Raw genomic sequence first — 70,036 nt, 5'->3', positions numbered from 1 at the left:
CGTCCGGCCGAGCCTTACACATGAGCTCCGGCCAAGTTCTTTTGCCTGATACTCCTACTAGGCTTAGGAAGCTTGGTCTCCCTGCTGAGGTAAGGTCGAACAGTCTGCTGAGCCTTTCACTCGAACTCTGGCGAAGTCCCTTGGTCTGACTCTCCTACTAGGCTTAGGAAGCTTGGTCTCTCTGCCGAGGTAAGGTCGAAAGTCCTGCCGAACCTTACACTCGAATTCCGGCCAGGTCCCTTCGTCTGACTCTCCTACTAGGCTTAGGAAGCTCGGTCTCCCTGCCGAGGTGAGGTAGAACGTCCTGCCGAGCCTTACATTCGAATTCCGGCCAAATCCCCTCGCCTGACTCTCCTACTAGGCTTAGGAAGCTCAGTCTCCCTGCCGAGGTAAGTTTGTATGTCCTGCCGAGCCATACACTCGGACCCTGGACAAGTCCCCTCGCCTGACTCTCCTACTAGGCTTAGGAAACTCAGTCTCCCTGCCGAGGTAAGGTCGAACGTTCTGCCGAGCCTTACACTCGAACTCGGGCCAAGTCCCTTCGCGTGACTCCTACTCGGCTAAGGAAGCTTGGTCTCCCTGCCGAGGTAAGGTCGAACATCCGGCCGAGCCTTACACTTGAGCTCCGGCCAAGTTCTTTTGCCTGATACTCCTACTAGGCTTAGGAAGCTTGGTCTCCCTGCCGAGGTAAGGCCGAACGTCCTGCCGAGCCTTAGACTTGAACTCCGGCCAAGACCCCTCGCCTGACTTTCCTACTAGGCTTAGGAAGCTTGGTCTCTCCTTCGCGGTAAGGTCGAATGTTATGCCGAGCCTTACACAAGAACTCCGGCCAATTCCCTACGCCTGACTCCCACTAGGCTTAGGAAGCTTGGTCTCCCTGCCGAGGTAAGGTCAAACGTCTTGCCAAGACTTACACTCGAACTCCGGCCAAGTCCTCTCGCCTGACACTACTACTAGGCTTATGAAGCTTGGTCTCCCTGCTGAGGTAAGGTCGAACGTTCTGCCGAGCCTTACACTCGAACTCGGGCCAAGTCCCTTCGCGTGACTCCTACTCGGCTTAGGAAACTTGGTCTCCCTGCCGAGGTAAGGTCGAACAGTCTGCTGAGCCTTACACTCGAACTCTGGCGAAGTCCCTTCGTCTGACTCTCCTACTAGGCTTAGGAAGCTTGGTCTCCCTGCCAAGGTAAGGTCGAACGTCCTGCCGAGCCTTACACTCGAACCCCATCCAAGTCCTTTCGTCTGACTCCTACTCGTCTTAGGAAGCTTGGTCTCCCTGCTGAGGTAAGGTCGAACAGTCTGCTGAGCCTTACACTCGAACTCGGGCCAAGTCCCTTCGCGTGACTCCTACTAGGCTTGGGAAGCTTGGTCTCCCTGCCGAGGTAAGGTCAAACGTCCTGCCGAGGCTTACACTCGAACTCCGGCCAGGTCCCTTTGCCTGCCTCTCCGACTAGGCTTAGGAAGCTTGTTCTCCCTGTCGAGGTAAGGTGGAACGTCCTGCCGAGTCTTACACTCGAGCTCTGGCCAAGTCCCTTTGCCATACTCTCCTACTAGGCTTAGGAAGCTTGTTCTCCCTGCCGAGGTTAGGTCAAACATCCTGCCGAGCCTTACACTCGAACTCCGGCCAAGTTCCTTCGCCTGACTCTCCTGCTAGGTTTAGGAAGCTTGGTCTCCCTTCAGAGATAAGGCCGAAAGTCCTGCCGAGCCTTACACTTGAATTCCGGCCAAGTCCCCTCGCCTGACTCTCCTACTAGGCTTAGGAAGCTCGGTCTCCCTGCCGAGGTAAGGTAGAACGTCCTGCCGAGCCTTTCATTCGAACTCCGACCAAGTCCCCTCGCCTGACTCTCCTACTAGGGTTAGGAAGCTTGGTCTCCCTGCCGAGGTAAGGTCGAACGTCCTGCTGAGTCTTACACTCGAGCTCTGCCCGAGTCCCTTTGCCATACTCTCCTACTAGGCTTAGGAAGCTTGGTCTCCCTGCCGAGGTAAGGTCGACCGTTCTGCCGAGCCTTACACTCGGACCCTGGACAAGTCCCCTCGCCTGACTCTCTTGCTAGGCTTAGGAAGCTCAGTCTCCCTGCCGAGGTAAGGTCGAACGTTCTGCCGAGCCCTACACTCGAACTCGGGCCAAGTCCCTTCGCGTGACTTCTACTCGGCTTAGGAAGCTTGGTCTCTTTGCCGAGGTAAGGTCGAACGTCCGGCCGAGCTTTACACATGAGGTCCGGCCAAGTTCTTTTGCCTGATACTCCTACTAGGCTTAGGAAGCTTGGTCACCCTGCTGAGGTAAGGTCGAACAGTCTGCTGAGCCTTACACTCGAACTCTGGCGAAGTCCCTTGGTCTGACTCTCCTACTAGGCTTAGGAAGCTTGGTCTCTCTGCCGAGGTAAGGTCGAAAGTCCTGCCGAACCTTACACTCGAACGCCGGCCAGGTCCCTTCGTCTGACTCTCCTACTAGGCTTAGGAAGCTCGGTCTCCCTGCCGAGGTGAGGTAGAACGTCCTGCCGAGCCTTACATCCGAATTCCGGCCAAATCCCCTCGCCTGACTCTCCTACTAGGCTTAGGAAGCTCAGTCTCCCTGCCGAGGTAAGTTTGTATGTCCTGCCGAGCCATACACTCGGACCCTGGACAAGTCCCCTCGCCTGACTCTCCTACTAGGCTTAGGAAACTCAGTCTCCCTGCCGAGGTAAGGTCGAACATCCTGCCGAGCCTTAAACTCGAACTCGGGCCAAGTCCCTTCGCGTGACTACTACTAGGCTTAGGAAGCTTGGTCTCCCTGCCGAGGTAAGGTCGAACAGTCTGCCGAGCCTTACACTCGAACTCTGGCCAAGTCCATTCGCGTGACTCCTACTAGGCTTAAGAAGCTTGGTCTCCCTGCCGAGGTAAGGTCGAACGTCCTGCCGAGCCTTACACTCGAGCTCCAGCCAAGTCCCTTTGCCTGACTCTCCTGCTAGGTTTAGGAAGCTTGGTCTCCCTGCCGAGGTAAGGCCGAACGTCCTGCCGAGCCTTACACTTGAACTCCGGCCAAGTCCCCTCGCCTGACTCTCCTGCTAGGCTTAGGGAGCATGGTCTCTCCTTCGCGGTAAGGTCGAACGTTATGCCGAGCCTTACACAAGAACTCCGGCCAATTCGCTACGCCTGACTCCCACTAGGCTTAGGAAACTTGGTCTCCCTGCCGAGGTAAGGTCGAACGTCTTGCCAAGACTTACACTCGAACTCCGGCCAAGTCCCCTCGCCTGACACTACTACTAGGCTTAGGAAGCTCAGTCTCCCTGCCGAGGTAAGGTCGAACGTTCTGCCGAGCCTTACACTCGAACTCGGGCCAAGTCCCTTCGCGTGACTCCTACTCGGCTGAGGAAGCTTGGTCTCCCTGCCGAGATAAGGTCGAACGTCCGGCCGAGCCTTACACATGAGCTCCGGCCAAGTTCTTTTGCCTGATACTCCTACTAGGCTTAGGAAGCTTGGTCTCCCTGCCGAGGTAAGGTCGAACATCCTGCCGAGCCTTACACTCGAACTCTGGCCAAGTCCCTTCGCCTGACTCTCCTACTAGGCTTAGGAAGCTTGGTCTCCCTGCCGAGGTAATGCCGAACGTCCTGCCGAGCCTTACACTCGAACCCCGGCCAAGTCCTTTCGTCTGACTCCTACTCGGATTAGGAAGCTTGGTCTCCCTGCTGAGGTAAGGTGGAACGTCCTGGCATTATTTACACTAAAACTGCAGCCAAGTCCCCTCGCCTGACTCCCCTACTAGGGTTAGGAAGCTTGGTCTCCCTGCCGAGGTAAGGTCGAACAGTCTGCCGAGCCTTACACTCGAACTCGGGCCAAGTCCCTTCCCGTGACTCCTACTAGGCTTAGGAAGCTTGGTCTCCCTGCCGAGGTAAGGTCGCACATCCTGCCGAGCCTTACACTCGAACTCCGGGCAAGTTCCTTCGCCTGACTCTCCTGCTAGGTTTAGGAAGCTTGGTCTCCCTGCCGAGGTAAGGCCGAAAGTCCTGCCGAGCCTTACACTCGGACCCTGGACAAGTCCCCTCGCCTGACACTCCTGCTAGGCTTAGGAAGCTCAGTCTCCCTGCCGAGGTAAGGTCGAACGTTCTGCCGAGCCTTACACTCGAACTCGGGCCAAGTCCCTTCGCGTGACTCCTACGCGGCTTAGGAAGCTTGGTCTCCCTGCCGAGGTAAGGTCGAACGTCCGGCCGAGCCTTACACATGAGCTCCGGCCAAGTTCTTTTGCCTGATACTCCTACTAGGCTTAGGAAGCTTGGTCTCCCTGCTGAGGTAAGGTCGAACAGTCTGCTGAGCCTTACACTCGAACTCTGGTGAAGTCCCTTCGTCTGACTCTCCTACTAGGCTTAGGAAGCTTGGTCTCCCTGCCGAGGTAAGGCCGAAAGTCCTGCCGAACCTTACACTCGAACTCCGGCCAGGTCCCTTTGCCTGACTCTCCTACTAGGCTTAGGAAGCTTGGTCTCCCTGCCGAGGCAAGGTCGAACAGTCTGCCAAGCCTTACACTCGAACTCGGGCCAAGTCCCTTCGCGTGACTCCTACTCGGCTTAGGAAGCTTGGTCTCCCTGCCGAGGTAAGGTCGAACATCCGGCCGAGCCTTACACATGAGCTCCGGCCAAGTTCTTTTGCCTGATACTCCTACTAGGCTTAGGAAGCTTGGTCTCCCTGCCGAGGTAAGGCCGAACGTCCTGCCGAGCCTTAGACTTGAACTCCGGCCAAGACCCCTCGCCTGACTTTCCTACTAGGCTTAGGAAGCTTGGTCTCTCCTTCGCGGTAAGGTCGAACGTTATGCCGAGCCTTACACAAGAACTCCGGCCAATTCCCTACGCCTGACTCCCACTAGGCTTAGGAAACTTGGTCTCCCTGCCGAGGTAAGGTCGAACGTCTTGCCAAGACTTACACTCGAACTCCGGCCAAGTCCTCTCGCCTGACACTCGTACTAGGCTTACGAAGCTTGGTCTCCCTGCCTGAGGTAAGGTCGAACGTTCTGCCGAGCCTTACACTCGAACTCGGGCCAAGTCCCTTCGCGTGACTCCTACTCGGCTTAGGAAACTTGGTCTCCCTGCCGAGGTAAGGTCGAACAGTCTGCTGAGCCTTACACTCGAACTCTGGCGAAGTCCCTTCGTCTGACTCTCCTACTAGGCTTAGGAAGCTTGGTCTCCCTGCCGAGGTAAGGTCGAATGTCCTGCCGAGCCTTACACTCGCACTCTGGCCAAGTCCCTTCGCCTGACTCTCCTACTAGGCTTAGGAAGCTTGGTCTCCCTGCCGAGGCAAGGCCGAACGTCCTGCCGAGCCTTACACTCGAACCCCATCCAAGTCCTTTCGTCTGACTCCTACTCGTCTTAGGAAGCTTGGTCTCCCTGCTGAGGTAAGGTCGAACAGTCTGCTGAGCCTTACACTCGAACTCGGGCCAAGTCCCTTCGCGTGACTCCTACTAGGCTTAGGAAGCTCGGTCTCCCTGCCGAGGTAAGGTAGAACGTCCTGCCGAGCCTTTCATTCGAACTCCGACCAAGTCCCCTCGCCTGACTCTCCTACTAGGGTTAGGAAGCTTGGTCTCCCTGCCGAGGTAAGGTCGAACGTCCTGCTGAGTCTTACACTCGAGCTCTGCCCGAGTCCCTTTGCCATACTCTCCTACTAGGCTTAGGAAGCTTGGTCTCCCTGCCGAGGTAAGGTCGAACGTCCTGCCGAGTCTTACACTCGAACTCGGGCCAAGTCCCTTCGCGTGACTCCTACTCGGCTGAGGAAGCTTGGTCTCCCTGCCGAGATAAGGTCGAACGTCCGGCCGAGCCTTACACATGAGCTCCGGCCAAGTCCTTTCGTCTGACTCCGACTCGGCTTAGGAAGCTTGGTCTCCCTGCCGAGGTAAGGTCGAACATTCTGCTGAGCCTTACACTCGAACTCGGGCCAAGTCCCTTCGCGTGACTCCTACTAGGCTTAGGAAGCTTGGTCTCCCTGCCGAGGTAAGGCCGAACGTCCTGCCGAGCCTTACACTTGAACTCCGGCCAAGTCCCCTCGCCTGACTCTCCTGCTAGGCTTAGGGAGCATGGTCTCTCCTTCGCGGTAAGGTCGAACGTTATGCCGAGCCTTACACAAGAACTCCGGCCAATTCGCTACGCCTGACTCCCACTAGGCTTAGGAAACTTGGTCTCCCTGCCGAGGTAAGGTCGAACGTCTTGCCAAGACTTACACTCGAACTCCGGCCAAGTCCCCTCGCCTGACACTACTACTAGGCTTAGGAAGCTCAGTCTCCCTGCCGAGGTAAGGTCGAACGTTCTGCCGAGCCTTACACTCGAACTCGGGCCAAGTCCCTTCGCGTGACTCCTACTCGGCTGAGGAAGCTTGGTCTCCCTGCCGATATAAGGTCGAACGTCCGGCCGAGCCTTACACATGAGCTCCGGCCAAGTTCTTTTGCCTGATACTCCTACTAGGCTTAGGAAGCTTGGTCTCCCTGCCGAGGTAAGGTCGAACATCCTGCCGAGCCTTACACTCGAACTCTGGCCAAGTCCCTTCGCCTGACTCTCCTACTAGGCTTAGGAAGCTTGGTCTCCCTGCCGAGGTAAGGTCGAATGTCCTGCCGAGCCTTACACTCGCACTCTGGCCAAGTCCCTTCGCCTGACTCTCCTACTAGGCTTAGGAAGCTTGGTCTCCCTGCCGAGGCAAGGCCGAACGTCCTGCCGAGCCTTACACTCGAACCCCATCCAAGTCCTTTCGTCTGACTCCTACTCGTCTTAGGAAGCTTGGTCTCCCTGCTGAGGTAAGGTCGAACAGTCTGCTGAGCCTTACACTCGAACTCGGGCCAAGTCCCTTCGCGTGACTCCTACTAGGCTTAGGAAGCTTGTTCTCCCTGCCGAGGTAAGGTCAAACATCCTGCCGAGCCTTACACTCGAACTCCGGCCAAGTTCCTTCGCCTGACTCTCCTGCTAGGTTTAGGAAGCTTGGTCTCCCTTCAGAGATAAGGTCGAAAGTCCTGCCGAGCCTTACACTTGAATTCCGGCCAAGTCCCCTCGCCTGACTCTCCTACTAGGCTTAGGAAGCTCGGTCTCCCTGCCGAGGTAAGGTAGAACGTCCTGCCGAGCCTTTCATTCGAACTCCGACCAAGTCCCCTCGCCTGACTCTCCTACTAGGGTTAGGAAGCTTGGTCTCCCTGCCGAGGTAAGGTCGAACGTCCTGCTGAGTCTTACACTCGAGCTCTGCCCGAGTCCCTTTGCCATACTCTCCTACTAGGCTTAGGAAGCTTGGTCTCCCTGCCGAGGTAAGGTCGAACGTCCTGCCGAGCCTTACACTCGAACTCGGGCCAAGTCCCTTCGCGTGACTCCTACTCGGCTGAGGAAGCTTGGTCTCCCTGCCGAGATAAGGTCGAACGTCCGGCCGAGCCTTACACATGAGCTCCGGCCAAGTCCTTTCGTCTTACTCCGACTCGGCTTAGGAAGCTTGGTCTCCCTGCTGAGGTAAGGTCGAACATTCTGCTGAGCCTTACACTCGAACTCGGGCCAAGTCCCTTCGCGTGACTCCTACTAGGCTTAGGAAGCTTGGTCTCCCTGCCGAGGTAAGGTCAAACGTCCTGCCGAGCCTTACACTCGAACCCCGGCCAGGTCCCTTTGCCTGCCTCTCCTACTAGGCTTAGGAAGCTTGTTCTCCCTGTAGAAGTAAGGTGGTACGTCCTGCCATTATTTGCACTAAAACTGCGGCCAAGTCCCCTCGCCTGACTGTCCTACTAGACTTAGGAAGCTTGGTCTCCCTGCCGAGGTAAGGTCGAACGTCCTGCCGAGCTTTACACTCGAACTCCGACCAAGTCCCCTCGCCTGACTCTCCTACTAGGGTTAGGAAGCTTGGTCTCCCTGCCGAGGTAAGGTCGAACAGTCTGCCGAGCCTTACACTCGAACTCGGGCCAAGTCCCTTCGCGTGACTCCTACTAGGCTTAAGAAGCTTGGTCTCCCTGCCGAGGTAAGGTCACACATCCTGCCGAGCCTTACACTCGAACTCCGGCCAAGTTCCTTCGCCTGACTCTCCTGCTAGGTTTAGGAAGCTTGGACTCCCTGCCGAGGTAAGGTCGAACGTTCTGCCGAGCCTTACACTCGGACCCTGGACAAGTCCCCTCGCCTGACTCTCTTGCTAGGCTTAGGAAGCTCAGTCTCCCTGCCGAGGTAAGGTCGAACGTTCTGCCGAGCCTTACACTCGAACTCGGGCCAAGTCCCTTCGCGTGACTTCTACTCGGCTTAGGAAGCTTGGTCTCTTTGCCGAGGTAAGGTCGAACGTCCGGCCGAGCCTTACACATGAGCTCCGGCCAAGTTCTTTTGCCTGATACTCCTACTAGGCTTAGGAAGCTTGGTCTCCCTGCTGAGGTAAGGTCGAACAGTCTGCTGAGCCTTACACTCGAACTCTGGCGAAGTCCCTTGGTCTGACTCTCCTACTAGGCTTAGGAAGCTTGGTCTCCCTGCCGAGGTAAGGTCGAAAGTCCTGCCGAACCTTACACTCGAACTCCGGCCAGGTCCCTTCGTCTGACTCTCCTACTAGGCTTAGGAAGCTCGGTCTCCCTGCCGAGGTGAGGTAGAACGTCCTGCCGAGCCTTACATTCGAATTCCGGCCAAATCCCCTCGCCTGACTCTCCTACTAGGCTTAGGAAGCTCAGTCTCCCTGCCGAGGTAAGTTTGTATGTCCTGCCGAGCCATACACTCGGACCCTGGACAAGTCCCCTCGCCTGACTCTCCTACTAGGCTTAGGAAACTCAGTCTCCCTGCCGAGGTAAGGTTGAACGTTCTGCCGAGCCTTACACTCGAACTCGGGCCAAGTCCCTTCGCGTGACTCCTACTCGGCTTAGGAAGCTTGGTCTCCCTGCCGAGGTAAGGTCGAACATCCGGCCGAGCCTTACACTTGAGCTCCGGCCAAGTTCTTTTGCCTGATACTCCTACTAGGCTTAGGAAGCTTGGTCTCCCTGCCGAGGTAAGGCCGAACGTCCTGCCGAGCCTTAGACTTGAACTCCGGCCAAGACCCCTCGCCTGACTTTCCTACTAGGCTTAGGAAGCTTGGTCTCTCCTTCGCGCTAAGGTCGAATGTTATGCCGAGCCTTACACAAGAACTCCGGCCAATTCCCTACGCCTGACTCCCACTAGGCTTAGGAAACTTGGTTTCCCTGCCGAGGTAAGGTCGAACGTCTTGCCAAGACTTACACTCGAACTCCGGCCAAGTCCTCTCACCTGACACTACTACTAGGCTTATGAAGCTTGGTCTCCCTGCTGAGGTAAGGTCGAACGTTCTGCCGAGCCTTACACTCGAACTCGGGCCAAGTCCCTTCGCGTGACTCCTACTCGGCTTAGGAAACTTGGTCTCCCTGCCGAGGTAAGGTCGAACAGTCTGCTGAGCCTTACACTCGAACTCTGGCGAAGTCCCTTCGTCTGACTCTCCTACTAGGCTTAGGAAGCTTGGTCTCCCTGCCGAGGTAAGGTCGAACGTCCTGCCGAGCCTTACACTCGAACCCCATCCAAGTCCTTTCGTCTGACTCCTACTCGTCTTAGGAAGCTTGGTCTCCCTGCTGAGGTAAGGTCGAACAGTCTGCTGAGCCTTACACTCGAACTCGGGCCAAGTCCCTTCGCGTGACTCCTACTAGGCTTGGGAAGCTTGGTCTCCCTGCCGAGGTAAGGTCAAACGTCCTGCCGAGGCTTACACTCGAACTCCGGCCAGGTCCCTTTGCCTGCCTCTCCGACTAGGCTTAGGAAGCTTGTTCTCCCTGTCGAGGTAAGGTGGAACGTCCTGCCGAGTCTTACACTCGAGCTCTGGCCAAGTCCCTTTGCCATACTCTCCTACTAGGCTTAGGAAGCTTGTTCTCCCTGCCGAGGTTAGGTCAAACATCCTGCCGAGCCTTACACTCGAACTCCGGCCAAGTTCCTTCGCCTGACTCTCCTGCTAGGTTTAGGAAGCTTGGTCTCCCTTCAGAGATAAGGCCGAAAGTCCTGCCGAGCCTTACACTTGAATTCCGGCCAAGTCCCCTCGCCTGACTCTCCTACTAGGCTTAGGAAGCTCGGTCTCCCTGCCGAGGTAAGGTAGAACGTCCTGCCGAGCCTTTCATTCGAACTCCGACCAAGTCCCCTCGCCTGACTCTCCTACTAGGGTTAGGAAGCTTGGTCTCCCTGCCGAGGTAAGGTCGAACGTCCTGCTGAGTCTTACACTCGAGCTCTGCCCGAGTCCCTTTGCCATACTCTCCTACTAGGCTTAGGAAGCTTGGTCTCCCTGCCGAGGTAAGGTCGACCGTTCTGCCGAGCCTTACACTCGGACCCTGGACAAGTCCCCTCGCCTGACTCTCTTGCTAGGCTTAGGAAGCTCAGTCTCCCTGCCGAGGTAAGGTCGAACGTTCTGCCGAGCCCTACACTCGAACTCGGGCCAAGTCCCTTCGCGTGACTTCTACTCGGCTTAGGAAGCTTGGTCTCTTTGCCGAGGTAAGGTCGAACGTCCGGCCGAGCCTTACACATGAGCTCCGGCCAAGTTCTTTTGCCTGATACTCCTACTAGGCTTAGGAAGCTTGGTCTCCCTGCTGAGGTAAGGTCGAACAGTCTGCTGAGCCTTACACTCGAACTCTGGCGAAGTCCCTTGGTCTGACTCTCCTACTAGGCTTAGGAAGCTTGGTCTCTCTGCCGAGGTAAGGTCGAAAGTCCTGCCGAACCTTACACTCGAACGCCGGCCAGGTCCCTTCGTCTGACTCTCCTACTAGGCTTAGGAAGCTCGGTCTCCCTGCCGAGGTGAGGTAGAACGTCCTGCCGAGCCTTACATCCGAATTCCGGCCAAATCCCCTCGCCTGACTCTCCTACTAGGCTTAGGAAGCTCAGTCTCCCTGCCGAGGTAAGTTTGTATGTCCTGCCGAGCCATACACTCGGACCCTGGACAAGTCCCCTCGCCTGACTCTCCTACTAGGCTTAGGAAACTCAGTCTCCCTGCCGAGGTAAGGTCGAACGTTCTGCCGAGCCTTACACTCGAACTCGGGCCAAGTCCCTTCGCGTGACTCCTACTCGGCTTAGGAAGCTTGGTCTCCCTGCCGAGGTAAGGTCGAACATCCGGCCGAGCCTTACACTTGAGCTCCGGCCAAGTTCTTTTGCCTGATACTCCTACTAGGCTTAGGAAGCTTGGTCTCCCTGCCGAGGTAAGGCCGAACGTCCTGCCGAGCCTTAGACTTGAACTCCGGCCAAGACCCCTCGCCTGACTTTCCTACTAGGCTTAGGAAGCTTGGTCTCTCCTTCGCGGTAAGGTCGAACGTTATGCCGAGCCTTACACAAGAACTCCGGCCAATTCCCTACGCCTGACTCCCACTAGGCTTAGGAAACTTGGTCTCCCTGCCGAGGTAAGGTCGAACAGTCTGCTGAGCCTTACACTCGAACTCTGGCGAAGTCCCTTCGTCTGACTCTCCTACTAGGCTTAGGAAGCTTGGTCTCCCTGCCGAGGTAAGGTCGAACGTCCTGCCGACCCTTACACTCGCACTCTGGCCAAGTCCCTTCGCCTAACTCTCCTACTAGGCTTAGGAAGCTTGGTCTCCCTGCCGAGGCAAGGCCGAACGTCCTGCCGAGCCTTACACTCGAACCCCATCCAAGTCCTTTCGTCTGACTCCTACTCGTCTTAGGAAGCTTGGTCTCCCTGCTGAGGTAAGGTCGAACAGTCTGCTGAGCCTTACACTCGAACTCGGGCCAAGTCCCTTCGCGTGACTCCTACTAGGCTTGGGAAGCTTGGTCTCCCTGCCGAGGTAAGGTCAAACGTCCTGCCGAGGCTTACACTCGAACTCCGGCCAGGTCCCTTTGCCTGCCTCTCCGACTAGGCTTAGGAAGCTTGTTCTCCCTGTCGAGGTAAGGTGGTATGTCCTGCCGAGCCTTACACTCGAACTCCGGCCAAGTTCCTTCGCCTGACTCTCCTGCTAGGTTTAGGAAGCTTGGTCTCCCTTCAGAGATAAGGCCGAAAGTCCTGCCGAGCCTTACACTTGAATTCCGGCCAAGTCCCCTCGCCTGACTCTCCTACTAGGCTTAGGAAGCTCGGTCTCCCTGCCGAGGTAAGGTCAAACGTCCTGCCGAGCCTTACACTCGAACCCCGGCCAGGTCCCTTTGCCTGCCTCTCCTACTAGGCTTAGGAAGCTTGTTCTCCCTGTAGAAGTAAGGTGGTACGTCCTGCCATTATTTGCACTAAAACGGCGGCCAAGTCCCCTCGCCTGACTGTCCTACTAGACTTAGGAAGCTTGGTCTCCCTGCCGAGGTAAGGTCGAACGTTCTGCCGAGCCTTACACTCGAACTCGGGCCAAGTCCCTTCGCGTGACTCCTACTCGGCTTAGGAAGCTTGGTCTCCCTGCCGAGGTAAGGTCGAACATCCGGCCGAGCCTTACACTTGAGCTCCGGCCAAGTTCTTTTGCCTGATACTCCTACTAGGCTTAGGAAGCTTGGTCTCCCTGCCGAGGTAAGGCCGAACGTCCTGCCGAGCCTTAGACTTGAACTCCGGCCAAGACCCCTCGCCTGACTTTCCTACTAGGCATAGGAAGCTTGGTCTCTCCTTCGCGGTAAGGTCGAACGTTATGCCGAGCCTTACACAAGAACTCCGGCCAATTCCCTACGCCTGACTCCCACTAGGCTTAGGAAACTTGGTCTCCCTGCCGAGGTAAGGTCGAACAGTCTGCTGAGCCTTACACTCGAACTCTGGCGAAGTCCCTTCGTCTGACTCTCCTACTAGGCTTAGGAAGCTTGGTCTCCCTGCCGAGGTAAGGTCGAACGTCCTGCCGACCCTTACACTCGCACTCTGGCCAAGTCCCTTCGCCTAACTCTCCTACTAGGCTTAGGAAGCTTGGTCTCCCTGCCGAGGCAAGGCCGAACGTCCTGCCGAGCCTTACACTCGAACCCCATCCAAGTCCTTTCGTCTGACTCCTACTCGTCTTAGGAAGCTTGGTCTCCCTGCTGAGGTAAGGTCGAACAGTCTGCTGAGCCTTACACTCGAACTCGGGCCAAGTCCCTTCGCGTGACTCCTACTAGGCTTGGGAAGCTTGGTCTCCCTGCCGAGGTAAGGTCAAACGTCCTGCCGAGGCTTACACTCGAACTCCGGCCAGGTCCCTTTGCCTGCCTCTCCGACTAGGCTTAGGAAGCTTGTTCTCCCTGTCGAGGTAAGGTGGTATGTCCTGCCGAGCCTTACACTCGAACTCCGGCCAAGTTCCTTCGCCTGACTCTCCTGCTAGGTTTAGGAAGCTTGGTCTCCCTTCAGAGATAAGGCCGAAAGTCCTGCCGAGCCTTACACTTGAATTCCGGCCAAGTCCCCTCGCCTGACTCTCCTACTAGGCTTAGGAAGCTCGGTCTCCCTGCCGAGGTAAGGTCAAACGTCCTGCCGAGCCTTACACTCGAACCCCGGCCAGGTCCCTTTGCCTGCCTCTCCTACTAGGCTTAGGAAGCTTGTTCTCCCTGTAGAAGTAAGGTGGTACGTCCTGCCATTATTTGCACTAAAACTGCGGCCAAGTCCCCTCGCCTGACTGTCCTACTAGACTTATGAAGCTTGGTCTCCCTGCCGAGGTAAGGTCGAACGTCCTGCCGAGCTTTACACTCGAACTCCGACCAAGTCCCCTCGCCTGACTCTCCTACTTGGGTTAGGAAGCTTGGTCTCCCTGCCGAGGTAAGGTCGAACAGTCTGCCGAGCCTTACACTCGAACTCGGACCAAGTCCCTTCGCGTGACTCCTACTAGGCTTAAGAAGCTTGGTCTCCCTGCCGAAATAAGGTCACACATCCTGCCGAGCCTTACACTCGAACTCCGGCCAAGTTCCTTCGCCTGACTCTCCTGCTAGGTTTAGGAAGCTTGGACTCCCTGCCGAGGTAAGGTCGAACGTTCTGCCGAGCCTTACACTCGGACCCTGGACAAGTCCCCTCGCCTGACTCTCTTGCTAGGCTTAGGAAGCTCAGTCTCCCTGCCGAGGTAAGGTCGAACGTTCTGCCGAGCCTTACACTCGAACTCGGGCCAAGTCCCTTCGCGTGACTTCTACTCGGCTTAGGAAGCTTGGTCTCTTTGCCGAGGTAAGGTCGAACGTCCGGCCGAGCCTTACACATGAGCTCCGGCCAAGTTCTTTTGCCTGATACTCCTACTAGGCTTAGGAAGCTTGGTCTCCCTGCTGAGGTAAGGTCGAACAGTCTGCTGAGCCTTACACTCGAACTCTGGCGAAGTCCCTTGGTCTGACTCTCCTACTAGGCTTAGGAAGCTTGGTCTCTCTGCCGAGGTAAGGTCGAAAGTCCTGCCGAACCTTACACTCGAACTCCGGCCAGGTCCCTTCGTCTGACTCTCCTACTAGGCTTAGGAAGCTCGGTCTCCCTGCCGAGGTGAGGTAGAACGTCCTGCCGAGCCTTACATTCGAATTCCGGCCAAATCCCCTCGCCTGACTCTCCTACTAGGCTTAGGAAGCTCAGTCTCCCTGCCGAGGTAAGTTTGTATGTCCTGCCGAGCCATACACTCGGACCCTGGACAAGTCCCCTCGCCTGACTCTCCTACTAGGCTTAGGAAACTCAGTCTCCCTGCCGAGGTAAGGTCGAACGTCCTGCTGAGTCTTACACTCGAACTCGGGCCAAGTCCCTTCGCGTGACTCCTACTCGGCTTAGGAAGCTTGGTCTCCCTGCCGAGGTAAGGTCGAACATCCGGCCGAGCCTTACACTTGAGCTCCGGCCAAGTTCTTTTGCCTGATACTCCTACTAGGCTTAGGAAGCTTGGTCTCCCTGCTGAGGTAAGGTCGAACAGTCTGCTGAGCCTTACACTCGAACTCTGGCGAAGTCCCTTCGTCTGACTCTCCTACTAGGCTTAGGAAGCTTGGTCTCCCTGCTGAGGTAAGGTCGAACAGTCTGCTGAGCCTTACACTCGAACCCTGGACAAGTCCCCTCGCCTGACTCTCTTGCTAGGCTTAGGAAGCTCAGTCTCCCTGCCGAGGTAAGGTCGAACGTTCTGCCGAGCCTTACACTCGAACTCGGGCCAAGTCCCTTCGCGTGACTTCTACTCGGCTTAGGAAGCTTGGTCTCTTTGCCGAGGTAAGGTCGAACGTCCGGCCGAGCCTTACACATGAGCTCCGGCCAAGTTCTTTTGCCTGATACTCCTACTAGGCTTAGGAAGCTTGGTCTCCCTGCTGAGGTAAGGTCGAACAGTCTGCTGAGCCTTACACTCGAACTCTGGCGAAGTCCCTTGGTCTGACTCTCCTACTAGGCTTAGGAAGCTTGGTCTCTCTGCCGAGGTAAGGTCGAAAGTCCTGCCGAACCTTACACTCGAACTCCGGCCAGGTCCCTTCGTCTGACTCTCCTACTAGGCTTAGGAAGCTCGGTCTCCCTGCCGAGGTGAGGTAGAACGTCCTGCCGAGCCTTACATTCGAATTCCGGCCAAATCCCCTCGCCTGACTCTCCTACTAGGCTTAGGAAGCTCAGTCTCCCTGCCGAGGTAAGTTTGTATGTCCTGCCGAGCCATACACTCGGACCCTGGACAAGTCCCCTCGCCTGACTCTCCTACTAGGCTTAGGAAACTCAGTCTCCCTGCCGAGGTAAGGTCGAACGTTCTGCCGAGCCTTACACTCGAACTCGGGCCAAGTCCCTTCGCGTGACTCCTACTCGGCTTAGGAAGCTTGGTCTCCCTGCCGAGGTAAGGTCGAACAGTCTGCTGAGCCTTACACTCGAACTCTGGCGAAGTCCCTTCGTCTGACTCTCCTACTAGGCTTAGGAAGCTTGGTCTCCCTGCCGAGGTAAGGTCGAACGTCCTGCCGAGCCTTACACTCGCACTCTGGCCAAGTCCCTTCGCCTGACTCTCCTACTAGGCTTAGGAAGCTTGGTCTCCCTGCCGAGGCAAGGCCGAACGTCCTGCCGAGCCTTACACTCGAACCCCATCCAAGTCCTTTCGTCTGACTCCTACTCGTCTTAGGAAGCTTGGTCTCCCTGCTGAGGTAAGGTCGAACAGTCTGCTGAGCCTTACACTCGGACCCTGGACAAGTCCCCTCGCCTGACTCTCTTGCTAGGCTTAGGAAGCTCAGTCTCCCTGCCGAGGTAAGGTCGAACGTTCTGCCGAGCCTTACACTCGAACTCGGGCCAAGTCCCTTCGCGTGACTTCTACTCGGCTTAGGAAGCTTGGTCTCTTTGCCGAGGTAAGGCCGAACATCCGGCCGAGCCTTACACATGAGCTCCGGCCAAGTTCTTTTGCCTGATACTCCTACTAGGCTTAGGAATCTTGGTCTCCCTGCTGAGGTAAGGTCGAACAGTCTGCTGAGCCTTACACTCGAACTCTGGCGAAGTCCCTTGGTCTGACTCTCCGACTAGGCTTAGGAAGCTTGGTCTCTCTGCCGAGGTAAGGTCGAAAGTCCTGCCGAACCTTACACTCGAACTCCGGCCAGGTCCCTTCGTCTGACTCTCCTACTAGGCTTAGGAAGCTCGGTCTCCCTGCCGAGGTGAGGTAGAACGTCCTGCCGAGCCTTACATTCGAATTCCGGCCAAATCCCCTCGCCTGACTCTCCTACTAGGCTTAGGAAGCTCAGTCTCCCTGCCGAGGTAAGTTTGTATATCCTGCCGAGCCATACACTCGGACCCTGGACAAGTCCCCTCGCCTGACTCTCCTACTAGGCTTAGGAAACTCAGTCTCCCTGCCGAGGTAAGGTCGAACGTTCTGCCGAGCCTTACACTCGAACTCGGGCCAAGTCCCTTCGCGTGACTCCTACTCGGCTTAGGAAGCTTGGTCTCCCTGCCGAGGTAAGGTCGAACATCCGGCCGAGCCTTACACTTGAGCTCCGGCCAAGTCCTTTTGCCTGATACTCCTACTAGGCTTAGGAAGCTTGGTCTCCCTGCCGAGGTAAGGCCGAACGTCCTGCCGAGCCTTAGACTTGAACTCCGGCCAAGACCCCTCGCCTGGCTTTCCTACTAGGCTTAGGAAGCTTGGTCTCTCCTTCGCGGTAAGGTCGGACGTTATGCCGAGCCTTACACAAGAACTCCGGCCAATTCCCTACGCCTGACTCCCACTAGGCTTAGGAAACTTGGTCTCCCTGCCGAGGTAAGGTCGAACAGTCTGCTGAGCCTTACACTCGAACTCTGGCGAAGTCCCTTCGTCTGACTCTCCTACTAGGCTTAGGAAGCTTGGTCTCCCTGCCGAGGTAAGGTCGAACGTCCTGCCGACCCTTACACTCGCACTCTGGCCAAGTCCCTTCGCCTAACTCTCCTACTAGGCTTAGGAAGCTTGGTCTCCCTGCCGAGGCAAGGCCGAACGTCCTGCCGAGCCTTACACTCGAACCCCATCCAAGTCCTTTCGTCTGACTCCTACTCGTCTTAGGAAGCTTGGTCTCCCTGCTGAGGTAAGGTCGAACAGTCTGCTGAGCCTTACACTCGAACTCGGGCCAAGTCCCTTCGCGTGACTCCTACTAGGCTTGGGAAGCTTGGTCTCCCTGCCGAGGTAAGGTCAAACGTCCTGCCGAGGCTTACACTCGAACTCCGGCCAGGTCCCTTTGCCTGCCTCTCCGACTAGGCTTAGGAAGCTTGTTCTCCCTGTCGAGGTAAGGTGGAATGTCCTGCCGAGCCTTACACTCGAACTCCGGCCAAGTTCCTTCGCCTGACTCTCCTGCTAGGTTTAGGAATCTTGGTCTCCCTTCAGAGATAAGGCCGAAAGTCCTGCCGAGCCTTACACTTGAATTCCGGCCAAGTCCCCTCGCCTGACTCTCCTACTAGGCTTAGGAAGTTCGGTCTCCCTGCCGAGGTAAGGCCGAAAGTCCTGCCGAGCCTTACACTTGAATTCCGGCCAAGTCCCCTCGCCTGACTCTCCTACTAGGCTTAGGAAGTTCGGTCTCCCTGCCGAGGTAAGGTAGAACGTCCTGCCGAGCCTTTCATTCGAACTCCGACCAAGTCCCCTCGCCTGACTCTCCTACTAGGGTTAGGAAGCTTGGTCTCCCTGCCGAGGTAAGGTCGAACGTCCTGCTGAGTCTTACACTCGAGCTCTGCCCGAGTCCCTTTGCCATACTCTCCTACTAGGCTTAGGAAGCTTGGTCTCCCTGCTGAGGTAAGGTCGAACGTCCTGCCGAGCCTTACACTCGAACTCGGGCCAAGTCCCTTCGCGTGACTCCTACTAGGCTTAAGAAGCTTGGTCTCCCTGCCGAGGTAAGGTCGAACGTCCTGCCGAGTCTTACACTCGAGCTCTGGCCAAGTCCCTTTGCAATACTCTCCTACTAGGCTTAGGAAGCTTGTTCTCCCTGCCGAGGCAAGGTCAAACATCCTGCCGAGCCTTACACTCGAACTCCGGCCAAGTTCCTTCGCCTGACTCTCCTGCTAGGTTTAGGAAGCTTGGTCTCCCTGCCGAGGTAAGGCCGAAAGTCCTGCCGAGCCTTTCATTCGAACCCCGACCAAGTCCCCTCGCCTGACTCTCCGACTAGGCTTAGGAAGCTTGTTCTCCCTGCCGAGGTAAGGTCGAACGTCCGGCCGAGCCTTACACATGCGCTCCGGCCAAGTCCTTTTGCCTGATACTCCTACTAGGCTTAGGAAGCTCGGTCTCTCTGCCGAGGTGAGGTAGAACGTCCTGCCGAGCCTTACATTCGAATTCCGGCCAAATCCCCTCCCCTGACTCTCCTACTAGGCTTAGGAAGCTCAGTCTCCCTGCCGAGGTAAGTTTGTATGTCCTGCCGAGCCATACACTCGGACCCTGGACAAGTCCCCTCGCCTGACTCTCCTACTAGGCTTAGGAAACTCAGTCTCCCTGCCGAGGTAAGGTCGAACGTTCTGCCGAGCCTTACACTCGAACTCGGGCCAAGTCCCTTCGCGTGACTCCTACTCGGCTTAGGAAGCTTGGTCTCCCTGCCGAGGTAAGGTCGAACATCCGGCCGAGCCTTACACTTGAGCTCCGGCCAAGTCCTTTTGCCTGATACTCCTACTAGGCTTAGGAAGCTTGGTCTCCCTGCCGAGGTAAGGCCGAACGTCCTGCCGAGCCTTAGACTTGAACTCTGGCCAAGACCCCTCGCCTGACTTTCCTACTAGGCTTAGGAAGCTTGGTCTCTCCTTCGCGGTAAGGTCGAACGTTATGCCGAGCCTTACACAAGAACTCCGGCCAATTCCCTACGCCTGACTCCCACTAGGCTTAGGAAACTTGGTCTCCCTGCCGAGGTAAGGTCGAACGTCTTGCCAAGACTTACACTCGAACTCCGGCCAAGTCCTCTCGCCTGACACTACTACTAGGCTTATGAAGCTTGGTCTCCCTGCTGAGGTAAGGTCGAACGTTCTGCCGAGCCTTACACTCGAACTCGGGCCAAGTCCCTTCGCGTGACTCCTACTCGGCTTAGGAAACTTGGTCTCCCTGCCGAGGTAAGGTCGAACAGTCTGCTGAGCCTTACACTCGAACTCTGGCGAAGTCCCTTAGTCTGACTCTCCTACTAGGCTTAGGAAGCTTGGTCTCCCTGCCGAGGTAAGGTCGAACGTCCTGCCGAGCCTTACACTCGCACTCTGGCCAAGTCCCTTCGCCTGACTCTCCTACTAGGCTTAGGAAGCTTGGTCTCCCTGCCGAGGCAAGTCCGAACGTCCTGCCGAGCCTTACACTCGAACCCCATCCAAGTCCTTTCGTCTGACTCCTACTCGTCTTAGGAAGCTTGGTCTCCCTGCTGAGGTAAGGTCGAACAGTCTGCTGAGCCTTACACTCGAACTCGGGCCAAGTCCCTTCGCGTGACTCCTACTAGGCTTGGGAAGCTTGGTCTCCCTGCCGAGGTAAGGTCAAACGTCGTGCCGAGGCTTACACTCGAACTCCGGCCAGGTCCCTTTGCCTGCCTCTCCGACTAGGCTTGGGAAGCTTGGTCTCCCTGCCGAGGTAAGGTCGAACGTCCTGCCGAGCCTTACACTCGAACTCAGGCCAAGTCCCTTCGCGTGACTCCTACTAGGCTTAAGAAGCTTGGTCTCCCTGCCGAGGTAAGGTCGAACGTCCTGCCGAGTCTTACACTCGAGCTCTGGCCAAGTCCCTTTGCCATACTCTCCTACTAGGCTTAGGAAGCTTGTTCTCCCTGCCGAGGCAAGGTCAAACATCCTGCCGAGGCTTACACTCGAACTCCGGCCAAGTTCCTTCGCCTGACTCTCCTGCTAGGTTTAGGAAGCTTGGTCTCCCTGCCGAGGTAAGGCCGAAAGTCCTGCCGAGCCTTTCATTCGAACCCCGACCAAGTCCCCTCGCCTGACTCTCCGACTAGGCTTAGGAAGCTTGTTCACCCTGCCGAGGTAAGGTCAAACATCCTGCCGAGCCTTACACTCGAACTCCGGCCAAGTCCCTTCGCCTGACTCTCCTGCTAGGTTTAGGAAGCTTGGTCTCCCTTCAGAGGTAAGGCCGAAAGTCCTGCCGAGCCTTACACTTGAATTCCGGCCAAGTCCCCTCGCCTGACTCACCTTTTTGGCTTAGGAAGCTCGGTCTCCCTGCCGAGGTAAGGTAGAACGTCCTGCCGAGCCTTTCATTCGAACTCCGACCAAGTCCCCTCGCCTGACTCTCCTACTAGGCCTAGGAAGCTCAGTCTCCCTGCCGAGGTAAGTTCGTATGTCCTGCTGAGCCTTACACTCGGACCCTAGACAAGTCCCCTCGCCTGACTCTCCTGCTAGGCTTAGGAAGCTCAGTCTCCCTGCCGAGGTAAGGTCGAACGTTCTGCCGAGCCTTACACTCGAACTCGGGCCAAGTCCCTTCGCGTGACTCCTACTCGGCTTAGGAAGCTTGGTCTCCCTGCCGAGGTAAGGTCGAACGTCCTGCCGAGTCTTACACTCGAGCTCTGGCCAAGTCCCTTTGCCATACTCTCCTACTAGGCTTAGGAAGCTTGTTCTCCCTGCCGAGGCAAGGTCAAACATCCTGCCGAGCCTTACACTCGAACTCCGGCCAAGTTCCTTCGCCTGACTCTCCTGCTAGGTTTAGAAAGCTTGGTCTCCCTGCCGAGGTAAGGCCGAAAGTCCTGCCGAGCCTTTCATTCGAACCCCGACCAAGTCCCCTCGCCTGACTCTCCTACTAGGCTTAGGAAGCTCAGTCTCCCTGCCGAGGTAAGGTCGAACGTTCTGCCGAGCCTTACACTCGAACTCGGGCCAAGTCCCTTCGCGTGACTCCTACTCGGCTTAGGAAGCTTGGTCTCCCTGTCGAGGTAAGGCCGAACGTCCTGCCGAGCCTTACGCTCGAACCCCGGCCAACTCCTTTCGCCTGACTCCTACTCGACTTAGGAAGCTTGGTCTCCCTGCTTGAGGTAACGTCAAACGTCCTGCCGAGCCTTACACTCGAACTCCAGCCAGGTCCCTTTGCCTGACTCTCCTACTAGGCTTAGGAAGCTTGTTCTCCCTGTCGAGGTTAGGTGGAACGTCCTGCCATGATTTACACTCAAACTGCGGCCAAATCCCCTCACCTGACTGTCCTACTAGACTTAGGAAGCTTGGTATCCCTGCTGAGGTAAGGTCGAACGTCCTGCCGAGCTTTACACTCGAACTCCGCCCAAGTCCCCTCGCCTGACAGTCCTACTAGGGTTAGGAAGCTTGGTCTCCCTGCCGAGGTAAGGTCGAACGTTCTGCCGAGCCTTTCACTCGAAATCGTGCCAAGTCCCTTCGCGTGACTCCAACTAGGCTTAAGAAGCTTGGTCTTCCTGCCGAGGTAAGGTCAAACATCCTGCCGAGCCTTACACTCGAACTCCGGCCAAGTTCCCTACGCCTGACTCTCCTGCTAGGTTTAGGAAGCTTGGTCTCCCTGCCGAGGTAAGGCCGAACGTCCTGCCGAGCCTTACACTTGAACTCCGGCCAAGTCCTCTCACCTGACTCTCCTACTAGGCTTAGGAAGCTCAGTCTCCCTTCCGAGGTAAGGTCGAACGTTCTGCCGAGCCTTAAACTCGAACTCGGCCAAGTCCCTTCGCGTGACTACTACTAGGCTTAGGAAGCTTGGTCTCCCTGCCGAGGTTAGGTCAAAAATCTTGCGAAGACTTATACTGGAACTCTGGCCAAGTCCCCTCGCCTGACTATCCTATTAGGCTTATGAAGCTTGGTCTCCCTGCCGAGGTAAGGTCGAACATCCTGCCGAGCTTTACACTCGACCTCCGACCAAGTCCCCTCGCCTGACTCTCCTACTAGGCTTAGGAAGCTCAGTCTCCCTGCCGAGGTAAGTTCGTATGTCCTGCCGAGCCTTACACTCGGACCCTGGACAAGTCCCCTCCCCTGACTCTCCTACTAGGCTTAGGAAGCTCAGTCTCCCTGCCGAGGTAAGGTCGAACGTTCTGCTGAGCCTTACACTAGAACTCGGGCCAAGTCCCTTTGCGTGACTCCTACTCGGCTTAGGAAGCTTGGTCTCCCTGCCGAGGTAAGGTCGAACGTCCGGCCGAGCCTTACACATGCGCTCCGGCCAAGTCCTTTTGCCTGATACTCCTACTAGGCTTAGGAAGCTTGGTCTCCCTGCCGAGGTAAGGTCAAATGTCCTGCCGAGCCTTACACTCGAACTCTGGCCAAGTCCCTTCACCTGACTCTTCTACTAGGCTTAGGAAGCTTGGTCTCCCTGCCGAGGTAAGGCCGAACATCCTGCCGAGCCTTACACTCGAACCCCGGCCAAGTCCCCTCGCCTGTCTATCCTATTAGGCTTAGGAAGCTTTGTCTCCCAGCCAAGGTAGAGTCGAAAATCCTGCCGAGCTTTACACTCAAAGTCCAGACAAGTCCCTTCGCCTGACTCCTACTCGGCGTAGGAAGCTTGGTCTCCCTGCCGAGGTAATGTCGAACGTCCTGCCGAGCCTTACACTCGAACCCCGGACAAGTCCCTTCGCCTGATTCCTACTCGGCTTAAGAAATTTGGTCTCCCTGCCGAGGTAAGGTCGAACGTCCTGCCGAGCCTTACACATGAGCTCCAGACAAGTCCCCTCGCCTGTCTACCCTATTAGTCTTAGGAAGATTGGTCTCCCTGCCGAGGTAAGGTCGAACGTCCTGCCGAGCTTTACACTCAAACTCCGACCAAGTCTGCTCGCCTGTGTAGCCTACTAGGCTTAGGAAGCTTAGTCGCCCTGCCGAGGTAAGGTCAAACATCCTGCCGAGCCTTAGACTCGAACCCCGGCCAAGTCCCTCCGCCTGACTCACCTATTTGGCTTAGGAAGCTTGGTCTCCCTGCCAAGGTAAGGTCAAACATCTTGCCAAGACTTACACTCGAACCCCGGCCAAGTCCTTTCTCCTGACTCCTACTCGGCTTAGGAAGCTTGGTCTCCCTGCTGAGGTAAGGTCGAACAGTCTGCTGAGCCTTACACTCGAACTCGAGCCAAGTCCCTTCGCGTGACTCCTATTAGGCTTAGGAACCTTGGTCTCCCTGCCGAGGCAAGGTCAAACGTCCTGCCGAGCCTTACACTCGAACTCAGGCCAAGTCCCTTCACCTGACTCTTCTACTAGGCTTAGGAAGCTTGGTCCCCCTGCCGCGGTAAGGCCGAATGTCCTGCCAAGCTTTACACTCAAACTCCGGCCAAGTCCCCTCGCCTGACGCTCCTAGTAGGCTTAGGAAGCTTAGTCTCCCTGCCGAGGTAAGGTCGAACGTTCTGCCGAGCCTTACACTCGAACTCGAGCCAAGTCCCTTCGCCTGACTCCAACTCGGCTTAGGAAGCTTGGTCTCCATGCCGAGGTAAGGTCGAACGTCCTGCCGAGCCATACACTCCAACTCCGGCCAAGTCCCCTCGCCTGACTCTTCTACTAGGCTTAGGAAGCTTGGTTTCTCCTCCGCGGTAAGGTCGAACGTTATGCCGAGCCTTACACAAGAACTCCGGCCAATTCCCTTCACCTGACTCCTACTAGGCTTAGGAAGCTTGGTCTCCCTGCCGAGGTAAGGTCGAACGTCCTGCCGAGCCTTACACATGAGCTCCGGACAAGTCCCCTTGCCTGACACTCCTAGTAGGCTTAGGAAGCTCAGTCTCCCTGCCGAGATAAGTTCGAACGTTATGCTGAGCCTTACACTCGAGCCCCGGCCAAGTCCCTTTGCCTGACTCCTACTCGGCTTAAGAAACTTGGTCTCCCAGCCGAGGTAAGGTTGAACGTCCTGCCGAGCCTTACACTCGAACTCCGGCCAAGTCCCTTCGCCTGACTCTCCTACTAGGCTTAGGAAGCTCGGTCTCCTTGCCGAGGTAAGGCCGAACGTCCTGCCGAGCCTTACACTCGAACCCCGGCCAAGTCCCTTCGCCTGATTCCTACTCGGCTTAAGAAACTTGGTCTCCCTGCCGAGGTAAGGTCGAACGTCCTGCCGAGCCTTACACATGAGCTCCGGACAAGTCCCCTCGCCTGTCTATCCTATTAGGCTTAGGAAGCTTGGTCTCCCTGCCGAGGTAAGGTCGAACGTCCTGCAAAGCTTTACACTCGAACTCCGACCAAGTCTGCTCGCCTGTTTACCCTACTAGGCTTAGGAAGCTTAGTCTCCCTGCCGAGGTAAGGTCGAACATCCTGCCGAGTCTTAGACTCGGACCCTGGCCAAGTCCCTCCGCCTGACTCACCTATTTGGCTTAGGAAGCTTGGTCTCCCTGCCAAGGTAAGGTCAAAGATCTTGCCAAGACTTACACTCGAACTCCGGCCAAGTCCCCTCACCTGACTATCCTATTAGGCTTAGGAAGCTTGGTCTCCCTGCCGAGGTAAGGTCGAACGTCCTGCCGAGCTTTACACTCGAACTCCGACCAAGTCCCCTCGCCTGACTCTCCTACTAGGCTTAGGAAGATCAGTCTCCCTGCTGAGGTAAGGCCGAACGTCCTGCCGAGCCTTACACTCGAACCCCGGCCAGGTCCCTTCGCCTGACTCCTACTAGGCTTAGGAAGCTTGGTCTCCCTGCCGAGGTAAGGTCAAACGTCCTGCCGAGCCTTAAACATGAGCTCCGGCCAAGTCCCCTTGCCTGACTCTCCTACTAGGCTCAGGAAGCTTGGTCTACCTGCCAAGGTAAGGTCGAACACTCTGCTGAGCTTTACACTCGAACTTGGGCCAAGTCCCTTTGCGTGACTCCTACTAGGCGTAGGAAGATTGGTCTCCCTGCCGAGGTAAGGTCAAACGTCCTGCCGAGCCTTAAACATGAGCTCCGGCCAAGTCCCCTTGCCTGACTCTCCTACTAGGCTTAGGAAGCTTGGTCTCCCTGCCGAGGTAAGGTCAAACGTCCTGCCGAGCCTTACACTCTAACCCCGGCCAAGTCCCCTCGCCTGAGTCTCCTACTAGGCTTAGGAAGCTCAGTCTCCCTGCCGAGATAAGTTCGAACGTTATGCTGAGCCTTAAACTCGAGCCCCGGCCAAGTCCCTTTGCCTGACTCCTACTCGGCTTAAGAAACTTGGTCTTCCAGCCGAGGTAAGGTTGAACGTCCTGCCGAGCCTTACACTCGAACTCCGGCCAAGTCCCTTCGCCTGATTCCTACTCGGCTTAAGAAACTTGGTCTCCCTGCCGAGGTAAGGTCGAACGTCCTGCCGAGCCTTACACGTGGGCTCCGGACAAGTCCCCACGCCTGTCTATCCTATTAGGCTTAGGAAGCTTGGTCTCCCTGCCGAGGTAAGGTCGAACATCCTGCCGAGCTTTACACTCGAACTCCGACCAAGTCTGCTCGCCTGTGTACCCTACTAGGCTTAGGAAGATTAGTCTCCCTGCCGAGGTGAGGTCGAACATCCTGCCGAGCCTTAGACTCGAACCCCGGCCAAGTCCCTCCGCCTGACTCACCTATTTGGCTTAGGAAGCTTGGTCTCTTTGCCGAGGTAAGGTCGAACATCCTGCCGAGCTTTACACTCGAACTCCGACCAAGTCCCCTCGCCTGACTCTCCTACTAGGCTTAGGAAGCTTGGTCTCCCTGCCGAGGTAAGGTCGAACGTCCGGGTGAGCCTTACACATGAGCTTTGGCCGAGTCCCTTCGCCTGACTCTCCTACTAGGCTTAGGAAGCTCGGTCTCCCTGCCGAGGTAAGGTCGAACGTCTGGCCGAGCCTTACACATGCGCTCCGGCCAAGTCCTTTTGCCTGATACTCCTACTCGGTTTAGGAAGCTTGGTCTCCCTGCCGAGGTAAGGTCAAATGTCCTGCCGAGCCTTACACTCGAACTCTGGCCAAGTCCCTTCACCTGACTCTTCTACTAGCCTTAGGAAGCTTGGTCTCCCTGCCGAGGTAAGGCCGAACGTCCTGCCGAGCCTTACACTCGAACCCCGGCCAAGTCCTTTCGCCTGGCTCCTACTCGGCTTAGGATGCTTGGTCTCCCTGCTGAGGTAAGGTCGAACAGTCTGCTGAGCCTTACACTCGAACTCGAGCCAAGTCCCTTCGCGTGACTCCTATTAGGCTTAGGAACCTTGGTCTCCCTGCCGAGGCAAGGTCAAACGTCCTGCCGAGCCTTACACTCGAACTCAGGCCAAGTCCCTTCACCTGACTCTTCTACTAGGCTTAGGAAGCTTGGTCCCCCTGCCGAGGTAAGGCCGAATGTCCTGCCAAGCTTTACACTCAAACTCCGGCCAAGTCCCCTCGCCTGACGCTCCTAGTAGGCTTAGGAATCTTAGTCTCCCTGCCGAGGTAAGGTCGAACGTTCTGCCGAGCCTTACACTCGAACTCGAGCCAAGTCCCTTCGCCTGACTCCAACACGGCTTAGGAAGCTTGGTCTCCATGCCGAGGTAAGGTCGAACGTCCTGCCGAGCCATACACTCCAACTCCGGCCAAGTCCCCTCGCCTGACTCTTCTACTAGGCTTAGGAAGCTTGGTCTCTCCTCCGCGGTAAGGTCGAACGTTATGCCGAGCCTTACACAAGAACTCCGGTCAATTCCCTTCACCTGACGCCTACTAGGCTTAGGAAACTTGGTCTCCCTGCCGAGGTAAGGCCGAAAGTCCTGACGAGCCTTACGCTTGAACCCCGGCCAGGTCCCTTCGCCTGACTCCTACTAGGCTTAGGAAGCTTGGTCTCCCTGCCGAGGTAAGGTCGAACGTCCTGCCGAGCCTTACACATGAGCTCCGGACAAGTCCCCTTGCCTGACACTCCTAGTAGGCTTAGGAAGCTGAGTCTCCCTGCCGAGATAAGTTCGAACGTTATGCTGAGCCTTACACTCGAGCCCCGGCCAAGTCCCTTTGCCTGACTCCTACTCGGCTTAAGAAACTTGGTCTCCCAGCCGAGGTAAGGTTGAACGTCCTGCCGAGCCTTACACTCGAACTCCGGCCAAGTCCCTTCGCCTGACTCTCCTACTAGGCTTAGGAAGCTCGGTCTCCTTGCCGAGGTAAGGCCGAACGTCCTGCCGAGCCTTACACTCGAACCCCGGCCAAGTCCCTTCGCCTGATTCCTACTCGGCTTAAGAAACTTGGTCTCCCTGCCGAGGTAAGGTCGAACGTCCTGCCGAGCCTTACACATGAGCTCCGGACAAGTCCCCTCGCCTGTCTATCCTATTAGGCTTAGGAAGCTTGGTCTCCCTGCCGAGGTAAGGTCGAACGTCCTGCAAAGCTTTACACTCGAACTCCGACCAAGTCTGCTCGCCTGTATACCCTACTAAGCTCAGGAAGCTTGGTCTCCCTGCCAAGGTAAGGTCGAACACTCTGCTGAGCTTTACACTCGAACTTGGGCCAAGTCCCTTTGCGTGACTCCTACTAGGCGTAGGAAGATTGGTCTCCCTGCCGAGGTAAGGTCAAACGTCCTGCCGAGCCTTAAACATGAGCTCCGGCCAAGTCCCCTTGCCTGACTCTCCTACTAGGCTTAGGAAGCTTGGTCTCCCTGCCGAGGTAAGGTCAAACGTCCTGCCGAGCCTTACACTCTAACCCCGGCCAAGTCCCCTCGCCTGAGTCTCCTACTAGGCTTAGGAAGCTCAGTCTCCCTGCCGAGATAAGTTCGAACGTTATGCTGAGCCTTACACTCGAGCCCCGGCCAAGTCCCTTTGCCTGACTCCTACTCGGCTTAAGAAACTTGGTCTTCCAGCCGAGGTAAGGTTGAACGTCCTGCCGAGCCTTACACTCGAACTCCGGCCAAGTCCCTTCGCCTGATTCCTACTCGGCTTAAGAAACTTGGTCTCCCTGCCGAGGTAAGGTGGAACGTCCTGCCGAGCCTTACACATGAGCTCCGGCCAAGTTCTTTTGCCTGATACTCCTATTAGGCTTAGGAAGCTTGGTCTCCCTGCCGAGGTAAGGGCAAACGTCCTGCCGAGCTTTACACTCAAACTTCGGCCAAGTCCCCTCGCCTGACTCTCCTATTAGGCTTAGGAAGCTCAGTCTCCCTGCCGAGGTAAGTTCGAATGTCCTGCCGAGCCTTACACTCGAACCCTGGCCAATTCCCTTCGCCTGATTCCTACTCGGCTTAAGAAACTTGGTCTCCCTGCCGAGGTAAGGTCGAACGTTCTGCCGAGCCTTACATTTGAAATCGGGCCAAGTCCCTTCGCGTGACTCCTTCAAGGCTTAGGAAGCTTGGTCTCCCTGCCGAGGTAAGGTCGAATGTCCGGGTGAGCCTTACACATGAGCTTTAGTAGAGTCCTTTTGCCTGACTCTCCTACTAGGCTTAGGAAGCTTGGTCTCCCTGCCGAGGTAAGGTCAAAGGTCCTGCCGAGCCTTACATTTGAACTCTGGCCAAGTCCCTTCGCCTGACTCTCCTACTAGGCTTAGGAAGCTCGGTCTCCCTGCCGAGGTAAGGCCGAACGTCCTGCCGAGCCTTAGACTCGAACCCCGGCCAAGTCCCTCCGCCTGACTCACCTATTTGGCTTAGGAAGCTTGGTCTCCCTGCCAAGGTAAGGTCAAACATCTTGCCAAGACTTACACTCGAACTCCGGCCAAGTCCCCTCACCTGACTATCCTATTAGGCTTAGGAAGCTTGGTCTCTTTGCCGAGGTAAGGTCGAACATCCTGCCGAGCTTTACACTCGAACTCCGACCAAGTCCCCTCGCCTGACTCTCCTACTAGGCTTAGGAAGCTCAGTCTCCCTGCCGAGGTAAGTTCGAATGTCCTGCCGAGCCTTACACTCGAACCCTGGCCAATTCCCTTCGCCTGACTCCTACTCGGCTTAAGAAAGTTGGACTCCCTGCCGAGGTAAGGTCGAACGTTCTGCCGAGCCTTACATTTGAAATCGGGCCAAGTCCCTTGGCGTGACTCCTTCTAGGCTTAGGAAGCTTGGTCTCCCTGCCGAGGTAAGGTCAAACGTCCTGCCGAGCCTTACACTCGAACCCCGGCCAGGTCCCTTCGCCTGACTCCTACTCGGCTTAAGAAATTTGGTCTCCCTGCCGAGGTAAGGTCGAACGTCCTGCCGAGCCTTACACATGAGCTCCAGACAAGTCCCCTCGCCTGTCTATCCTATTAGGCATAGGAAGCTTGGTCTCCCTGCCGAGGTAAGGTCGAAAGTCCTGCCGAGCTTTACACTCGAACTCCGACCAAGTCTGCTCGCCTGTGTACCCTACTAGGCTTAGGAAGCTTAGTCTCCCTGCCGAGGTAAGGTCGAACATCCTGCCGAGCCTTAGACTCGAACCCCGGCCAAGTCCCTCCGCCTGACTCACCTATTTGGCTTAGGAAGCTTGGTCTCCCTGCCAAGGTAAGGTCGAACGTCCGGCCGAGCCTTACACATGAGCTCCGGCCAAGTTCTTTTGCCTGATACTCCTATTAGGCTTAGGAAGCTTGGTCTCCCTGCCGAGGTAATGTCAAACGTCCTGCCGAGCTTTACACTCAAACTTCGGCCAAGTCCCCTCGCCTGACTCTCCTATTAGGCTTAGGAAGCTCAGTCTCCCTGCCGAGGTAAGTTCGAATGTCCTGCCGAGCCTTACACTCGAACCCTGGCCAATTCCCTTCGCCTGATTCCTACTCGGCTTAAGAAACTTGGTCTCCCTGCCGAGGTAAGGTCGAACGTTCTGCCGAGCCTTACATTTGAAATCGGGCCAAGTCCCTTCGCGTGACTCCTTCAAGGCTTAGGAAGCTTGGTCTCCCTGCCGAGGTAAGGTCGAATGTCCGGGTGAGCCTTACACATGAGCTTTAGTATAGTCCTTTTGCCTGACTCTCCTACTAGGCTTAGGAAGCTTGGTCTCCCTGCCGAGGTAAGGTCAAAGGTCCTGCCGAGCCTTACATTTGAACTCTGGCCAAGTCCCTTCGCCTGACTCTCCTACTAGGCTTAGGAAGCTCGGTCTCCCTGCCGAGGTAAGGCCGAACGTCCTGCCGAGCCTTACACTTGAACACCGGCCAGGTCCCTTCGCCTGACTCCTACTCGGCTTAGGAAGCTTGGTCTCCCTGCTGAGGTAAGGTCGAACACTCTGCTGAGCTTTTCACTCGAACTCGGGCCAAGTCCCTTCGCGTGACTCCTACTAGGCTTAGGAAGCTTGGTCTCCCTGCCGAGGTAAGGTGGAACGTCCTGCCGAGCCTTACACATGAGCTCCGGCCAAGTCCCCTTGCCTGACACTCCTACTAGGCTTAGGAAGCTCAGTCTCCCTGCCGAGATAAGTTCGAACGTTATGCTGAGCCTTACACTCGAGCCCCGGCCAAGTCCCTTTGCCTGACTCCTACTCGGCTTAAGAAACTTGGTCTCCCAGCCGAGGTAAGGTTGAACGTCCTGCCGAGCCTTACACTCGAACTCCGGCCAAGTCCCTTCGCCTGATTCCTACTCGGCTTAATAAACTTGGTCTCCTTGCCGAGGTAAGGCCGAACGTCCTGCCGAGCCTTACACCTGAGCTCCGGACAAGTCACCACTCCTGTCTATCCTATTAGGCTTAGGAAGCTTGGTCTCCCTGCCGAGGTAAGGTCGAACGTCCTGCCGAGCTTTACGCTCGAACTCCGACCAAGTCTGCTCGCCTGTGTACCCTACTAGGCTTAGGAAGCTTAGTCTCCCTGCCGAGGTAAGGTCGAACGTCCTGCCGAGCCTTACATTCGAACTCTGGCCAAGTGCCTTCGCCTGACTCTCCTACTAGGCTTAGGAAGCTCGGTCTCCCTGCCGTGGTAAGTCCAAATGTCCTGCCGAGCCTTACACTCGAACCCCGGCCAGGTCCCTTCGCCTGACTCCTACTCGGCTTAGGAAGCTTGGTCTCCCTGCCGAGGTAAGGTCGAACACTCTGCTGAGCTTTAAACTCGAACTCGGGCCAAGTCCCTTCGCGTGACTCCTACTAGGCTTAGGAAGCTTGGTCTCCCTTCCGAGGTAAGGTCAAACGTCCTGCCGAGCCTTACACTCGAACCCCGGCAAAGTCCCCTCGCCTGACTCTCCTATTAGGCTTAGGAAGCTCAGTCTCCCTGCCGAGGTAAGTTCGAATGTCCTGCCGAGCCTTACACTCGAACCCTGGCCAATTCCCTTCGCCTGATTCCTACTCGGCTTAAGAAACTTGGTCTCCCTGCCGAGGTAAGGTCGAACGTTCTGCCGAGCCTTACATTTGAAATCGGGCCAAGTCCCTTCGCGTGACTCCTTCTAGGCTTAGGAAGCTTGGTCTCCCTGCCGAGGTAAGGTCGAATGTCCGGGTGAGCCTTACACATGAGCTTTAGTAGAGTCCTTTTGCCTGACTCTCCTACTAGGCTTAGGAAGCTTGGTCTCCCTGCCGAGGTAAGGTCAAAGGTCCTGCCGAGCCTTACATTTGAACTCTGGCCAAGTCCCTTCGCCTGACTCTCCTACTAGGCTTAGGAAGCTCGGTCTCCCTGCCGAGGTAAGGCCGAACGTCCTGCCGAGCCTTACACTTGAACACCGGCCAGGTCCCTTCGCCTGACTCCTACTCGGCTTAGGAAGCTTGGTCTCCCTGCTGAGGTAAGGTCGAACACTCTGCTGAGCTTTACACTCGAACTCGGGCCAAGTCCCTTCGCGTGACTCCTACTAGGCTTAGGAAGCTTGGTCTCCCTGCCGAGGTAAGGTCGAACGTCCTGCCGAGCCTTACACATGAGCTCCGGCCAAGTCCCCTTGCCTGACACTCCTACTAGGCTTAGGAAGCTCAGTCTCCCTGCCGAGATAAGTTCGAACGTTATGCTGAGCCTTACACTCGAGCCCCGGCCAAGTCCCTTTGCCTGACTCCTACTCGGGTTAAGAAACTTGGTCTCCCAGCCGAGGTAAGGTTGAACGTCCTGCCGAGCCTTACACTCGAACTCCGGCCAAGTCCCTTCGCCTGACTCTCCTACTAGGCTTAGGAAGCTCAGTCTCCCTGCCGAGATAAGTTCGAACGTTATGCTAAGCCTTACACTCGAGCCCCGGCCAAGTCCCTTTGCCTGACTCCTACTCGGCTTAAGAAACTTGGTCTCCCTGCCAAGGTAAGGTCGAACATCCGGGTGAGCCTTAAACATGAGCTTTGGCTGAGTCCCTTCGCCTGACTCTCCTACTAGGCTTAGGAAGCTTGGTCTCCCTGCCAAGGTAAGGTCAAACGTCCTGCCGAGCCTTACACTCAAACCCCGGCCAGGTCCCTTCGCCTGACTCCTACTCGGCTTAGGAAGCTTCGTCTCCATGCCGAGGTAAGGTCGAACACTCTGCTGAGCTTTACACTCGAACTCGGGCCAAGTCCCGTCGCGTGACTCCTACTAGGCTTAGGAAGCTTGGTCTCCCTGCCGAGGTAAGGTCGAACGTCCTGCCGAGCCTTAAACATGAGCTCCGGCCAAGTCCCCTTGCCTGACTCTCCTACTAGGCTTAGGAAGCTTGGTCACCCTGCCGAGGTAAGGTCAAACGTCCTGCCGAGCCTTACACTCGAACTCGGGCCAAGTCCCTTCGCGTGACTCCTGCTAGGCTTAGGAAGCTTGGTCTCCCTGCCGAGGTAAGGTCAAACGTCCTGCCGAGCCTTACACTCGAACCCCGGCCAAGTCCCCTCGCCTGTCTATCCGACTAGGCTTAGGAAGCTCAGTCTCCCTGCCGAGGTAAGGTCAAACGTTCTGCCGAGCCTTACATTTGAAATCGGGCCAAGTCCCTTCGCGTGACTCCTTCTAGGCTTAGGAAGCTTGGTCTCCCTGCCGAGGTAAGGTCGAATGTCCGGGTGAGCCTTACACATGAGCTTTAGTAGAGTCCTTTTGCCTGACTCTCCTACTAGGCTTAGGAAGCTTGGTCTCCCTGCCGAGGTAAGGTCAAAGGTCCTGCCGAGCCTTACATTTGAACTCTGGCCAAGTCCCTTCGCCTGACTCTCCTACTAGGCTTAGGAAGCTCGGTCTCCCTGCCGAGGTAAGGCCGAACGTCCTGCCGAGCCTTACACTTGAACACCGGCCAGGTCCCTTCGCCTGACTCCTACTCAGCTTAGGAAGCTTGGTCTCCCTGCTGAGGTAAGGTCGAACACTCTGCTGAGCTTTACACTCGAACTCGGGCCAAGTCCCTTCGCGTGACTCCTTCTAGGCTTAGGAAGCTTGGTCTCCCTGCCGAGGTAAGGTCGAACGTTCTGCCGAGCTTTACACTCGAACTCCGACCAAGTCTGCTCACCTGTGTACCCTACTAGGCTTAGGAAGCTTAGTCTCCCTGCCGAGGTAAGGTCGAACGTTCTGCCGAGTCTTACATTTGAAATCGGGCCAAGTCCCTTCGCGTGACTCCTTCTAGGCTTAGGAAGCTTGGTCTCCCTGCCGAGGTAAGGTCAAACGTCCTGCCGAGCCTTACATTCGAACTCTGGCCAAGTGCCTTCGCCTGACTCTCCTACTAGGCTTAGGAAGCTCGGTCTCCCTGCCGAGGTAAGGCCGAACGTCCTGCCGAGCCTTACACTCGAACCCCGGCCAGGTCCCTTCGCCTAACTCCTACTCGGCTTAGGAAGCTTGGTCTCCCTGCCGAGGTAAGGTCGAACACTCTGTTGAGCTTTACACTCGAACTCGGGCCAAGTCCCTTCGCGTGATTCCTACTAGGCTTAGGAAGCTTGGTCTCCCTGCCGAGGTAAGGTTGAACGTCCTGCCGAGCTTTACACTCGAACTCCGACCAAGTCCCCTCGCCTGACTCTCCTACTAGGCTTAGGAAGCTCAGTCTCCCTGCCGAGGTAAGTTCGAATGTCCTGCCGAGCCTTACACTCGAACCCTGGCCAATTCCCTTCGCCTGACTCCTACTCGGCTTAAGAAACTTGGTCTCCCTTCCGAGGTAAGGTCGAACGTTCTGCTGAGCCTTCCATTTAAAATCGGGCCAAGTCCCTTCGCGTGACTCCTTCTAGGCTTAGGAAGCTTGGTCTCCCTGCCGAGGTAAGGTCGAACGTCCTGCCGAGGCTTAAACATGAGCTCCGGCCAAGTCCCCTTGCCTGACTCTCCTACTAGGCTTAGGAAGCTTGGTATCCCTGCCGAGGTAAGGTCGAACGTCCTGCCGAGCTTTACACTCGAACTCCGACCAAGTCCCCTCGCCTGACTCTCCTACTAGGCTTAGAAAGCTCAGTCTCCCTGCCGAGGTAAGTTCGAATGTCCTGCCGAGCCTTACACTCGAACCCTGGCCAATTCCGTTCGCCTGACTCCTACTCGGCTTAAGAAACTTGGTCTCCCTGCCGAGGTAAGGTCGAACGTTCTGCCGAGCCTTACATTTGAAATCGGGCCAAGTCCCTTCGCGTGACTCCTTCTAGGCTTAGGAAGCTTGGTCTCCCTGCCGAGGTATGGTCGAACGTCCGGGTGAGCCTTACACATGAGCTTTGGCCGAGTCCCTTCGCCTGACTCTCCTACTAGGCTTAGGAAGCTCGGTCTCCCTGCCGAGGTAAGGCCGAACGTCCTGCCGAGCCTTACACTCGAACTCCGGCCAGGTCCCATCGCCTGACTCCTACTCGGCTTAGGAAGCTTCGTCTCCCTGCCGAGGTAAGGTCGAACACTCTGCTGAGCTTTACACTCGAACTCGGGCCAAGTCCCTTCGCGTGACTCCTTCTAGGCTTAGGAAGCTTGGTCTCCCTGCCGAGGTAAGGTCAAATGTCCTGCCGAGCCTTAAACATGAGCTCCGGCCAAGTCCCCTTGCCTGACTCTCCTACTAGGCTTAGGAAGCTCAGTCTCCCTGCCGAGATAAGTTCGAACGTTATGCTGAGCCTTACACTCGAGCCCCGGCCAAGTCCCTTCGCCTGATTCCTACTCGGCTTAAGAAACTTGGTCTCCCTGCCGAGGTAAGGTCGAACGTCCTGCCGAGCCTTACACATGAGCTCCGGACAAGTCCCCACGCCTGTCTATCCTATTAGGCTTAGGAAGCTTGGTCTCCCTGCCGAGGTAAGGTGGAACGTCCTGCCGAGCTTTACACTCGAACTCCGACCAAGTCTGCTCGCCTGTGTACCCTACTAGGCTTAGGAAGCTTAGTCTCCCTGCCGAGGTAAGGTCGAACATCCTGCCGAGCCTTAGACTCGAACCCCGGCCAAGTCCCTCCGCCTGACTCACCTATTTGGCTTAGGAAGCTTGGTCTCCCTGCTGAGGTAAGGTCAAACATCTTGCCAAGACTTACACTCGAATTCCAGCCAAATCCCCTCACCTGACTATCCTATTAGGCTTAGGAAGCTTGGTCTCCCTGCCGAGGTAAGGTCGAACATCCTGCCGAGCTTTACACTCGAACTCCGACCAAGTCCCCTCGCCTGACTCTCCTACTAGGCTTAGAAAGCTCAGTCTCCCTGCCGAGGTAAGTTCGAATGTCCTGCCGAGCCTTACACTCGAACCCTGGCTAATTCCCTTCGCCTGACTCCTACTCGGCTCAAGAAACTTGGTCTCCCTGCCGAGGTAAGGTCGAACGTTCTGCCGAGCCTTACATTTGAAATCGGGCCAAGTCCCTTTGCGTGACTCCTTCTAGGCTTAGGAAGCTTGGTCTCCCTGCCGAGGTAAGGTCGAAGGTCTGGGTGAGCCTTACACATGAGCTTTGGCCGAGACCCTTCGCCTGACTCTCCTACTAGGCTTAGGAAGCTCGGTCTCCTGCCAAGGTAAGGCCGAACGTCCTGCCGAGCCTTACACTCGAACCCCGGCCAGCTCCCTTCGCCTGCCTCCTACTCGGCTTAGGAAGCTTGGTCTCCCTGCCGAGGTAAGGTCGAACACTCTGCTGAGCTTTACACTCGAACTCGGGCCAAGTCCCTTCGCGTGACTCCTACTAGGCTTAGGAAGCTTGGTCTCCCTGCCGAGGTAAGGTCAAACGTCCTGCCGAGCCTTAAACATGAGCTCCGGCCAAGTCCCCTTGCCTGACTCTCCTACTAGGCTTAGGAAGCTTGGTCTCCCTGCCGAGGTAAGGTCAAACGTCCTGCCGAGCCTTACACTCGAACCCCGGCCAAGTCCCCTCGCCTGAGTCTCCTACTAGGCTTAGGAAGCTCAGTCTCCCTGCCGAGATAAGTTCGAACGTTATGCTGAGACTTACACTCGAACCCCGGCCAAGTCCCTTTGCCTGACTCCTACTCGGCTTAAGAAACTTGGTCTCCCTGCCGAGGTAAGGCCGAACGTCCTGCCGAGCCTTACACATGAGCTCCGGACAAGTCCCCACGCCTGTCTATCCTATTAGGCTTAGGAAGCTTGGTCTCCCTGCCGAGGTAAGGTCGAACGTTCTGCCGAGCTTTACACTCGAACTCCGACCAAGTCTGCTCACCTGTGTACCCTACTAGGCTTAGGAAGCTTAGTCTCCCTGCCGAGGTAAGGTCGAACGTTCTGCCGAGTCTTACATTTGAAATCGGGCCAAGTCCCTTCGCGTGACTCCTTCTAGGCTTAGGAAGCTTGGTCTCCCTGCCGAGGTAAGGTCAAACGTCCTGCCGAGCCTTACATTCGAACTCTGGCCAAGTGCCTTCGCCTGACTCTCCTACTAGGCTTAGGAAGCTCGGTCTCCCTGCCGAGGTAAGGCCGAACGTCCTGCCGAGCCTTACACTCGAACCCCGGCCAGGTCCCTTCGCCTAACTCCTACTCGGCTTAGGAAGCTTGGTCTCCCTGCCGAGGTAAGGTCGAACACTCTGTTGAGCTTTACACTCGAACTCGGGCCAAGTCCCTTCGCGTGATTCCTACTAGGCTTAGGAAGCTTGGTCTCCCTGCCGAGGTAAGGTTGAACGTCCTGCCGAGCTTTACACTCGAACTCCGACCAAGTCCCCTCGCCTGACTCTCCTACTAGGCTTAGGAAGCTCAGTCTCCCTGCCGAGGTAAGTTCGAATGTCCTGCCGAGCCTTACACTCGAACCCTGGCCAATTCCCTTCGCCTGACTCCTACTCGGCTTAAGAAACTTGGTCTCCCTTCCGAGGTAAGGTCGAACGTTCTGCTGAGCCTTCCATTTAAAATCGGGCCAAGTCCCTTCGCGTGACTCCTTCTAGGCTTAGGAAGCTTGGTCTCCCTGCCGAGGTAAGGTCGAACGTCCTGCCGAGGCTTAAACATGAGCTCCGGCCAAGTCCCCTTGCCTGACTCTCCTACTAGGCTTAGGAAGCTTGGTATCCCTGCCGAGGTAAGGTCGAACGTCCTGCCGAGCTTTACACTCGAACTCCGACCAAGTCCCCTCGCCTGACTCTCCTACTAGGCTTAGAAAGCTCAGTCTCCCTGCCGAGGTAAGTTCGAATGTCCTGCCGAGCTTTACACTCGAACCCTGGCCAATTCCGTTCGCCTGACTCCTACTCGGCTTAAGAAACTTGGTCTCCCTGCCGAGGTAAGGTCGAACGTTCTGCCGAGCCTTACATTTGAAATCGGGCCAAGTCCCTTCGCGTGACTCCTTCTAGGCTTAGGAAGCTTGGTCTCCCTGCCGAGGTATGGTCGAACGTCCGGGTGAGCCTTACACATGAGCTTTGGCCGAGTCCCTTCGCCTGACTCTCCTACTAGGCTTAGGAAGCTCGGTCTCCCTGCCGAGGTAAGGCCGAACGTCCTGCCGAGCCTTACACTCGAACTCCGGCCAGGTCCCTTCGCCTGACTCCTACTCGGCTTAGGAAGCTTCGTCTCCCTGCCGAGGTAAGGTCGAACACTCTGCTGAGCTTTACACTCGAACTCGGGCCAAGTCCCTTCGCGTGACTCCTTCTAGGCTTAGGAAGCTTGGTCTCCCTGCCGAGGTAAGGTCAAATGTCCTGCCGAGCCTTAAACATGAGCTCCGGCCAAGTCCCCTTGCCTGACTCTCCTACTAGGCTTAGGAAGCTTGGTCTCCCTGCCGAGGTAAGGTCAAAAGTCCTGCCGAGCCTTACACTCGAACCCCGGCCAAGTCCCCTCGCCTGAGTCTCCTACTAGGCTTAGGAAGCTCAGTCTCCCTGCCGAGATAAGTTCGAACGTTATGCTGAGCCTTACACTCGAGCCCCGGCCAAGTCCCTTCGCCTGATTCCTACTCGGCTTAAGAAACTTGGTCTCCCTGCCGAGGTAAGGTCGAACGTCCTGCCGAGCCTTACACATGAGCTCCGGACAAGTCCCCACGCCTGTCTATCCTATTAGGCTTAGGAAGCTTGGTCTCCCTGCCGAGGTAAGGTGGAACGTCCTGCCGAGCTTTACACTCGAACTCCGACCAAGTCTGCTCGCCTGTGTACCCTACTAGGCTTAGGAAGCTTAGTCTCCCTGCCGAGGTAAGGTCGAACATCCTGCCGAGCCTTAGACTCGAACCCCGGCCAAGTCCCTCCGCCTGACTCACCTATTTGGCTTAGGAAGCTTGGTCTCCCTGCTGAGGTAAGGTCAAACATCTTGCCAAGACTTACACTCGAATTCCAGCCAAATCCCCTCACCTGACTATCCTATTAGGCTTAGGAAGCTTGGTCTCCCTGCCGAGGTAAGGTCGAACATCCTGCCGAGCTTTACACTCGAACTCCGACCAAGTCCCCTCGCCTGACTCTCCTACTAGGCTTAGAAAGCTCAGTCTCCCTGCCGAGGTAAGTTCGAATGTCCTGCCGAGCCTTACACTCGAACCCTGGCTAATTCCCTTCGCCTGACTCCTACTCGGCTCAAGAAACTTGGTCTCCCTGCCGAGGTAAGGTCGAACGTTCTGCCGAGCCTTACATTTGAAATCGGGCCAAGTCCCTTTGCGTGACTCCTTCTAGGCTTAGGAAGCTTGGTCTCCCTGCCGAGGTAAGGTCGAACGTCCGGGTGAGCCTTACACATGAGCTTTGGCCGAGTCCCTTCGCCTGACTCTCCTACTAGGCTTAGGAAGCTCGGTCTCCCTGCCGAGGTAAGGCCGAACGTCCTGCCGAGCCTTACACTCGAACTCCGGCCAGGTCCCTTCGCCTGACTCCTACTCGGCTTAGGAAGCTTCGTCTCCCTGCCGAGGTAAGGTCGAACACTCTGCTGAGCTTTACACTCGAACTCGGGCCAAGTCCCTTCGCGTGTCTCCTATTAGGCTTAGGAAGCTCGGTCTCCCTGCCGAGGTAAGGTCGAACGTCCTGCCGAGCCTTACACATGAGCTCCGGACATGTCCCCACAATTGTCTATCCTATTAGGCTTAGGAAGCTTGGTCTCCCTGCCGAGGTAAGGTCGAACGTTCTGCCGAGCTTTACACTCGAACTCCGACCAAGTCTGCTCGCCTGTGTACCCTACTAGGCTTAGGAAGCTTAGTCTCCCTGCCGAGGTAAGGTCGAACGTTCTGCCGAGTCTTACATTTGAAATCGGGCCAAGTCCCTTCGCGTGACTCCTTCTAGGCTTAGGAAGCTTGGTCTCCCTGCCGAGGTAAGGTCAAACGTCCTGCCGAGCCTTACATTCGAACTCTGGCCAAGTGCCTTCGCCTGACTCTCCTACTAGGCTTAGGAAGCTCGGTCTCCCTGCCGAGGTAAGGCCGAACGTCCTGCCGAGCCTTACACTCGAACCCCGGCCAGGTCCCTTCGCCTAACTCCTACTCGGCTTAGGAAGCTTGGTCTCCCTGCCGAGGTAAGGTCGAACACTCTGTTGAGCTTTACACTCGAACTCGGGCCAAGTCCCTCCGCCTGACTCACCTATTTGGCTTAGGAAGCTTGGTCTCCCTGCCGAGGTAAGGTCGAACGTCCTGCCGAGCTTTACACTCGAACTCCGACCAAGTCCCCTCGCCTGACTCTCCTACTAGGCTTAGGAAGCTCAGTCTCCCTGCCGAGGTAAGTTCGAATGTCCTGCCGAGCCTTACACTCGAACCCTGGCCAATTCCCTTCGCCTGACTCCTACTCGGCTTAGGAAACTTGGTCTCCCTTCCGAGGTAAGGTCGAACGTTCTGCTGAGCCTTACATTTAAAATCAGGCCAAGTCCCTTCGCGTGACTCCTTCTAGGCTTAGGAAGCTTGGTCTCCCTGCCGAGGTAAGGTCGAACGTCCTGCCGAGGCTTAAACATGAGCTCCGGCCAAGTCCCCTTGCCTGACTCTCCTACTAGGCTTAGGAAGCTTGGTCTCCCTGCCGAGGTAAGGTCGAACGTCCTGCCGAGCTTTACACTCGAACTCCGACCAAGTCCCCTCGCCTGACTCTCCTACTAGGCTTAGGAAGCTCAGTCTCCCTGCCGAGGTAAGTTCGAATGTCCTGCCGAGCCTTACACTCGAACCCTGGCCAATTCCCTTCGCCTGACTCCTACTCGGCTTAAGAAACTTGGTCTCCCTGCCGAGGTAAGGTCGAACGTTCTGCCGAGCCTTACATTTGAAATCGGGCCAAGTCCCTTCGCGTGACTCCTTCTAGGCTTAGGAAGCTTGGTCTCCCTGCCGAGGTAAGGTCGAACGTCCGGGTGAGCCTTACACATGAGCTTTGGTTGAGTCCCTTCGCCTGACTCTCCTACTAGGCTTAGGAAGCTTCGTCTCCCTGCCGAGGTAAGGTCGAACACTCTGCTGAGCTTTACACTCGAACTCGGGCCAAGTCCCTTCGCGTGACTCCTTCTAGGCTTAGGAAGCTTGGTCTCCCTGCCGAGGTAAGGTCAAATGTCCTGCCGAGCCTTAAACATGAGCTCCGGCCAAGTCCCCTTGCCTGACTCTCCTACTAGGCGTAGGAAGCTTGGTCTCCCTGCCGAGGTAAGGTCAAAAGTCCTGCCGAGCCTTACACTCGAACCCCGGCAAAGTCCCCTCGCCTGAGTCTCCTACTAGGCTTAGGAAGCTCAGTCTCCCTGCCGAGATAAGTTCGAACGTTATGCTGAGCCTTACACTCGAGCCCCGGCCAAGTCCCTTCGCCTGATTCCTACTCGGCTTAAGAAACTTGGTCTCCCTGCCGAGGTAAGGTCGAACGTCCTGCCGAGCCTTACACATGAGCTCCGGACAAGTCCCCACGCCTGTCTATCCTATTAGGCTTAGGAAGCTTGGTCTCCCTGCCGAGGTAAGGTGGAACGTCCTGCCGAGCCTTACACTCGAACCCCGGCCAGGTCCCTTCGCCTAACTCCTACTCGGCTTAGGAAGCTTGGTCTCCCTGCCGAGGTAAGGTCGAACACTCTGTTGAGCTTTACACTCGAACTCGGGCCAAGTCCCTTCGCGTGACTCCTACTAGGCTTAGGAAGCTTGGTCTCCCTGCCGAGGTAAGGTCGAACGTCCTGCCGAGCTTTACACTCGAACTCCGACCAAGTCCCCTCGCCTGACTCTCCTACTAGGCTTAGGAAGCTCAGTCTCCCTGCCGAGGTAAGTTCGAATGTCCTGCCGAGCCTTACACTCGAACCCTGGCCAATTCCCTTCGCCTGACTCCTACTCGGCTGTCCTGGGTTGTAAGATAAGCTTGTATTCCATTTGCCATCTGTCGAAGGCGAACCGGTTGGACAGGTTTTTTGTTATCTCTCTCAGAGACAATGGTTTGTTTATACACCTTTGACTGATTCAATGAAGGGCTGAAAAAATGTAACACCGTGAGGGGTCCCACCCAGAGGGGAGAAGCAGCTCTCCCTCTTCTTCGCGGGACTCCGAGAGAAGCAGCTCTCTCTCTCTCTTCGCGGGATTCCGAGAGAAGCAGCTCTCCCTCTTCTTCGCGGGACTCCGAGAGAAGCAGCTCTCTCTCTCTCTTCGCGGGATTCCCAGAAAAGCAGCTCTCGCTCTCTCTCTCTTCGGCGGCACTCGCATCGAAGCAGCCGACGCGCGCAGAGGCGACGGCAGCGGAGCTCAGAGGCAACCCCGGCGCAGAGGAAGACCGGCCCCCACTGCCACCAGATCTTCAGAGGAAAATTATACCCTTCTAAAGATCACCACTTCAGCTGCAACTCATCAACTATTGCAAGGGAAAGCAATTGTCCCAGCAAACCTGATACTGGCATTCCTCAGGTTCTAGACTTTTTCTTTCACTGGTTTTGTTTGTACCGATTGCATTTGCCTTTTTAAATTGTTGTCTAGTTTTCTCCTAGTAAAGAATTGTTACTCCCACTCCCATATCTTTGCCTGAGAGCCTTTTAATTTAAAGATCCTCGTAATTCAGAGGGAGGGGGGTTTGCCGTTCTCCATTGCACAGGAGGCTTTGCCCTCTTTCACAGACTCCTGTCTTGTCTAACCAAGACAGAATTTGGCGCCCAACGTGGGGCCCGAGGGCATTGAGAGGGAAAAAGGATTAACAGTTCTTAAGTAATTTGGTTTTGTTGTGTATAAAAACATCTTCAGCATCACCATGTGGTCTAGTTTACCTTGGTTTGGGTGGCATGTGATCGTAGCTATACTTTTCCCATTTGCAGACCCTTATCTAAAAATGGGTCCTATGACTAAGGCTACGGTGTCTGTTATCAAGTTTGGCTTCTGGGTTAATTGGGTGAGGAATTCATGGATCTTTAATTTCCTCTGGAAGGCAGGTACATGGATTCATAGCTATCACACGTTAACTGTATGTTTTTGGGGTTACTTTAATAACGGTACCTACTGCGAGGAAATAGCACCTGGGCAAACTTTCTCTCAACCTTTTAACCATCTTTTTGGGTCTGTTCCACCAGTTCTCAAAGGGTTAAGATCCTTTATAAGTGCTAATGATACCATACAATGGGTGGTGTTGCTGATAGTCCTGTTATATTTAGCATTCAGAGATAAGGGAAGATTAACCTGGATAACTACCCTCACACCTACACCACAGACTCGAGATGCTGCTGCTCCAGAGCCTGACCCTGCCCCACAGCCCACCTCAGAAATGAACCGCCCAGATTGGGTGAGGGTTCTGGTTAAGGAGATACGAGAGATGCTGAAGGAGTGCATTTCCCCAGCTGGTGAGAAACCGGCCCTTTGCCTTGAGGAGGGACAGTCTAATAGTACAGCTGTGGAACCCACAGATGTTACAACTGTCCAGGTTCCAGCTGAACCACAAGGGCAGTCACGGTCAGCAGCAGTGGCCCCGGTAGAAACAAGGAAGTCTAAGGTGAAAGCAGAGCACCCTGCAGATAGGGACAGGAATGGAGGAACCTCACAACCCACAGGGGAGCCAGAGATTGCTATCATCACCGAGTCCCTGACGTACGAAAGTCTTCGCAATCTGCATAAAGACATTGTGCGACGAGGGCGTGAGGCTTATGCTACCTGGCTACTCCGGGTTTGTGATCTTATGGGTACAGGCGTGCAGCTGGACGGTGGTGAGGCAAGGAACTTGGGACCCTTGACCCAGGACTCGGGTATAAATCAGGTTTTTGTAAGGGAACCAGGGTCCCTTTCTCTCTGGGAGCGGCTCTTAATGAGTGTCAGGGAGAGGTTTATCCACAGAGAGAGAATGCAAGAGCACCATCATAGAATGCGCTGGAAGACCCTCGAGGAAGGGATCCAACAGCTGAGAGAAGTGGCAGTATTGGAGGTACTCTTTGGGAGGGATGGACGACACAATAATGACCCTGACAAGGTCAGGTGTACGGGACAAATGCTGTGGAGTCTGGCAAATCTTGGGCCATCTCAATACGCCACCTTCATTGCAACGATCAATGCTGACACCCACCGGGAGACAATAGGTTCTGTTGCCAACAAACTTAGGAATTATGAGAGTATGATTAATGGCCCAATGCAGGCTCATATCTCAGCTGTGATTAAGGAGTTTAAAGAGGAGATGAGGGAGGAGATAAGGAAGGTTAATACAGCACCCGTGAGAGTCACAGGCCCCAGAATCAGCGCCCAACAATCCCCAGCTAGAGAGAGAGGGTACACCCCAAGGGCTAATCTGTGGTTCTTCCTGCGTGACCATGGGGAAGACATGGGGAGGTGGGATGGGAAACCCACTTCTGTCCTGGCAGCACGGGTCCGTCAACTCAAGGAGGGAAACTCTAACCGGGGGAGTTCCACCAAAGTGAAGGTAGCCTCAACCTCCCGTGACCAAGCTTGTGGGTACGATCTGTCAGACCCCCTTGAAGGGACCTCTAGTATGTATGCCCAGGGAAGGAATGATAACCAGTGTTAGAGGGGCCCTGTCTCTAGCCAGGGAGAGGCACGGGAAAACCGGATCTTCTGGACAGTGTGGATCCGATGGCCTGGCACATCAGAGCCACAAAAATATGATGCTTTAGTTGATACTGGTGCACAGTGTACTCTGATACCATCGGGACATGTGGGGGCAGAGCCTGTTTCCATTGCTGGTGTGACAGGGGGATCACAACAATTGACTCTGGTGGAAGCTGAGGTGAGCCTGACTGGGAAGGAGTGGAAGAAACACCCTATAGTGACTGGCCCAGATGCTCCGTGTATCCTAGGCATAGACTTCCTCCGGAACGGATATTACAAAGACCCAAAGGGACTCAGGTGGGCTTTTGGAATAGCCGCTGTAGAGGCAGAAGACATTAAGCAATTGAACACCTTGCCTGGACTGTCAGAAAACCCCTCTGCAGTAGGACTCCTAAGGGTGGAAGAACAACGCGTGCCAATTGCGACCTCGACAGTGCACCGCCGGCAGTATCGGACGGATCGAGATGCCGTGATCCCCATCCACAAAATGATTCGGGAGCTGGAGAGCCAAGGGGTGGTCAGCAAAACCCACTCACCCTTCAACAGCCCCATCTGGCCTGTGCGCAAATCTGACAAAGAATGGAGATTGACTGTGGACTATCGTGGCTTAAATGAAGTGACTCCACCGCTGAGCGCTGCTGTACCGAATATGCTGGAACTCCAGTACGAGCTGGAGTCCAAGGCAGCAAAGTGGTATGCCACCATTGATATTGCTAATGCGTTTTTCTCCATTCCTCTGGCAGCAGAATGCAGGCCTCAGTTTGCTTTCACCTGGAGGGGCGTGCAGTACACCTGGAACCGACTGCCCCAGGGGTGGAAACACAGCCCCACCATCTGCCATGGACTGATCCAGGCTGCACTAGAAAAGGGTGAGGCTCCAGAACACCTGCAATACATTGATGACATCATTGTGTGGGGGAGCACAGCGGCAGAAGTGTTTGAGAAAGGTGAGAGGATCATCCAGATACTACTAGAAGCTGGCTTTGCCATCAAGAAGAGCAAAGTCAAGGGACCTGCCCGAGAGATCCAGTTCCTGGGAGTGAAATGGCAAGATGGACGGCGCCAGATTCCCACTGAGGTCATCAACAAGATCACAGCTATGTCCCCACCAACCAGCAAAAAGGAAACACAAGCTTTCCTGGGTGCCATAGGTTTCTGGAGAATGCACATTCCTGAGTATAGCCAGATTGTGAGCCCTCTTTATCTGGTTACCCGAAAGAAGAATGATTTCCACTGGGGCCCTGAGCAGCAACAAGCCTTCACCCAGATCAAGCAGGAGATCGCTCATGCTGTAGCCCTTGGCCCAGTCAGAACGGGACCAGAGGTCAAGAATGTGCTCTACTCTGCAGCCGGGAACCATGGGTTGTCTTGGAGCCTTTGGCAGAAAGTGCCTGGGGAGACTCGAGGCCGACCACTGGGATTCTGGAGCCGAAGTTACAGAGGGTCTGAAGCCAACTACACTCCCACAGAGAAGGAAATCTTGGCTGCCTTTGAAGGAGTTCAAGCAGCCTCGGAAGTAATTGGCACAGAAACACAACTCCTCCTGGCACCCCGACTACCGGTGCTGGGGTGGATGTTTAAAGGAAAGGTTCCTACTACCCACCATGCCACTGACGCCACATGGAGCAAATGGATTGCCCTCATCACTCAACGCGCCCGTATTGGAAACCTGAATCGCCCTGGGATTTTGGAAATAATTACGAACTGGCCAGAAGGTGAAAACTTTGGTCTCACTGATGATGAGGAGCAGGTACAAGTGGCAAGGGCTGAAGAAGCTCCACCATACAACCAACTACCAGCAGAGGAGACCTGCTACGCTCTTTTCACTGACGGTTCCTGTCGCATCGTAGGGATGAACCGGAAGTGGAAAGCAGCCGTATGGAGCCCCACACGCCAAGTTGCACAAGCTACCGAAGGAGAAGGTGGATCGAGCCAACTCGCTGAACTCAAGGCCGTTCAGCTGGCTCTGGACATTGCTGAAAGGGAAAAGTGGCCAAAGCTCTACCTTTATACTGATTCATGGATGGTAGCCAATGCTCTGTGGGGCTGGCTGGGAAGGTGGAGGAAGGCCAACTGGCAACGTAGAGGAAAGCCAATCTGGGCTGCTGATATATGGAAAGACATTGCCTCTCGGGTGGAAAAGCTGACGGTGAAAGTCCGTCATGTAGATGCCCATGTCCCCAAAAGTCGGGCTAATGAGGAGCACCGGAACAACGAGCAGGTAGATCAGGCAGCAAAAATAGAGGTGTCAAAGATAGACTTAGATTGGCACCATAAGGGGGAGTTGTTCCTGGCTCGATGGGCTCATGATGCCTCAGGTCATCAGGGCAGAGATGCCACCTACAAGTGGGCACGAGACCGAGGGGTGGATCTAACCATGGACAGTGTTTCCCAGGTTATCCATGACTGTGAGACGTGTGCTGCCATCAAACAGGCCAAGAGAGTGAAGCCCCTATGGTATGGTGGGCGGTGGTCCAAGTACAAGTATGGGGAGGCCTGGCAGATTGACTACATCACACTGCCCCAGACACGCCAAGGCAAGCGCTACGTGCTGACCATGGTAGAAGCCACCACTGGATGGCTGGAGACTTTCCCTGTACCTCATGCCACTGCCCGGAACACCATCTTAGGCTTGGAAAAACAAGTCCTGTGGAGACACGGCACCCCTGAGAGAATTGAGTCTGACAACGGCACCCATTTCAAGAACAGCCTTATCAACACCTGGGCCAGAGAACATGGTATTGAATGGATATATCATATTCCCTATCATGCTCCAGCTGCCGGCAAAGTTGAACGGTGCAACGGACTCCTTAAGACTACCCTGAAGGCACTCGGTGGGGGAACATTTAGAAACTGGGAAATTAACCTGGCAAAAGCAACCTGGATGGTCAACACCCGGGGGTCTGTCAATCGAGCTGGCCCTGCTCAGTCAGAACCCTTACACGCAGTAGATGGAGATAAGGTCCCTGTAGTACATATGAAAGGTATTTTAGGGAAAACTGTTTGGATTAATCCCACCTCAGGCAAAGACCAACCCATTCGTGGGATTGTCTTTGCTCAAGGACCTGGTTACACTTGGTGGGTAATGCAGGAAGATGGGGAGACCCGCTGTGTACCACAGGGAAACTTGGTCTTAAGAGAGAACTGGGTGTAAGATTTCATGGTGTGCAGATGGAAATAGAATAAGGGGTGGATAATGTCCTGGGTTGTAAGATAAGCTTGTATTCCATTTGCCATCTGTCGAAGGCGAACCGGTTGGACAGGTTTTTTGTTATCTCTCTCAGAGACAATGGTTTGTTTATACACCTTTGACTGATTCAATGAAGGGCTGAAAAAATGTAACACCGTGAGGGGTCCCACCCAGAGGGGAGAAGCAGCTCTCCCTCTTCTTCGCGGGACTCTGAGAGAAGCAGCTCTCTCTCTCTCTTCGCGGGATTCCGAGAGAAGCAGCTCTCCCTCTTCTTCGCTGGACTCCGAGAGAAGCAGCTCTCTCTCTCTCTTCGCGGGATTCCCAGAAAAGCAGCTCTCGCTCTCTCTCTCTTCGGCGGCACTCGCAGCGAAGCAGCCGGCGCGCGCAGAGGCGACGGCAGCGGAGCTCAGAGGCAACCCCGGCGCAGAGGAAGACCGGCCCCCACTGCCACCAGATCTTCAGAGAAAAATTATACCCTTCTAAAGATCACCACTTCAGCTGCAACTCATCAACTATTGCAAGGGAAAGCAATTGTCCCAGCAAACCTGATACTGGCATTCCTCAGGTTCTAGACTTTTTCTTTCACTGGTTTTGTTTGTACCGATTGCATTTGCCTTTTTAAATTGTTGTCTAGTTTTCTCCTAGTAAAGAATTGTTACTCCCACTCCCATATCTTTGCCTGAGAGCCTTTTAATTTAAAGATCCTCGTAATTCAGAGGGAGGGGGGTTTGCCGTTCTCCATTGCACAGGAGGCTTTGCCCTCTTTCACAGACTCCTGTCTTGTCTAACCAAGACATCGGCTTAAGAAACTTGGTCTCCCTTCCGAGGTAAGGTCGAACGTTCTGCTGAGCCTTACATTTAAAATCGGGCCAAGTCCCTTCGCGTGACTCCTTCTAGGCTTAGGAAGCTTGGTCTCCCTGCCGAGGTAAGGTCGAACGTCCTGCCGAGGCTTAAACATGAGCTCCGGCCAAGTCCCCTTGCCTGACTCTCCTACTAGGCTTAGGAAGCTTGGTCTCCCTGCCGAGGTAAGGTCGAACGTCCTGCCGAGCTTTACACTCGAACTCCGACCAAGTCCCCTCGCCTGACTCTCCTACTAGGCTTAAAAAGCTCAGTCTCCCTGCCGAGGTAAGTTCGAATGTCCTGCCGAGCCTTACACTCGAACCCTGGCCAATTCCCTTCGCCTGACTGCTACTCGGCTTAAGAAACTTTGTCTCCCTGCCGAGGTAAGGTCGAACGTTCTGCCGAGCCTTACATTTGAAATCGGGCCAAGTCCCTTCGCGTGACTCCTTCTAGGCTTAGGAAGCTTGGTCTCCCTGCCGAGGTAAGGTCGAACGTCCGGGTGAGCCTTACACATGAGCTTTCGTTGAGTCCCTTCGCCTGACTCTCCTTCTAGGCTTAGGAAGCTTCGTCTCCCTGCCGAGGTAAGATCGAACACTCTGCTGAGCTTTACACTCGAACTCAGGCCAAGTCCCTTCGCGTGACTCCTTCTAGGCTTAGGAAGCTTGGTCTCCCTGCCGAGGTAAGGTCAAATGTCCTGCCGAGCCTTAAACATGAGCTCCGGCCAAGTCCCCTTGCCTGACTCTCCTACTAGGCTTAGGAAGCTTGGTCTCCCTGCCGAGGTAAGGTCAAAAGTCCTGCCGAGCCTTACACTCGAACCCCGGCAAAGTCCCCTCGCCTGAGTCTCCTACTAGGCTTAGGAAGCTCAGTCTCCCTGCCGAGATAAGTTCGAACGTTATGCTGAGCCTTACACTCGAGCCCCGGCCAAGTCCCTTCGCCTGATTCCTACTCGGCTTAAGAAACTTGGTCTCCCTGCCGAGGTAAGGTCGAACGTCCTGCCGAGCCTTACACATGAGCTCCGGACAAGTCCCCACGCCTGTGTACCCTACTAGGCTTAGGAAGCTTAGTCTCCCTGCCGAGGTAAGGTCGAACATCCTGCCGAGCCTTAGACTCGAACCCCGGCCAAGTCCCTCCGCCTGACTCACCTATTTGGCTTAGGAAGCTTGGTCTCCCTGCTGAGGTAAGGTCAAACATCTTGCCAAGACTTACACTCGAATTCCGGCCAAGTCCCCTAACCTGACTATCCTATTAGGCTTAGGAAGCTTGGTCTCCCTGCCGAGGTAAGGTCGAACATCCTGCCGAGCTTTACACTCGAACTCCGACCAAGTCCCCTCGCCTGACTCTCCTACTAGGCTTATGAAGCTCAGTCTCCCTGCCGAGGTAAGTTCGAATGTCCTGCCGAGCCTTACACTCGAACCCTGGCCAATTCCCTTCGCCTGACTCCTACTCGGCTTAAGAAACTTGGTCTCCCTGCCGAGGTAAGGTCGAACGTTCTGCCGAGCCTTACATTTGAAATCGGGCCAAGTCCCTTCGCGTGACTCCTTCTAGGCTTAGGAAGCTTGGTCTCCCTGCCGAGGTAAGGTCAAATGTCCTGCCGAGCCTTAAACATGAGCTCCGGCCAAGTCCCCTTGCCTGACTCTCCTACTAGGCTTAGGAAGCTTGGTCTCCCTGCCGAGGTAAGGTCAAAAGTCCTGCCGAGCCCTACACTCGAACCCCGGCCAAGTCCCCTCGCCTGAGTCTCCTACTAGGCTTAGGAAGCTCAGTCTCCCTGCCGAGATAAGTTCGAACGTTATGCTGAGCCTTACACTCGAGCCCCGGCCAAGTCCCTTTGCCTGACTCCTACTCGGCTTAAGAAACTTGGTCTCCCAGCCGCGGTAATGTTGAACGTCCTGCCGAGCCTTACACTCGAGCTCCTGCCAAGTCCCTTCGCGTGACTCCTTCTAGGCTTAGGAAGCTTGGTCTCCCTGCCGAGGTAAGGTCGAACGTCCGGGTGAGCCTTACACATGAGCTTTGGCCGAGTCCCTTCGCCTGACTCTCCTACTAGGCTTAGGAAGCTCGGTCTCCCTGCCGAGGTAAGGCCGAACGTCCTGCCGAGACTTACACTCGAACTCCGGCCAGGTCCCTTCGCCTGACTCCTACTCGGCTTAGGAAGCTTCGTCTCCCTGCCGAGGTAAGGTCGAACACTCTGCTGAGCTTTACACTCGAACTCGGTCCAAGTCCCTTCGCGTGACTCCTACTAGGCTTAGGAAGCTTGGTCTCCCTGCCGAGGTAAGGTCAAAAGTCCTGCCGAGCCTTACACTCGAACCCCGGCAAAGTCCCCTCGCCTGAGTCTCCTACTAGGCTTAGGAAGCTCAGTCTCCCTGCCGAGATAAGTTCGAACGTTATGCTGAGCCTTACACTCGAGCTCCGGCCAAGTCCCTTTGCCTGACTCCTACTCGGCTTAAGAAACTTGGTCTCCCAGCCGAGGTAAGGTTGAACGTCCTGCCGAGCCTTACACTCGAACTCCGGCCACGTCCCTTCGCCTGACTCTCCTACTAGGCTTAGGAAGCTCGGTCTCCCTGCCGAGGTAAGGCCGAACGTCCTGCCGAGCCTTACACTCGAACCCCGGCCAAGTCCCTTCGCCTGATTCCTACTCGGCTTAAGAAACTTGGTCTCCCTGCCGAGGTAAGGTCGAACGTCCTGCCGAGCCTTACACATGAGGTCCGGACAAGTCCCCACGCCTGTCTATCCTATTAGGCTTAGGAGGCTTGGTCTCCCTGCCGAGGTAAGGTCGAACGTCCTGCCGAGCTTTACACTCGAACTCCGACCAAGTCTGCTCGCCTGTGTACCCTACTAGGCTTAGGAAGCTTAGTCTCCCTGCCGAGGTAAGGTCGAACATCCTGCCGAGCCTTAGACTCGAACCCCGGCCAAGTCCCTCCGCCTGACTCACCTATTTGGCTTAGGAAGCTTGGTCTCCCTGCCAAGGTAAGGTCAAACATCTTGCCAAGACTTACACTCGAACTCCGGCCAAGTCCCCTCACCTGACTATCCTATTAGGCTTAGGAAGCTTGGTCTCCCTGCCGAGGTAAGGTCGAATATCCTGCCGAGCTTTACACTCGAACTCCGACCAAGTCCCCGCGCCTGACTCTCCTACTAGGCTTAGGAAGCTCAGTCTCCCTGCCGAGGTAAGTTCGAATGTCCTGCCGAGCCTTACACTCGAACCCCGGCCAGGTCCCTTCCCCTGACTCCTACTCGGCTTAGGAAGCTTGGTCTCCCTGCCGAGGTAAGGTCGAACACTCTGCTGAGCTTTACACTCGAACTTGGGCCAAGTCCCTTCGCGTGACTCCTACTAGGCTTAGGAAGCTTGGTCTCCCTGCCGAGGTAAGGTCAAACGTCCTGCCGAGCCTTAAACATGAGCTCCGGCCAAGTCCCCTTGCCTGACTCTCCTACTAGGCTTAGGAAGCTTGGTCTCCCTGCCGAGGTAAGGTCAATAGTCCTGCCGAGCCTTACACTCGAACCCCGGCCAAGTCCCCTCGCCTGAGTCTCCTACTAGGCTTAGGAAGATCAGTCTCCCTGCCGAGATAAGTTCGAACGTTATGCTGAGCCTTACACTCGAGCCCCGGCCAAGTCCCTTTGCCTGACTCCTACTCGGCTTAAGAAACTTGGTCTCCATGCCGAGGTAAGGTCGAACGTCCTGCTGAGCCTTACACATGAGCTCCGGACAAGTCCCCAAGCCTGTCTATCCTATTAGGCTTAGGAAGCTTGGTCTCCCAGCCGAGGTAAGGTCGAACGTCCTGCCGAGCTTTACACTCGAACTCCGACCAAGTCTGCTCGCCTGTGTACCCTACTAGGCTTAGGAAGCTTAGTCTCCCTGCCGAGGTAAGGTCGAACATCCTGCCGAGCCTTAGACTCGAACCCCGGCCAAGTCCCTCCGCCTGACTCACCTATTTGGCTTAGGAAGCTTGGTCTCCCTGCCAAGGTAAGGTCAAACATCTTGCCAAGACTTACACTCGAACTCCGACCAAGTCGCCTCGCCTGACTCTCCTACTAGGCTTAGGAAGCTCAATCTCCCTGCCGAGGTAAGTTCGAATGTCCTGCCGAGCCTTACACTCGAACCCTGGCCAATTCCCTTCGCCTGACTCCTACTCGGCTTAAGAAACTTGGTCTCCCTGCAAAGGTAAGGTCGAACGTTCTGCCGAACCTTACATTTGAAATCGGGCCAAGTCCCTTCGCGTGACTCCTTCTAGGCTTAGGAAGCTTGGTCTCCCTGCCGAGGTAAGGTCGAACGTTTTGCCGAGCTTTACACTCGAACTCCGACCAAGTCTGCTCGCGTGTGTACCCTACTAGGCTTAGGAAGCTTAGTCTCCCTGCCGAGGTAAGGTCGAACGTTCTGCCGAGTCTTACATTTGAAATCGGGCCAAGTCCCTTCGCGTGACTCCTTCTAGGCTTAGGAAGCTTGGTCTCCCTGCCGAGGTAAGGTCAAACGTCCTGCCGAGCCTTACATTCGAACTCTGGCCAAGTGCCTTCGCCTGACTCTCCTACTAGGCTTAGGAAGCTCGGTCTCCCTGCCGAGGTAAGGCCGAACGTCCTGCCGAGCCTTACACTCGAACCCCGGCCAGGTCCCTTCGCCTAACTCCTACTCGGCTTAGGAAGCTTGGTCTCCCTGCCGAGGTAAGGTCGAACACTCTGTTGAGCTTTACACTCGAACTCGGGCCAAGTCCCTCCGCCTGACTCACCTATTTGGCTTAGGAAGCTTGGTCTCCCTGCCGAGGTAAGGTCGAACGTCCTGCCGAGCTTTACACTCGAACTCCGACCAAGTCCCCTCGCCTGACTCTCCTACTAGGCTTAGGAAGCTCAGTCTCCCTGCCGAGGTAAGTTCGAATGTCCTGCCGAGCCTTACACTCGAACCCTGGCCAATTCCCTTCGCCTGACTCCTACTCGGCTTAGGAAACTTGGTCTCCCTTCCGAGGTAAGGTCGAACGTTCTGCTGAGCCTTACATTTAAAATCGGGCCAAGTCCCTTCGCGTGACTCCTTCTAGGCTTAGGAAGCTTGGTCTCCCTGCCGAGGTAAGGTCGAACGTCCTGCCGAGGCTTAAACATGAGCTCCGGCCAAGTCCCCTTGCCTGACTCTCCTACTAGGCTTAGGAAGCTTGGTCTCCCTGCCGAGGTAAGGTCGAACGTCCTGCCGAGCTTTACACTCGAACTCCGACCAAGTCCCCTCGCCTGACTCTCCTACTAGGCTTAGGAAGCTCAGTCTCCCTGCCGAGGTAAGTTCGAATGTCCTGCCGAGCCTTACACTCGAACCCTGGCCAATTCCCTTCGCCTGACTCCTACTCGGCTTAAGAAACTTGGTCTCCCTGCCGAGGTAAGGTCGAACGTTCTGCCGAGCCTTACATTTGAAATCGGGCCAAGTCCCTTCGCGTGACTCCTTCTAGGCTTAGGAAGCTTGGTCTCCCTGCCGAGGTAAGGTCGAACGTCCGGGTGAGCCTTACACATGAGCTTTGGTTGAGTCCCTTCGCCTGACTCTCCTACTAGGCTTAGGAAGCTTCGTCTCCCTGCCGAGGTAAGGTCGAACACTCTGCTGAGCTTTACACTCGAACTCGGGCCAAGTCCCTTCGCGTGACTCCTTCTAGGCTTAGGAAGCTTGGTCTCCCTGCCGAGGTAAGGTCAAATGTCCTGCCGAGCCTTAAACATGAGCTCCGGCCAAGTCCCCTTGCCTGACTCTCCTACTAGGCGTAGGAAGCTTGGTCTCCCTGCCGAGGTAAGGTCAAAAGTCCTGCCGAGCCTTACACTCGAACCCCGGCAAAGTCCCCTCGCCTGAGTCTCCTACTAGGCTTAGGAAGCTCAGTCTCCCTGCCGAGATAAGTTCGAACGTTATGCTGAGCCTTACACTCGAGCCCCGGCCAAGTCCCTTCGCCTGATTCCTACTCGGCTTAAGAAACTTGGTCTCCCTGCCGAGGTAAGGTCGAACGTCCTGCCGAGCCTTACACATGAGCTCCGGACAAGTCCCCACGCCTGTCTATCCTATTAGGCTTAGGAAGCTTGGTCTCCCTGCCGAGGTAAGGTGGAACGTCCTGCCGAGCCTTACACTCGAACCCCGGCCAGGTCCCTTCGCCTAACTCCTACTCGGCTTAGGAAGCTTGGTCTCCCTGCCGAGGTAAGGTCGAACACTCTGTTGAGCTTTACACTCGAACTCGGGCCAAGTCCCTTCGCGTGACTCCTACTAGGCTTAGGAAGCTTGGTCTCCCTGCCGAGGTAAGGTCGAACGTCCTGCCGAGCTTTACACTCGAACTCCGACCAAGTCCCCTCGCCTGACTCTCCTACTAGGCTTAGGAAGCTCAGTCTCCCTGCCGAGGTAAGTTCGAATGTCCTGCCGAGCCTTACACTCGAACCCTGGCCAATTCCCTTCGCCTGACTCCTACTCGGCTGTCCTGGGTTGTAAGATAAGCTTGTATTCCATTTGCCATCTGTCGAAGGCGAACCGGTTGGACAGGTTTTTTGTTATCTCTCTCAGAGACAATGGTTTGTTTATACACCTTTGACTGATTCAATGAAGGGCTGAAAAAATGTAACACCGTGAGGGGTCCCACCCAGAGGGGAGAAGCAGCTCTCCCTCTTCTTCGCGGGACTCCGAGAGAAGCAGCTCTCTCTCTCTCTTCGCGGGATTCCGAGAGAAGCAGCTCTCCCTCTTCTTCGCGGGACTCCGAGAGAAGCAGCTCTCTCTCTCTCTTCGCGGGATTCCCAGAAAAGCAGCTCTCGCTCTCTCTCTCTTCGGCGGCACTCGCATCGAAGCAGCCGACGCGCGCAGAGGCGACGGCAGCGGAGCTCAGAGGCAACCCCGGCGCAGAGGAAGACCGGCCCCCACTGCCACCAGATCTTCAGAGGAAAATTATACCCTTCTAAAGATCACCACTTCAGCTGCAACTCATCAACTATTGCAAGGGAAAGCAATTGTCCCAGCAAACCTGATACTGGCATTCCTCAGGTTCTAGACTTTTTCTTTCACTGGTTTTGTTTGTACCGATTGCATTTGCCTTTTTAAATTGTTGTCTAGTTTTCTCCTAGTAAAGAATTGTTACTCCCACTCCCATATCTTTGCCTGAGAGCCTTTTAATTTAAAGATCCTCGTAATTCAGAGGGAGGGGGGTTTGCCGTTCTCCATTGCACAGGAGGCTTTGCCCTCTTTCACAGACTCCTGTCTTGTCTAACCAAGACAGAATTTGGCGCCCAACGTGGGGCCCGAGGGCATTGAGAGGGAAAAAGGATTAACAGTTCTTAAGTAATTTGGTTTTGTTGTGTATAAAAACATCTTCAGCATCACCATGTGGTCTAGTTTACCTTGGTTTGGGTGGCATGTGATCGTAGCTATACTTTTCCCATTTGCAGACCCTTATCTAAAAATGGGTCCTATGACTAAGGCTACGGTGTCTGTTATCAAGTTTGGCTTCTGGGTTAATTGGGTGAGGAATTCATGGATCTTTAATTTCCTCTGGAAGGCAGGTACATGGATTCATAGCTATCACACGTTAACTGTATGTTTTTGGGGTTACTTTAATAACGGTACCTACTGCGAGGAAATAGCACCTGGGCAAACTTTCTCTCAACCTTTTAACCATCTTTTTGGGTCTGTTCCACCAGTTCTCAAAGGGTTAAGATCCTTTATAAGTGCTAATGATACCATACAATGGGTGGTGTTGCTGATAGTCCTGTTATATTTAGCATTCAGAGATAAGGGAAGATTAACCTGGATAACTACCCTCACACCTACACCACAGACTCGAGATGCTGCTGCTCCAGAGCCTGACCCTGCCCCACAGCCCACCTCAGAAATGAACCGCCCAGATTGGGTGAGGGTTCTGGTTAAGGAGATACGAGAGATGCTGAAGGAGTGCATTTCCCCAGCTGGTGAGAAACCGGCCCTTTGCCTTGAGGAGGGACAGTCTAATAGTACAGCTGTGGAACCCACAGATGTTACAACTGTCCAGGTTCCAGCTGAACCACAAGGGCAGTCACGGTCAGCAGCAGTGGCCCCGGTAGAAACAAGGAAGTCTAAGGTGAAAGCAGAGCACCCTGCAGATAGGGACAGGAATGGAGGAACCTCACAACCCACAGGGGAGCCAGAGATTGCTATCATCACCGAGTCCCTGACGTACGAAAGTCTTCGCAATCTGCATAAAGACATTGTGCGACGAGGGCGTGAGGCTTATGCTACCTGGCTACTCCGGGTTTGGGATCTTATGGGTACAGGCGTGCAGCTGGACGGTGGTGAGGCAAGGAACTTGGGACCCTTGACCCAGGACTCGGGTATAAATCAGGTTTTTGTAAGGGAACCAGGGTCCCTTTCTCTCTGGGAGCGGCTCTTAATGAGTGTCAGGGAGAGGTTTATCCACAGAGAGAGAATGCAAGAGCACCATCATAGAATGCGCTGGAAGACCCTCGAGGAAGGGATCCAACAGCTGAGAGAAGTGGCAGTATTGGAGGTACTCTTTGGGAGGGATGGACGACACAATAATGACCCTGACAAGGTCAGGTGTACGGGACAAATGCTGTGGAGTCTGGCAAATCTTGGGCCATCTCAATACGCCACCTTCATTGCAACGATCAATGCTGACACCCACCGGGAGACAATAGGTTCTGTTGCCAACAAACTTAGGAATTATGAGAGTATGATTAATGGCCCAATGCAGGCTCATATCTCAGCTGTGATTAAGGAGTTTAAAGAGGAGATGAGGGAGGAGATAAGGAAGGTTAATACAGCACCCGTGAGAGTCACAGGCCCCAGAATCAGCACCCAACAATCCCCAGCTAGAGAGAGAGGGTACACCCCAAGGGCTAATCTGTGGTTCTTCCTGCGTGACCATGGGGAAGACATGGGGAGGTGGGATGGGAAACCCACTTCTGTCCTGGCAGCACGGGTCCGTCAACTCAAGGAGGGAAACTCTAACCGGGGGAGTTCCACCAAAGTGAAGGTAGCCTCAACCTCCCGTGACCAAGCTTGTGGGTACGATCTGTCAGACCCCCTTGAAGGGACCTCTAGTATGTATGCCCAGGGAAGGAATGATAACCAGTGTTAGAGGGGCCCTGTCTCTAGCCAGGGAGAGGCACGGGAAAACCGGATCTTCTGGACAGTGTGGATCCGATGGCCTGGCACATCAGAGCCACAAAAATATGATGCTTTAGTTGATACTGGTGCACAGTGTACTCTGATACCATCGGGACATGTGGGGGCAGAGCCTGTTTCCATTGCTGGTGTGACAGGGGGATCACAACAATTGACTCTGGTGGAAGCTGAGGTGAGCCTGACTGGGAAGGAGTGGAAGAAACACCCTATAGTGACTGGCCCAGATGCTCCGTGTATCCTAGGCATAGACTTCCTCCGGAACGGATATTACAAAGACCCAAAGGGACTCAGGTGGGCTTTTGGAATAGCCGCTGTAGAGGCAGAAGACATTAAGCAATTGAACACCTTGCCTGGACTGTCAGAAAACCCCTCTGCAGTAGGACTCCTAAGGGTGGAAGAACAACGCGTGCCAATTGCGACCTCGACAGTGCACCGCCGGCAGTATCGGACGGATCGAGATGCCGTGATCCCCATCCACAAAATGATTCGGGAGCTGGAGAGCCAAGGGGTGGTCAGCAAAACCCACTCACCCTTCAACAGCCCCATCTGGCCTGTGCGCAAATCTGACAAAGAATGGAGATTGACTGTGGACTATCGTGGCTTAAATGAAGTGACTCCACCGCTGAGCGCTGCTGTACCGAATATGCTGGAACTCCAGTACGAGCTGGAGTCCAAGGCAGCAAAGTGGTATGCCACCATTGATATTGCTAATGCGTTTTTCTCCATTCCTCTGGCAGCAGAATGCAGGCCTCAGTTTGCTTTCACCTGGAGGGGCGTGCAGTACACCTGGAACCGACTGCCCCAGGGGTGGAAACACAGCCCCACCATCTGCCATGGACTGATCCAGGCTGCACTAGAAAAGGGTGAGGCTCCAGAACACCTGCAATACATTGATGACATCATTGTGTGGGGGAGCACAGCGGCAGAAGTGTTTGAGAAAGGTGAGAGGATCATCCAGATACTACTAGAAGCTGGCTTTGCCATCAAGAAGAGCAAAGTCAAGGGACCTGCCCGAGAGATCCAGTTCCTGGGAGTGAAATGGCAAGATGGACGGCGCCAGATTCCCACTGAGGTCATCAACAAGATCACAGCTATGTCCCCACCAACCAGCAAAAAGGAAACACAAGCTTTCCTGGGTGCCATAGGTTTCTGGAGAATGCACATTCCTGAGTATAGCCAGATTGTGAGCCCTCTTTATCTGGTTACCCGAAAGAAGAATGATTTCCACTGGGGCCCTGAGCAGCAACAAGCCTTCACCCAGATCAAGCAGGAGATCGCTCATGCTGTAGCCCTTGGCCCAGTCAGAACGGGACCAGAGGTCAAGAATGTGCTCTACTCTGCAGCCGGGAACCATGGGTTGTCTTGGAGCCTTTGGCAGAAAGTGCCTGGGGAGACTCGAGGCCGACCACTGGGATTCTGGAGCCGAAGTTACAGAGGGTCTGAAGCCAACTACACTCCCACAGAGAAGGAAATCTTGGCTGCCTTTGAAGGAGTTCAAGCAGCCTCGGAAGTAATTGGCACAGAAACACAACTCCTCCTGGCACCCCGACTACCGGTGCTGGGGTGGATGTTTAAAGGAAAGGTTCCTACTACCCACCATGCCACTGACGCCACATGGAGCAAATGGATTGCCCTCATCACTCAACGCGCCCGTATTGGAAACCTGAATCGCCCTGGGATTTTGGAGATAATTACGAACTGGCCAGAAGGTGAAAACTTTGGTCTCACTGATGATGAGGAGCAGGTACAAGTGGCAAGGGCTGAAGAAGCTCCACCATACAACCAACTACCAGCAGAGGAGACCTGCTACGCTCTTTTCACTGACGGTTCCTGTCGCATCGTAGGGATGAACCGGAAGTGGAAAGCAGCCGTATGGAGCCCCACACGCCAAGTTGCACAAGCTACCGAAGGAGAAGGTGGATCGAGCCAACTCGCTGAACTCAAGGCCGTTCAGCTGGCTCTGGACATTGCTGAAAGGGAAAAGTGGCCAAAGCTCTACCTTTATACTGATTCATGGATGGTAGCCAATGCTCTGTGGGGCTGGCTGGGAAGGTGGAGGAAGGCCAACTGGCAACGTAGAGGAAAGCCAATCTGGGCTGCTGATATATGGAAAGACATTGCCTCTCGGGTGGAAAAGCTGACGGTGAAAGTCCGTCATGTAAATGCCCATGTCCCCAAAAGTCGGGCTAATGAGGAGCACCGGAACAACGAGCAGGTAGATCAGGCAGCAAAAATAGAGGTGTCAAAGATAGACTTAGATTGGCACCATAAGGGGGAGTTGTTCCTGGCTCGATGGGCTCATGATGCCTCAGGTCATCAGGGCAGAGATGCCACCTACAAGTGGGCACGAGACCGAGGGGTGGATCTAACCATGGACAGTGTTTCCCAGGTTATCCATGACTGTGAGACGTGTGCTGCCATCAAACAGGCCAAGAGAGTGAAGCCCCTATGGTATGGTGGGCGGTGGTCCAAGTACAAGTATGGGGAGGCCTGGCAGATTGACTACATCACACTGCCCCAGACACGCCAAGGCAAGCGCTACGTGCTGACCATGGTAGAAGCCACCACTGGATGGCTGGAGACTTTCCCTGTACCTCATGCCACTGCCCGGAACACCATCTTAGGCTTGGAAAAACAAGTCCTGTGGAGACACGGCACCCCTGAGAGAATTGAGTCTGACAACGGCACCCATTTCAAGAACAGCCTTATCAACACCTGGGCCAGAGAACATGGTATTGAATGGATATATCATATTCCCTATCATGCTCCAGCTGCCGGCAAAGTTGAACGGTGCAACGGACTCCTTAAGACTACCCTGAAGGCACTCGGTGGGGGAACATTTAGAAACTGGGAAATTAACCTGGCAAAAGCAACCTGGATGGTCAACACCCGGGGGTCTGTCAATCGAGCTGGCCCTGCTCAGTCAGAACCCTTACACGCAGTAGATGGAGATAAGGTCCCTGTAGTACATATGAAAGGTATTTTAGGGAAAACTGTTTGGATTAATCCCACCTCAGGCAAAGACCAACCCATTCGTGGGATTGTCTTTGCTCAAGGACCTGGTTACACTTGGTGGGTAATGCAGGAAGATGGGGAGACCCGCTGTGTACCACAGGGAAACTTGGTCTTAAGAGAGAACTGGGTGTAAGATTTCATGGTGTGCAGATGGAAATAGAATAAGGGGTGGATAATGTCCTGGGTTGTAAGATAAGCTTGTATTCCATTTGCCATCTGTCGAAGGCGAACCGGTTGGACAGGTTTTTTGTTATCTCTCTCAGAGACAATGGTTTGTTTATACACCTTTGACTGATTCAATGAAGGGCTGAAAAAATGTAACACCGTGAGGGGTCCCACCCAGAGGGGAGAAGCAGCTCTCCCTCTTCTTCGCGGGACTCCGAGAGAAGCAGCTCTCTCTCTCTCTTCGCGGGATTCCGAGAGAAGCAGCTCTCCCTCTTCTTCGCGGGACTCCGAGAGAAGCAGCTCTCTCTCTCTCTTCGCGGGATTCCCAGAAAAGCAGCTCTCGCTCTCTCTCTCTTCGGCGGCACTCGCATCGAAGCAGCCGACGCGCGCAGAGGCGACGGCAGCGGAGCTCAGAGGCAACCCCGGCGCAGAGGAAGACCGGCCCCCACTGCCACCAGATCTTCAGAGGAAAATTATACCCTTCTAAAGATCACCACTTCAGCTGCAACTCATCAACTATTGCAAGGGAAAGCAATTGTCCCAGCAAACCTGATACTGGCATTCCTCAGGTTCTAGACTTTTTCTTTCACTGGTTTTGTTTGTACCGATTGCATTTGCCTTTTTAAATTGTTGTCTAGTTTTCTCCTAGTAAAGAATTGTTACTCCCACTCCCATATCTTTGCCTGAGAGCCTTTTAATTTAAAGATCCTCGTAATTCAGAGGGAGGGGGGTTTGCCGTTCTCCATTGCACAGGAGGCTTTGCCCTCTTTCACAGACTCCTGTCTTGTCTAACCAAGACAGAATTTGGCGCCCAACGTGGGGCCCGAGGGCATTGAGAGGGAAAAAGGATTAACAGTTCTTAAGTAATTTGGTTTTGTTGTGTATAAAAACATCTTCAGCATCACCATGTGGTCTAGTTTACCTTGGTTTGGGTGGCATGTGATCGTAGCTATACTTTTCCCATTTGCAGACCCTTATCTAAAAATGGGTCCTATGACTAAGGCTACGGTGTCTGTTATCAAGTTTGGCTTCTGGGTTAATTGGGTGAGGAATTCATGGATCTTTAATTTCCTCTGGAAGGCAGGTACATGGATTCATAGCTATCACACGTTAACTGTATGTTTTTGGGGTTACTTTAATAACGGTACCTACTGCGAGGAAATAGCACCTGGGCAAACTTTCTCTCAACCTTTTAACCATCTTTTTGGGTCTGTTCCACCAGTTCTCAAAGGGTTAAGATCCTTTATAAGTGCTAATGATACCATACAATGGGTGGTGTTGCTGATAGTCCTGTTATATTTAGCATTCAGAGATAAGGGAAGATTAACCTGGATAACTACCCTCACACCTACACCACAGACTCGAGATGCTGCTGCTCCAGAGCCTGACCCTGCCCCACAGCCCACCTCAGAAATGAACCGCCCAGATTGGGTGAGGGTTCTGGTTAAGGAGATACGAGAGATGCTGAAGGAGTGCATTTCCCCAGCTGGTGAGAAACCGGCCCTTTGCCTTGAGGAGGGACAGTCTAATAGTACAGCTGTGGAACCCACTAATGTTACAACTGTCCAGGTTCCAGCTGAACCACAAGGGCAGTCACGGTCAGCAGCAGTGGCCCCGGTAGAAACAAGGAAGTCTAAGGTGAAAGCAGAGCACCCTGCAGATAGGGACAGGAATGGAGGAACCTCACAACCCACAGGGGAGCCAGAGATTGCTATCATCACCGAGTCCCTGACGTACGAAAGTCTTCGCAATCTGCATAAAGACATTGTGCGACGAGGGCGTGAGGCTTATGCTACCTGGCTACTCCGGGTTTGTGATCTTATGGGTACAGGCGTGCAGCTGGACGGTGGTGAGGCAAGGAACTTGGGACCCTTGACCCAGGACTCGGGTATAAATCAGGTTTTTGTAAGGGAACCAGGGTCCCTTTCTCTCTGGGAGCGGCTCTTAATGAGTGTCAGGGAGAGGTTTATCCACAGAGAGAGAATGCAAGAGCACCATCATAGAATGCGCTGGAAGACCCTCGAGGAAGGGATCCAACAGCTGAGAGAAGTGGCAGTATTGGAGGTACTCTTTGGGAGGGATGGACGACACAATAATGACCCTGACAAGGTCAGGTGTACGGGACAAATGCTGTGGAGTCTGGCAAATCTTGGGCCATCTCAATACGCCACCTTCATTGCAACGATCAATGCTGACACCCACCGGGAGACAATAGGTTCTGTTGCCAACAAACTTAGGAATTATGAGAGTATGATTAATGGCCCAATGCAGGCTCATATCTCAGCTGTGATTAAGGAGTTTAAAGAGGAGATGAGGGAGGAGATAAGGAAGGTTAATACAGCACCCGTGAGAGTCACAGGCCCCAGAATCAGCGCCCAACAATCCCCAGCTAGAGAGAGAGGGTACACCCCAAGGGCTAATCTGTGGTTCTTCCTGCGTGACCATGGGGAAGACATGGGGAGGTGGGATGGGAAACCCACTTCTGTCCTGGCAGCACGGGTCCGTCAACTCAAGGAGGGAAACTCTAACCGGGGGAGTTCCACCAAAGTGAAGGTAGCCTCAACCTCCCGTGACCAAGCTTGTGGGTACGATCTGTCAGACCCCCTTGAAGGGACCTCTAGTATGTATGCCCAGGGAAGGAATGATAACCAGTGTTAGAGGGGCCCTGTCTCTAGCCAGGGAGAGGCACGGGAAAACCGGATCTTCTGGACAGTGTGGATCCGATGGCCTGGCACATCAGAGCCACAAAAATATGATGCTTTAGTTGATACTGGTGCACAGTGTACTCTGATACCATCGGGACATGTGGGGGCAGAGCCTGTTTCCATTGCTGGTGTGACAGGGGGATCACAACAATTGACTCTGGTGGAAGCTGAGGTGAGCCTGACTGGGAAGGAGTGGAAGAAACACCCTATAGTGACTGGCCCAGATGCTCCGTGTATCCTAGGCATAGACTTCCTCCGGAACGGATATTACAAAGACCCAAAGGGACTCAGGTGGGCTTTTGGAATAGCCGCTGTAGAGGCAGAAGACATTAAGCAATTGAACACCTTGCCTGGACTGTCAGAAAACCCCTCTGCAGTAGGACTCCTAAGGGTGGAAGAACAACGCGTGCCAATTGCGACCTCGACAGTGCACCGCCGGCAGTATCGGACGGATCGAGATGCCGTGATCCCCATCCACAAAATGATTCGGGAGCTGGAGAGCCAAGGGGTGGTCAGCAAAACCCACTCACCCTTCAACAGCCCCATCTGGCCTGTGCGCAAATCTGACAAAGAATGGAGATTGACTGTGGACTATCGTGGCTTAAATGAAGTGACTCCACCGCTGAGCGCTGCTGTACCGAATATGCTGGAACTCCAGTACGAGCTGGAGTCCAAGGCAGCAAAGTGGTATGCCACCATTGATATTGCTAATGCGTTTTTCTCCATTCCTCTGGCAGCAGAATGCAGGCCTCAGTTTGCTTTCACCTGGAGGGGCGTGCAGTACACCTGGAACCGACTGCCCCAGGGGTGGAAACACAGCCCCACCATCTGCCATGGACTGATCCAGGCTGCACTAGAAAAGGGTGAGGCTCCAGAACACCTGCAATACATTGATGACATCATTGTGTGGGGGAGCACAGCGGCAGAAGTGTTTGAGAAAGGTGAGAGGATCATCCAGATACTACTAGAAGCTGGCTTTGCCATCAAGAAGAGCAAAGTCAAGGGACCTGCCCGAGAGATCCAGTTCCTGGGAGTGAAATGGCAAGATGGACGGCGCCAGATTCCCACTGAGGTCATCAACAAGATCACAGCTATGTCCCCACCAACCAGCAAAAAGGAAACACAAGCTTTCCTGGGTGCCATAGGTTTCTGGAGAATGCACATTCCTGAGTATAGCCAGATTGTGAGCCCTCTTTATCTGGTTACCCGAAAGAAGAATGATTTCCACTGGGGCCCTGAGCAGCAACAAGCCTTCACCCAGATCAAGCAGGAGATCGCTCATGCTGTAGCCCTTGGCCCAGTCAGAACGGGACCAGAGGTCAAGAATGTGCTCTACTCTGCAGCCGGGAACCATGGGTTGTCTTGGAGCCTTTGGCAGAAAGTGCCTGGGGAGACTCGAGGCCGACCACTGGGATTCTGGAGCCGAAGTTACAGAGGGTCTGAAGCCAACTACACTCCCACAGAGAAGGAAATCTTGGCTGCCTTTGAAGGAGTTCAAGCAGCCTCGGAAGTAATTGGCACAGAAACACAACTCCTCCTGGCACCCCGACTACCGGTGCTGGGGTGGATGTTTAAAGGAAAGGTTCCTACTACCCACCATGCCACTGACGCCACATGGAGCAAATGGATTGCCCTCATCACTCAACGCGCCCGTATTGGAAACCTGAATCGCCCTGGGATTTTGGAGATAATTACGAACTGGCCAGAAGGTGAAAACTTTGGTCTCACTGATGATGAGGAGCAGGTACAAGTGGCAAGGGCTGAAGAAGCTCCACCATACAACCAACTACCAGCAGAGGAGACCTGCTACGCTCTTTTCACTGACGGTTCCTGTCGCATCGTAGGGATGAACCGGAAGTGGAAAGCAGCCGTATGGAGCCCCACACGCCAAGTTGCACAAGCTACCGAAGGAGAAGGTGGATCGAGCCAACTCGCTGAACTCAAGGCCGTTCAGCTGGCTCTGGACATTGCTGAAAGGGAAAAGTGGCCAAAGCTCTACCTTTATACTGATTCATGGATGGTAGCCAATGCTCTGTGGGGCTGGCTGGGAAGGTGGAGGAAGGCCAACTGGCAACGTAGAGGAAAGCCAATCTGGGCTGCTGATATATGGAAAGACATTGCCTCTCGGGTGGAAAAGCTGACGGTGAAAGTCCGTCATGTAGATGCCCATGTCCCCAAAAGTCGGGCTAATGAGGAGCACCGGAACAACGAGCAGGTAGATCAGGCAGCAAAAATAGGGGTGTCAAAGATAGACTTAGATTGGCACCATAAGGGGGAGTTGTTCCTGGCTCGATGGGCTCATGATGCCTCAGGTCATCAGGGCAGAGATGCCACCTACAAGTGGGCACGAGACCGAGGGGTGGATCTAACCATGGACAGTGTTTCCCAGGTTATCCATGACTGTGAGACGTGTGCTGCCATCAAACAGGCCAAGAGAGTGAAGCCCCTATGGTATGGTGGGCGGTGGTCCAAGTACAAGTATGGGGAGGCCTGGCAGATTGACTACATCACACTGCCCCAGACACGCCAAGGCAAGCGCTACGTGCTGACCATGGTAGAAGCCACCACTGGATGGCTGGAGACTTTCCCTGTACCTCATGCCACTGCCCGGAACACCATCTTAGGCTTGGAAAAACAAGTCCTGTGGAGACACGGCACCCCTGAGAGAATTGAGTCTGACAACGGCACCCATTTCAAGAACAGCCTTATCAACACCTGGGCCAGAGAACATGGTATTGAATGGATATATCATATTCCCTATCATGCTCCAGCTGCCGGCAAAGTTGAACGGTGCAACGGACTCCTTAAGACTACCCTGAAGGCACTCGGTGGGGGAACATTTAGAAACTGGGAAATTAACCTGGCAAAAGCAACCTGGATGGTCAACACCCGGGGGTCTGTCAATCGAGCTGGCCCTGCTCAGTCAGAACCCTTACACGCAGTAGATGGAGATAAGGTCCCTGTAGTACATATGAAAGGTATTTTAGGGAAAACTGTTTGGATTAATCCCACCTCAGGCAAAGACCAACCCATTCGTGGGATTGTCTTTGCTCAAGGACCTGGTTACACTTGGTGGGTAATGCAGGAAGATGGGGAGACCCGCTGTGTACCACAGGGAAACTTGGTCTTAAGAGAGAACTGGGTGTAAGATTTCATGGTGTGCAGATGGAAATAGAATAAGGGGTGGATAATGTCCTGGGTTGTAAGATAAGCTTGTATTCCATTTGCCATCTGTCGAAGGCGAACCGGTTGGACAGGTTTTTTGTTATCTCTCTCAGAGACAATGGTTTGTTTATACACCTTTGACTGATTCAATGAAGGGCTGAAAAAATGTAACACCGTGAGGGGTCCCACCCAGAGGGGAGAAGCAGCTCTCCCTCTTCTTCGCGGGACTCCGAGAGAAGCAGCTCTCTCTCTCTCTTCGCGGGATTCCGAGAGAAGCAGCTCTCCCTCTTCTTCGCTGGACTCCGAGAGAAGCAGCTCTCTCTCTCTCTTCGCGGGATTCCCAGAAAAGCAGCTCTCGCTCTCTCTCTCTTCGGCGGCACTCGCAGCGAAGCAGCCGGCGCGCGCAGAGGCGACGGCAGCGGAGCTCAGAGGCAACCCCGGCGCAGAGGAAGACCGGCCCCCACTGCCACCAGATCTTCAGAGAAAAATTATACCCTTCTAAAGATCACCACTTCAGCTGCAACTCATCAACTATTGCAAGGGAAAGCAATTGTCCCAGCAAACCTGATACTGGCATTCCTCAGGTTCTAGACTTTTTCTTTCACTGGTTTTGTTTGTACCGATTGCATTTGCCTTTTTAAATTGTTGTCTAGTTTTCTCCTAGTAAAGAATTGTTACTCCCACTCCCATATCTTTGCCTGAGAGCCTTTTAATTTAAAGATCCTCGTAATTCAGAGGGAGGGGGGTTTGCCGTTCTCCATTGCACAGGAGGCTTTGCCCTCTTTCACAGACTCCTGTCTTGTCTAACCAAGACATCGGCTTAAGAAACTTGGTCTCCCTTCCGAGGTAAGGTCGAACGTTCTGCTGAGCCTTACATTTAAAATCGGGCCAAGTCCCTTCGCGTGACTCCTTCTAGGCTTAGGAAGCTTGGTCTCCCTGCCGAGGTAAGGTCGAACGTCCTGCCGAGGCTTAAACATGAGCTCCGGCCAAGTCCCCTTGCCTGACTCTCCTACTAGGCTTAGGAAGCTTGGTCTCCCTGCCGAGGTAAGGTCGAACGTCCTGCCGAGCTTTACACTCGAACTCCGACCAAGTCCCCTCGCCTGACTCTCCTACTAGGCTTAGAAAGCTCAGTCTCCCTGCCGAGGTAAGTTCGAATGTCCTGCCGAGCCTTACACTCGAACCCTGGCCAATTCCCTTCGCCTGACTCCTACTCGGCTTAAGAAACTTTGTCTCCCTGCCGAGGTAAGGTCGAACGTTCTGCCGAGCCTTACATTTGAAATCGGGCCAAGTCCCTTCGCGTGACTCCTTCTAGGCTTAGGAAGCTTGGTCTCCCTGCCGAGGTAAGGTCGAACGTCCGGGTGAGCCTTACACATGAGCTTTCGTTGAGTCCCTTCGCCTGACTCTCCTTCTAGGCTTAGGAAGCTTCGTCTCCCTGCCGAGGTAAGATCGAACACTCTGCTGAGCTTTACACTCGAACTCAGGCCAAGTCCCTTCGCGTGACTCCTTCTAGGCTTAGGAAGCTTGGTCTCCCTGCCGAGGTAAGGTCAAATGTCCTGCCGAGCCTTAAACATGAGCTCCGGCCAAGTCCCCTTGCCTGACTCTCCTACTAGGCTTAGGAAGCTTGGTCTCCCTGCCGAGGTAAGGTCAAAAGTCCTGCCGAGCCTTACACTCGAACCCCGGCAAAGTCCCCTCGCCTGAGTCTCCTACTAGGCTTAGGAAGCTCAGTCTCCCTGCCGAGATAAGTTCGAACGTTATGCTGAGCCTTACACTCGAGCCCCGGCCAAGTCCCTTCGCCTGATTCCTACTCGGCTTAAGAAACTTGGTCTCCCTGCCGAGGTAAGGTCGAACGTCCTGCCGAGCCTTACACATGAGCTCCGGACAAGTCCCCACGCCTGTGTACCCTACTAGGCTTAGGAAGCTTAGTCTCCCTGCCGAGGTAAGGTCGAACATCCTGCCGAGCCTTAGACTCGAACTCCGACCAAGTCTGCTCGCCTGTGTACCCTACTAGGCTTAGGAAGCTTAGTCTCCCTGCCGAGGTAAGGTCGAACATCCTGCCGAGCCTTAGACTCGAACCCCGGCCAAGTCCCTCCGCCTGACTCACCTATTTGGCTTAGGAAGCTTGGTCTCCCTGCTGAGGTAAGGTCAAACATCTTGCCAAGACTTACACTCGAATTCCGGCCAAGTCCCCTCACCTGACTATCCTATTAGGCTTAGGAAGCTTGGTCTCCCTGCCGAGGTAAGGTCGAACATCCTGCCGAGCTTTACACTCGAACTCCGACCAAGTCCCCTCGCCTGACTCTCCTACTAGGCTTAGGAAGCTCAGTCTCCCTGCCGAGGTAAGTTCGAATGTCCTGCCGAGCCTTACACTCGAACCCTGGCCAATTCCCTTCGCCTGACTCCTACTCGGCTTAAGAAACTTGGTCTCCCTGCCGAGGTAAGGTCGAACGTTCTGCCGAGCCTTACATTTGAAATCGGGCCAAGTCCCTTCGCGTGACTCCTTCTAGGCTTAGGAAGCTTGGTCTCCCTGCCGAGGTAAGGTCAAACGTCCTGCCGAGCCTTAAACATGAGCTCCGGCCAAGTCCCCTTGCCTGACTCTCCTACTAGGCTTAGGAAGCTTGGTCTCCCTGCCGAGGTAAGGTCGAACGTCCGGGTGAGCCTTACACATGAGCTTTGGCCGAGTCCCTTCGCCTGACTCTCCTACTAGGCTTAGGAAGCTCGGTCTCCCTGCCGAGGTAAGGTCGAACGTCCTGCCGAGACTTACACTCGAACTCCGGCCAGGTCCCTTCGCCTGACTCCTACTCGGCTTAGGAAGCTTCGTCTCCCTGCCGAGGTAAGGTCGAACACTCTGCTGAGCTTTACACTCGAACTCGGTCCAAGTCCCTTCGCGTGACTCCTACTAGGCTTAGGAAGCTTGGTCTCCCTGCCGAGGTAAGGTCAAATGTCCTGCCGAGCCTTAAACATGAGCTCCGGCCAAGTCCCCTTGCCTGACTCTCCTACTAGGCTTAGGAAGCTTGGTCTCCCTGCCGAGGTAAGGTCAAAAGTCCTGCCGAGCCTTACACTCGAACCCCGGCAAAGTCCCCTCGCCTGAGTCTCCTACTAGGCTTAGGAAGCTCAGTCTCCCTGCCGAGATAAGTTCGAACGTTATGCTGAGCCTTACACTCGAGCTCCGGCCAAGTCCCTTTGCCTGACTCCTACTCGGCTTAAGAAACTTGGTCTCCCAGCCGAGGTAAGGTTGAACGTCCTGCCGAGCCTTACACTCGAACTCCGGCCACGTCCCTTCGCCTGACTCTCCTACTAGGCTTAGGAAGCTCGGTCTCCCTGCCGAGGTAAGGCCGAACGTCCTGCCGAGCCTTACACTCGAACCCCGGCCAAGTCCCTTCGCCTGATTCCTACTCGGCTTAAGAAACTTGGTCTCCCTGCCGAGGTAAGGTCGAACGTCCTGCCGAGCCTTACACATGAGGTCCGGACAAGTCCCCACGCCTGTCTATCCTATTAGGCTTAGGAGGCTTGGTCTCCCTGCCGAGGTAAGGTCGAACGTCCTGCCGAGCTTTACACTCGAACTCCGACCAAGTCTGCTCGCCTGTGTACCCTACTAGGCTTAGGAAGCTTAGTCTCCCTGCCGAGGTAAGGTCGAACATCCTGCCGAGCCTTAGACTCGAACCCCGGCCAAGTCCCTCCGCCTGACTCACCTATTTGGCTTAGGAAGCTTGGTCTCCCTGCCAAGGTAAGGTCAAACATCTTGCCAAGACTTACACTCGAACTCCGGCCAAGTCCCCTCACCTGACTATCCTATTAGGCTTAGGAAGCTTGGTCTCCCTGCCGAGGTAAGGTCGAATATCCTGCCGAGCTTTACACTCGAACTCCGACCAAGTCCCCGCGCCTGACTCTCCTACTAGGCTTAGGAAGCTCAGTCTCCC

This window comes from Lonchura striata, chromosome W (assembly GCF_050655825.1).
Source record: "Lonchura striata isolate lonStrDom1 chromosome W, ASM5065582v1, whole genome shotgun sequence".
Lineage (NCBI taxonomy): Eukaryota > Metazoa > Chordata > Aves > Passeriformes > Estrildidae > Lonchura > Lonchura striata.
Note: the sequence above shows the minus strand (reverse complement) of the source record.